This window comes from Podarcis muralis, chromosome 13 (assembly GCF_964188315.1).
Source record: "Podarcis muralis chromosome 13, rPodMur119.hap1.1, whole genome shotgun sequence".
In the NCBI taxonomy this organism is placed as follows: Eukaryota; Metazoa; Chordata; class Lepidosauria; order Squamata; family Lacertidae; genus Podarcis; species Podarcis muralis.
Genome location: NC_135667.1, coordinates 14576064 through 14630377, shown reverse-complemented (window position 1 = coordinate 14630377; position 54314 = coordinate 14576064). Strand labels below are relative to the sequence as shown.

General features: G+C 42.1%; 5 protein-coding genes across 5 annotated transcripts; 4 read left to right on the top strand and 1 right to left on the bottom strand.

The window, feature by feature from the left end:
• The first annotated feature begins 2043 nt into the window (after positions 1-2043).
• Positions 2044-7492, top strand: LOC114583271 (vomeronasal type-2 receptor 26-like). Its single transcript, XM_077918108.1, has 5 exons — positions 2044-2202; positions 3222-4073; positions 4480-4707; positions 5309-5435; positions 6579-7492. The coding sequence occupies exons 1-5, from the start codon at positions 2059-2061 to the stop codon at positions 7490-7492; spliced, it is 2265 nt and encodes a 754-aa protein (XP_077774234.1). The 5' UTR covers positions 2044-2058.
• Positions 7493-11235: 3743 nt separating this feature from the next.
• LOC114583272 (vomeronasal type-2 receptor 26-like) lies at positions 11236-19778 on the top strand. The gene is made up of 5 exons (XM_077918107.1): positions 11236-11376; positions 12655-13515; positions 16016-16243; positions 16793-16919; positions 18868-19778. Exons 1-5 carry the CDS (start codon positions 11299-11301, stop codon positions 19776-19778), a joined length of 2205 nt encoding a protein of 734 aa, XP_077774233.1. The 5' UTR covers positions 11236-11298.
• Positions 19779-24052: 4274 nt separating this feature from the next.
• On the top strand, positions 24053-31394 carry LOC114583273 (vomeronasal type-2 receptor 26-like). Its single transcript, XM_028704607.2, has 5 exons — positions 24053-24313; positions 25538-26392; positions 27226-27453; positions 29031-29157; positions 30484-31394. Exons 1-5 carry the CDS (start codon positions 24068-24070, stop codon positions 31392-31394), a joined length of 2367 nt encoding a protein of 788 aa, XP_028560440.2. The 5' UTR covers positions 24053-24067.
• A 4769-nt stretch (positions 31395-36163) lies between these two features.
• Positions 36164-42826, top strand: LOC114583275 (vomeronasal type-2 receptor 26-like). The gene is made up of 5 exons (XM_077918106.1): positions 36164-36421; positions 38420-39277; positions 40460-40687; positions 40956-41082; positions 41916-42826. Exons 1-5 carry the CDS (start codon positions 36176-36178, stop codon positions 42824-42826), a joined length of 2370 nt encoding a protein of 789 aa, XP_077774232.1. The 5' UTR covers positions 36164-36175.
• A 2037-nt stretch (positions 42827-44863) lies between these two features.
• On the bottom strand, positions 44864-53534 carry SLC39A2 (solute carrier family 39 member 2). Its single transcript, XM_028702924.2, has 4 exons — positions 52850-53534; positions 52097-52227; positions 50404-50457; positions 44864-45950 (listed from the first exon to the last, which is right to left on the bottom strand). The coding sequence occupies exons 1-4, from the start codon at positions 52962-52964 to the stop codon at positions 45354-45356; spliced, it is 897 nt and encodes a 298-aa protein (XP_028558757.2). The 5' UTR covers positions 52965-53534; the 3' UTR covers positions 44864-45353.
• Positions 53535-54314: the final 780 nt, after the last annotated feature.

Genomic DNA, 54314 nt, shown 5'->3' with positions numbered 1-54314 from the left:
TTTCAGATCTGATAATTCACATGACGACTGTTCGGTGTGCTTGCCTAAATTAACGTGTCTGTCAGTGACTGCTACGATTTTCTGGTAACCAAATGTCATTGCTGCTGTTCCTGCTGCTGCTGCTGCTGCCTCACATTGTCAGCAAAAATGGGAAGAATGGATGTGGTTGGCAACCAAAGGTTCAAAATGACTTTAGTATTCTAGAGAGTATTGTCATTGGGGAATTCCTTTCTTTCTTTATTCCTTTCTTGAATGATGTCTCATTTAATAAAACTCCACATGTGGATATCAGTGGCTAGTAAGTCAATATTTTATTATATAAAAATATAATGTTGGGGCAATTTATAATTCTGTTTGAATAGCCTAATGAAAACAGCCAAAATAGTTCATTATTCATAGTCTTATTTTAGTCAGAATTTAAGGAAATGAGCTAACCTGTGAAGACTGCTAGATTGCTGTTTTCCATATATATATATATATATATATATATATAATTTCTAAATTTGCTTGAAGATAGGAAACCATTCATACAATTCTTTTTCAGAAATAATCCAGGTAATGTGTTCCATTTCAGTTTGTGCTCTATTTTCATTCGACTTTGCTTCCATGAAAAACTATTGTTTAACAAAGCAAAGGTATGGCCAGTGTGGTTTCCCAGGTCTCACTTGATACTGAGAAAATTTGAAACCAATACTCTCCACACCTGAAGTCAACAGCCTAGCTATTCCATAACACAAGCTCTCCATTCCTCCTTCAGCAAGTGTTTAGGTTCCTGCATGAGACAAATTCTTACAAGTAAGGTGCATTGAGTTAGAATCACATGCTAGAGTATACCTTAAATAATGATCTTTCTTTGCATAGAGCAAAGTCACAGACAAACTACCTTACTTAGCAGGAGAGGCATGAAGGAAGAGAGCTAATAACGCCTAGTCAGGCCTTTTGTAGTGGCTGAAAGTGGATGAGAGGGAGCTGCCTAGCTAGAGATGGATACATACAGTATATTGATACACAGATTGATTGGACCAGGACAAAGCAAATCAATTTCAAACAAATACAGCCCATGAATCACAGTCATCAAAGAGGATATGCCTTTAGTTGAAATGCAGCATAGAAGGATAATGAGGGAACAGTAAAGAATTCTAAAGATATATGGCCTGTGGAGATTTATTTATTGCATTTATATCCCATTTTCCCCCTCCAAGGCGCTGCTCATAGGTGTAGAACGTTTAGAAAGGAAATGCCCATAAAAACCAGTGATTCTAATATTGGATAGCTTTAGCATACTCAGGAATCAAACGTTTTGTGTCTCTTTTGTAGGAAATGTTTTTCTACATTCTGCAATTTCCGTTTCCTACTCAATTTCCAATGAGTAGATCTCCCCCTACTCATTTAATCCTCACAACAACCTTGTGAGGTAGGTTAGGCTGAGATGCAGTGACTGCTTCAAGGTCACTCAGTGAGCTTCATGGCTAGTGGGGATTTCAATCCTAGTCGCCCAGGTCCAATTCTGACACTCTAACCACTACACCACACTTTCTACTGCACAAAGTTATGAAGATATTTTCTACTGCCTGATATTTAAATAATAGCTTCAAATGATCACAGAACTGTAGCGATGGAAGGGACACCAAGGGTCATTTGGTCCAACCCCCTGCAATGCAGGAATCTCAGCTAAAGCACCCATGTCAGATGACGATCCAACCTCTGCCTTAAAAACCTCCAAGGTAGGAGAATCCACAACCTCCTATTCCAGAAAGTTTTTCTGTGTGTTTAGTCAGAATCTCCTTTCTTGTAACTTAAAGCCATTTGTTTGAGTTCTGCCCTCCAGGGCAGATAAGTAAATCTACTGTATGTATGTGAAATCAATGACTATATAACACCCCTAAGTCTACACTGAAATGTCATTGCAGTGTGATACCGAATAACTACCACCAAGCACTTGTCTTTATGTTTGCCCTGAACAAGATCAACGAGAATTTCCACCTCTTACCCAACAGAACACTATCTTACATCTTCACACAAAATGCTTTCAATTCAATGGGAACCTGTCTTGCCACTATGCAAATACTTTTCCTGAGCTCGGGGAACCCCCTTAACTACATCTGTGTTAGGAAATACAAGCTAATGGCCATCATTGGTGGACTCACTTCTCATAACTCCAAGCAGATGCCCCACATCTTAAATACCTACAAGATCCCACAGGTATGCATTACAATTTTTTTATATGCATGGGTGAAACCAGGAGTCGACTTAGTGAGGAAGAGTCATTTGGGTTGCTATCCATGCCATTCACCTCCTCAGAACTGGTCAGACCAAAAGTTCGACTCTTAGCTCTGCAGTGATCTCATTCAACTCAGGGGCTAGCAACACTACATGGGAAAATACTTGTCATGGAGGCTGGGAGTTGAGTACTGTTTACTTAGGAGACAAGTCCAGAAGGCTTCGTCATCATACCATGTAAATGAAAATGAATAAAATTTCACTTTTATGGAAGAAACCTGTTTGAGTGGGCAGGCCTACATACTCTCATTTGTGGCCAAAACAATCCTGGACCTAACTGGACTAGTCAAGTTCCTTTGGGTGAGTTTTCCCTCCTCCATTGTGAACTTTCCAGTGAATTGAAATCACAAGGAGCTGAGTTTACTGAAGATGTAGTGGCATATTTTGCCATCTTGTGATTATTATTATATAGATTTGGAAAAGCTGTTTCCAGAAGGTGAAATTTGTACTTGAGATCTATCTTACACACACACACTTTTGTTGTTGGTTACTTCTTCCAACTTCTCCTGCTCAAATCATCCCCTCACAGCATTGGAAATCAGGGTTTTCTTTTTCTTTTTCTTAAAAAAGTGAAAGACACTGTTTGAATCCCTGAATTCTCAGAGCCAAATTCACCTCTGAAAATTTCTTTTTAAAATACAAAAGGCACTGAGTTTATCACGTAGATGTTTGTGTCTAATATGTTGTTATTTTATGGTAACCCTGCTGAAGTTGCCTTATTGGGAGAATTTTAGTCTCTGCAATTTTTTTTGGAAAGATCAAATACAGAGGCCTACGGTCCTGTTCTTCTGGACCTTTGAAGAAACCAAGATGAACTGAGGAATAATGAGATAGAGTTCTTAAACTGATTGTTTTAATATTCCTTAGCTGACCTATGGCTCCTTTGCCCCTGCACTGAATGATAAAACACAGTCTAAAAATGTCACTGCCATTTTTCTTAGCTCAGTTATGCTTCCTTTGACCCTGCATTGAGTGACAAAGTACAGTTCCCTTCCGTCTATCGGATGATCCCCAGTGAAAGTCCTCAGTATGTTGGGATTGTTCATCTGCTTCAGCATTTTGGGTGGACCTGGATTGGCCTGATTGTTTCAGATGATGAAAGTGGAGAAATGTTACTTAGGACTCTCATTCCTCTGTTATACCACAGCAATATTTGCTTGGCTTTTAAGGAAATTATTCCAACACTGAAGAAGTACTGGGAAGACACAGATAATACTAAATTGGAAAGAGTAAGCTCTATTATCTCATCAATCAATACTAATGTGACTCTTGTTCATGGAGATTCACGATCTCTGGAGGGCTTTCGGATGGTTCTATCATCACATGAATTTGATAAAATGAAACCAATAGAGAGGGTTTGGATCATAACAGCTCAGTGGGATTTTTCTTCTGTATACTTCAGTGGAGTCTTCACACCAAAAACCTTCAATGGCACCTTGTCCTTTTCACTTCACACAAATGATGTAGCAGAATTCGAAGAGTTTCTTGAGACTTTAAATCCCAATCACTCTATGCTTTATTTCATCCATGGGTTTTGGTCCAATGCATTTGTGTGCTCGTTTCCTGCCTATAATATTTACATACCAGGTGCAAAAAACTGCACTGGCGAGGAGAAGTTGAGAAGCCTCCCTGGAGCTGTGTTTGAAATGGGAATGTCTGGTCAGAGCTACAGTATCTACAACGCTGTTTATGCTGTAGCACATGCTCTCCATGCCATGTTTTCTTCAAGATCTATGAAGAAGGCAATAGGCGATGGAGGGACATGGAATCTTCTCAATGTTCACCCGTGGCAAGTATGGTTTTTCTGTCAGTCACAATTGTAATATATGCCAAATTCATTAGAATTGTACAGCCTGCTATATATTTTGTAATATATGCACCCAGAAGCCTTTCAATGGCCAGATTTTGTTTTGTTGTTTTTGCTGTAGTGTAGGAGGTTGCTGATTGAAGTAAGAAAAATATTTAGCTTGTGTTGAATTGGCCTCCTTTGCTAATGAAGGGGTATTTCTTTAAGAAGCCATCTCCTTAGATGAAAGCATTGCCCTTGTTAGACATTCTGATCCATTGCCTGACTCAATTGGCTTCCAAGTGCAAATCTAGCCAAGATTGTCAACAGAATAAGATTGAAATAACTGGGAAATCATACTAACCACTTTGCTACCATTGCTCTTGGTTCATGTTATTTCCTTCTCAATCTAGCTTCATGCCTTCCTGAAACACATCCACTTCAACAACAGTGCTGGAGAAGAAATATTTTTTGATGCAAATGGAGAGTTGGCTACTGGATATGATATCATCAATACTATCACATTCCACAATCAGTCCATCCATAAAGCCCTTGTTGGAAGGATGAACCCACAGGCTCCTGAAGTAAAGAAGTTCACCATTAATGGAACCGCCATTTTGTGGAATCACAAGTTTAACCAGGTGGGAAAGACTTTATATTCCTCAATACAAAAAGACAACGGAATGCTGTTGGTCAAGTTTAGTCCTACATAATAGAGATATATTTGTGTTCCAGGATTTTGCTGGTGGTTACTTTCAGAGGTGATAGCATGTTAATTTCACCTGTTATATTTTATTTCATCAAAGATTTTGATGAGGTTTTGATTTTTAATTTTGTTTAATGCATTTTTATATGTTTTCTGTTGTACGCTGCAGAAATACTTAATGAAAGGTGGTATACAAATACCCTCAAAAATATTACATAACATTGCTTGCTACCTTTCTGAGCTGATGCTTATCATGATGGGCAAACTGGGCTAAAGTGACCAAGGGATTGATTCGGTATATGAAGTGTATGTTCATTTGTGTGGTGAAGATAAAAGGAACATGAGGAGAATGTAGGATAGAAAAATCCAGAGACATATGAGGGAATGTTGAAGGATTCTAGAAAATAAGCTTGCTACTATGTAATTGTTACTATGCAATTATGCAAACGGTGAAATTCAACAGCATAGACGTAAGGAGAAATCAGACAAAAGGAGAAATCTCCATCTTAAATCTATTAATTTGTGATTATTGATAGAATCCGCCCCATTCCACATGTGTTGAGAGTTGCCATCCTGGACACAGCAAGATCATTCGACAGGGGGAGCAGATTTGTTGCTACAATTGTCCTAACTGTCCTGAAGGAATGATTTCAAAACAGATGGGTAAGCAAAGATTCCTCAGCTACATAGGGAAGGTACTTCAGAATGTTTGTACAATAAACATGACTTGAAAGTGTCAATGGAGCACTACACACACACACACACACACACACACACACACACACACACACACACATATGACTACAGAAATAAGTTTCATAACACCTCAGATTTAACTTTTTAAAGGGAATACTCTATGCTCACACATTTTAGCAGTTGGTATCCAGTTGTACACGAGAGGTCTGGAGAGTGGCAACACGAGAACGGGCCTTTTCTGCAGTGGCTAATGCCTTCATTATACACCTTTAGGAACCAGGCGAAAATGTTCCTCTTCAACAAGGCCTTTGGATGATTGACATCTGATACCCTTTTAAATGTGTTGTAGGAGGGGGTGGAGAGTGGTTTTGTTCTGTTCTTGTTTTTATTATGTATTTTGTGTTGTTTTTTTATCTTGTATTTTTATGTTGTGAATCGCCCTGAGTTCTACTGACAAAAGGTGGTATACAAATTTAATCAGTGCTTTTTTTGGGGGGGGTGTAAAAAAATGTTTAGGGGTACTCTCATTTTCCTACTAATATTGAAATACTGCCCCTCAATGAGGCCAAACTTAGATTCACAAAATGTTTAGGGGTATGCGTCCCCCCAGAAAAAAGCACTGAATTTAATAATAATGATCAGTGCTTTCCCCCCCTTAAAAAATAGGTTCCAGTACTCACCATGAAGTTCTTACAACAAAGTACCACAACTGAGTACCACATAAAAAAGCGCTGATAATGATGATGACCAAGGGTACAAAAATTATGAGCAAAAATGTGTGAACAACACCTGAATATATTTTCTCTCTAATATGCATAATATTAAATACCATCTATTTCACATATCGACAGAGCAATAACAAAGCCATTTCTCATTTCCAGATTCTTTCAATATTCCTAATGATGTTTCCTCTTATTCCTTGGCCTCCTCATCCAGTGCCATTTTCACCTCTGTTTCACAATATCATTTCTTTCAAAATAAAAATAAGGGATTTCATTCCTCTTATTCAAAATGAACATGTTCAAAGTCATAGCTTATGCCACAATATTAAACTATATCGGTTCAGAGGGTACACATACAATTTTAACAATTGAGACTTATAATTTTCAGATGCAGACCATTGCAACAACTGTCCTGAGGATCAACATCCAAGCAAGAACAAAGATCACTGTATTCCTAAACGTATAATCTATCTATCATACGGTGAACCCTTGGGAATAATTCTGACTTCATTTGTTCTTTCCCTTTCTCTGATTACTCTTCTGATAACGTGGATCTTCATTCGACACCAGAAGACTCCCATTGTCAAGGCCAGCAACTGGAACATCACCTGCACCCTCCTCACTTCCCTATTGCTTTGCTTTCTCTGCTCCTTCCTATTCATTGGGCAGCCTGGAAAGGTGACCTGCCTTTTCCGTCAAACAGTGTTTGGGATTGTCTTCTCCCTGGCAGTTTCTTGTGTGTTGGCTAAAACCATCACGGTGGTTCTGGCCTTCATGGCCACCCAGCCAGGAAACAGGGTGAGGAAATGGATGGGGAAGAGGCTGGCAGTGTCAGTCATCATCCTTTGCACTCTTATTCAAACTGGCATCTGTGTACTGTGGTTGGCAACCTCTCCTCCCTTCTCAGAGTTTGACATGCACTCTCAGACTGACCAGATCATTGTGCAATGTAATGAAGGATCAGCTCAGATGTTTTATACTGTCCTGGGCTACATGGGGCTTCTGGCCATCATCAGCTTCACTGTGGCTTTCTTGGCCAGGAAGTTGCCTGATACTTTCAATGAAGCCAAGCTGATTACCTTCAGCATGCTGGTCTTCTGCAGTGTTTGGCTGTCCTTTGTCCCCACCTACTTGAGCACGAAGGGAAAATACATGGTGGCTGTGGAGATCTTCTCCATTTTAGCCTCTAGTGTGGGTTTGCTGGGCTGCATCTTCTTCCCCAAATTGTACATTATTGTACTGAGGCCTGAGATGAACACCCGGGATCAGCTTGTAAGAAAAAGGATTGTGGTTTCTGAGTGACTTATTCCCTTATAAATTCTGTCCTATCTGCATCCCATGTTCTCTTGTCCTTTTAACATTTTAAGCAACAGAAAGCAAATGTGGTCGTCCCCCAATGTTGTAGCCCATCTCTGATCACCCCAAGCGTAGCATGCCATTTGGACAGAAACGGTGGGAAGTTATGTTCCACAAAATATATAGCAGGTAGTACAATTCCAATGAATTTGGCTTTATAATCCCTTTTGCCCCACCCCCATATTACGTCTCTACTGTTACGTAAGTCTCCACCTACAGTCTGAATTGGTACAGCCCAGATATGGGTTTAAGAGGCATGAAGGAAGAGAGCTACAAAAGGATAATGACGCATTTTCCAGTGGCAAAATATGGAAGGAGGGGGAATGATGCTTCATAAATTTATTTATTCTTCAGTGGATCAAAGAAGATTGCGCTGCTTTCAGAAACACACTAATGAAATGATGGTCCTCAGAGAGCACATGGCTTTAGTAGTTACAAAATTGTTGAGCTCTGGGATATGAAAAATGTTAAAGCATCAGAGTGAGATGATGATAATTTTAAGAGCTATAAAGCTATTAGTGGGTGGTCATGGGTGTCCACAAAAATAATTATTTAGGCAGAGGATGTCCGTAGCTTGTAACGACAGGTTGTTGGCTTTTTGCAGTCTTTATACAACTGAATTGCATTCATGGTGCTGAAAGAGAAAGAATGAAAACCATGGGGGGCTGTTCCTGTTGGTGCTTTCCTGTATTATGTGGGATTATACGTTTCAGAACTCACTTTAAACATATGGCTTTATTTGCCAATTTAACAATAACAGATAAAGGCACCAACCTATTGCCTGAATGAGCAGTTTAAAGATGAAGTGGATCTCTGGCTTAGCTAGCTGATTTGCAACTTAGGTGGGCTTAGCCAGTTTTAAGCTCCCCACCCTGGTTTAGCCAAAGATAAACTGGTTTAACTTGATCAGCTTGGCTCAGCTGGGGCTCAGATTCCAAAAAGGGGTGCTCCAGAGGGGCATGATTCAATCTTGGGGGAGGGGTTGTGTTTAGGCTGGATCCTAAGCTCATTTGGCTCAACCATATGGCCAGGCATCACAGCATAAAAGATTTATTTTAAAGGCTCCCCTCCATCAGGCTTAGGCAAAGCAGTAGCTGTTAATGTTTCAAAAGATACGTAAACCCTACTTCTCCATCTCAGGAGCTATCGTGCCAAACTGGTCTACACTATAATGAGAGATGTCCAATTCAGTGCAGTTTGGAATGGTCCAGTCCACCATTTTAACTCAAAATGGTCTCTGACCATTTCCAAACATAGACCAAAATGTGCTGCTCCATCTTGTGAACCATCATGTAAAACTGGGGGACAATATTTCAGAAGTGTCAACACTGGCACACTTTGGAACAATTTTGTTCGCTAGCGTAATTCAAAATGGAATCTGATGGTATCCAAACATAACACACAAAAATGGCTCTGCCATCTCGAGAACCTTCATGCCAAGTTTGGTGACAATACCTCAATAAACATCTGAATGCGTGGACAGAAAGATGTATTTCCCAAAATATATAGCAGGTGAAGATATGCTTTCTTAGAACTGGGGGTGGGTAGATGACAATTTGTTCATTTTTAGCATGCTTTTATTTGCTGTATTGGTGAAAATTATTACCAGATAGGTTTTAAATTTGGCACTTTCATGGATCTTATTAGGTAGAGCACGTGTGCCACATTTAAGGTAATTAGCTTAATAGATGCCATTTTTATAAGCTGCAGAAATTTTAGACTTCTTATGGAGGAAACTCTTGTCCCAACATGCCCTGAATTCCAGCATTGATCATTTCATTAGCGGATAATGGGGGGAAAAAGAAGCTAAATAAGTTTTCATTAACTTTGCTGAGAATCTTGGAAAAAGTAATTTTCGATCCTGTAATTATTATAACTATACATTCCTGTGTAATTGTAGTGTGGGCACAATGCAATTAGAAAGACAGAAACACAGATGAATTCATACCAGGAGTTGATGAAATGCTGCTCTTCAGCTTTAAATATGAGGTTCAAAGCAGCCTTTTAAAAACAGCTATTTGGAAAAGTTCTATCAAATATGTTTGATAGTCCAGATTGGAATTAGTGAAACACCAAAGTTCGATCAACTTTTGTAAAGATTGCATGCTGCCTTTGGAGACATTCCTATTCTTTGTATCTGTCACAGTGAATATGCTCAGGTGGTGGCAAGATTTGCTGGTAGCAAGATGGACATCACTGCTGCTCATCATTTTGCTGCTTCATCTACCTCAGATTGTCAGCAAGAATATGAAGAACAGATGTTGTAGGCAGCCAAAGTTTCAAGGTGTCTCTGGCATTCTAGATAATATTGTCATTGCTGAATTTGTATCTTTCATCGTTCATAATTTTAATGAGATATTGTATACTGCAAATCCAAATCCATATAGGAGTGCCTTGTAAGTAAATCTTGAATCAAATAAAATGAAATAAAGGTGAAATTAAAATTCCAATTGGCTAGCTCTGAGTTAAAATTTCAAAATTATTGATTGTTCTATTTCCCACAATTTGAGAAAATGGGAATCATAAGAGGCCAAAAAAAGATAAGTCCTTGTAGTAAGGCTACTACTATAGTCCATTTATTAAAATGATTCTAAATGTGTTTTAGGAGATCAAAACCATCCATACCATTATTCTGCCATACAGGAAGGGTTGGGTGTGTTTTACTTGCTCAGTTTTCTTCCTTCTTTGCTTCCAAATGAAGCAATTGTCTTATAGAGCAATTTATAGAAACATAGTCTGGCTCCCTCAGCCAGTAAAGCGAGATGAGCGCCGCAACCCCAGAGTCGTCCACGACTGGACCTAATGGTCAGGGGTCCCTTTACCTTTAACTAAGAGAACATGGGAAGAGAACATCTCCTGAGTCATCTCTCGAGCTACCTTAGTTTTGTCTACACTGACTGGAAGTGAGCTTAGGGTTTCCAAAAGAAGACATTCCCAAGTCTACCTTGCAATGTTGGGGGTTGAAACTTAGGACCCTATCCAGGCCAAGCAAATGCTTTTTTACTGAGCTATAAGTGCATTTTCTACTGCACAGCTCTGTGACTGGGAATGAAATATGACAAAGAAACCTAAGGAGATGAGATGACTTTTTAAAAATACTCTTTAAAAGAGTCTCAGGGATGACTCACACCCTGGCCATCACCTCTTTAATTTTCTACCCTTGGGCAGGAGACAGAAGTATAATCAACTGTACCAACAGGCTAAAAAATAGCTTCTATCCGTGGGCTGTTAGGCTGTTGAACGGAAAATAAAATAGCGCAATTGACTTGTGGTGTGTTGTGCAATAAGCACACAGAGTGCAATGAGACTGAGTGTTTTTTTTTTGGGGGGAGGCTCGTTTAATTTCATTGTACACAGGTTGTACACTGACAATAAAGGTATTATTAAAGATACATAGGAGTTATAAAGGTATTCCATACTTCGCAACTCCATGTCTGGTATATCAGGAATCACTATTGATGGCTAATATGTCCGTAGTATGTAGATTAAATCAATTGTTGTGTGGCAGCCCTAATTGTGCTCTTAAATGTCATTGCAGCCTATTGCCAAATTACTACCACCAAGCCCTCACCTTTACGTTTGCTCTGAACGAGATCAACAAGACTCCACACCTCTTACCTAACATCACACTTTCGTACATCTTCGCTCAAAATGCTAATAATGAAATGGGGAAATGTTCAGGGACTATGGATGTCCTTTTTGAAAGTCAGGGGAGTCCCCTTAACTACCTCTGCGGCAAGACAGATAAACTAATGGCTATCATAGGTGGCCTCACCTTCCATAATTCCAAGCAGATGCCTCACATCTTAAATATGTACAAGATGCCACAGGTGTGTTTGTCTGCCTTTATAGATTGGTGCTGTGTGTGTGAAACTGAACTTTTGATATGGTTTATCTCTGTAGACAGAGAGTTGTGTACTGATTATTTTAGAGGCAAGTCCAGAAGCCCTCCCCATTGAGCCATGCAAGAGAACAGGAAGAAAACCACACCTTTATAGCAAAAGTCTCTTTGAGTAGTTAGACCAGTTAAAATCATCAGAGGCCAGAATAATTCTGGATTTAACTGGAGCATTTAAGTTACACTTAGAGTTTGGATTTGATATCCCGCCTTTCACTCCCTTTAAGGAGTCTCAAAGCGGCTAACATTCTCCTTTCCCTTCCAATCCCTTTAAACCATGATCTATGTTTTAGCATGTAATTAGGTGATATCACCATTGATGTCTTCTATTAATTTATGAGCAGAGGGCGATGTTTATGTTACAAATTTATTGTAATGTATGATGTTGGTCTTTTGTTTTTGTTTTGCTTTGGTTCTTGTCTGTTTTTTGTAAGTTTTGGCGGTTTTAAATTTGGAGGTTCAAGTACATTATGTTGGTATGGGAAATTGTCGTGTGACGGGCCAATGGCCGTAATAAAGATCAATCCAATCCAATCCAATCCAATCCTTTCCCTTCCTCCCCCACAACAAACACTCTGTGAGGTGAGTGGGGCTGAGAGACTTCAGAGTATTGACTAGCCCAAGGTCACCCAGCAGCTGCATGTGGAGGAGCGGAGACGCGGACCCGGTTCCCCAGATTACAAAACTACCGCTCTTAACCACTACACCACACTGGCTCTCTTGTCTTCTTCTTCTAATCCTTCTGCCTGAGCCTCCTCAGTGAGTTGTAATAATAGATAGATTATTATTTACAGTGAGGTGTGTAATAGTTTGTGGGTGGGTGTGAGCTCACACTTAAACAGCTTCCTACGTCTTCCCTCCAAATCACCCCCTCATAGGGCTCATAGTATCTATGCTCATGCTGAAATCCACACAGGAGCTATGAATGAGAAATTTGGAGATGACTATTAATCGAATCACAAAACTGGTGAGACTCATTATATTTCTCTACAAATTCTCAAATCCAAACTCTTTTTCCTTCCAAGAGTCTTTGCTTACTTGCTTAATGTATAGTTAGCCCAGTAGTAATTCTGTCCTGGTTGTGAAGGTTTTTTTTTTAGGAGGGACCAATACAAAATGAATTCAATATTCTAGCCTTTTTTTTGGAATTTTGAAGAACGTATTTTCAATTGGTTGTTAGATCTAAAAAGACCAATATCATTGTTCTTAGCTCAATTATGGCTCCTTTGACCCTGCCTTGAGGGACAGAACACAGTTCCCTTCTGTCTATCAGATGATCCCTAATGAGAGTGCTCAGTATGCTGGGATTGTTCAGTTGCTTCAGCATTTTGGATGGACTTGGATTGGCCTTGTTGTCTCTGATAACGACAGCGGAGAAATACTATTGAGGACTCTCATTCCTTGGCTGCACCAGAATAAGATTTGTGTTGCTTTTAAGGAAATTGTTCCAACACTGAAGCATTATTGGAATCACGGAATACAGATGGACAAGAATTTGGAAAGAATAAGTTCTAGTCTCTCATCGACTGAAATCAATGTGATTCTTGTTCATGGCGATTCACGATCTATGGAGGGCTTACGAAGGGTTCTTTTGCTAAATGAAATTATTGAAATGAAACCAATAGAGAAGGTTTGGGTCATAACAGCTGAGTGGGATTTTGCATCTGTGTCCAATAGCGACTTATTTACACCCAGATCCTTCAATGGCACCTTGTCCTTCGCACTCCACAGTCAGAAATTGGCAGAATATGAAGAGTTTCTTGAGACTTTAAATCTCTACCGATCTAGGCTGTATTTGATCCATTATTTCTGGACCACTGCATTTAAATGTTCGTTACCCAAGTTACAGTACATTCACTCACTATCCCCAGGAATATGTACAGGGAAAGAGAGATTGAAGAACCTCCCTGAAACTGTGTTTGAAATGCAGATGTCTGGTCAAAGCTACAGTATCTACAATGCAGTTTATGGCGTTGCGCATGCTCTCCATGACATGTTTTCATCAAGATCTAAACAGAAGGCAATGAGAAATGGAAATGCGTGGAACCTTTCAAATATTTACCCATGGCAGGTAGGATAACCATGTCCATCTCTACTGTAAAGAATGGGTGTAAGTGCATTTCACGAAGGACCTTTTAAAGTGAATTTTCACTGGGGAATGCACACAAAAGGGCACTTTAAAATCATGTGAAATGCTATTTATGATATTCATTTTAAATAAACACACATTTATTTAAATGAATGGATATCTCAAAACATATTTTAATAGTAAATGATTGCTTAATTTTTAAAAAGCCTTGGCATTTAAAATTTAATTAAGAAGTTGAGGAGCTCTGAATTGTGTGTGTGTGTGTGTGTGTGTGTGTATCTTGCATGCCACCCCAGTCCTTGAGTGCTGTGAGATTCCATGGGTTCCAGACATTTGCCCAGGGTTTGTGTTTTCTTTTAGAAATGAGAGTGTCGTGTATTTATGATACATGGTTTGTATAAAAGCATGGTTTATTTACACAGCCTACAAAGGAAGGGTTCACAGCAACCTTACACTCAAAGGATCTTGTTTCTCCCAAAGCCACAACCTTGGATTCCATCAGAAATCTAATGTTGCTGTCAATCATTGCTCTGACTCTCTCTCCGACTTGCTGCTTTACTTCTATGTCACATCGCTGCAAAACTCTACTCCAAACTCTGGCTTTCTCTGTATGAAACAATGCAAAATTACAGGACAGGTGTGCTCCTGTCATGGATGCTTTAGTCGGGATTCCTTCATTGCAGGGGTTGGACTAGATGACCCTTGGTTCCCTTCCAGCTCTTATATCCTCTCCAACTCTTCACCATCCATTTTATAGCTTCTGTAAATTGCAGCTTTGGGTCTAATACCTTGACATAAGCCAGGGGTCTGCAACCCGCGGCTCCAGAGCCGCATGTGGCTCTTTTACACCTTTGCCGCGGCTCCGGGGCGGATACTAGCGAGGGGAGGAGGCGCATTGTACGCCCCAACACTCCCCATTGTGGCGGGCGCTGTACTGGCTGTGACATCGCATGGGGGCGGTGTGTGCGTTAGTCACGCACCGTCCCAACATCACCTTCCCGCCCGCCCACTACATTGTAAGGGGCATGTACGCTTGTCACTGCATTGAAAAGGGGCATGTACGCTGGTCACTGTTTTGAAGGGGAGTGAAGAACACACACACACACACACACACACACACAAGAAGGTAACTTGTTAATTTAACGTTTATTTCTATGAGGAGGAGTAATTCTGAGGGGTCAAACAAAGAAATAATTTTAAAAAGTGACAAAAAAGTTATTTTTATAATGACGAGTTTTGCGGCTCCCAGTTTTTTTTCCTTCGGAAACGGGTCCAAGTGGCTCTTTTTGTCTTAAAGGTTGCAGACCCCTGACATAAGCTTATGACCTTCAGTTATGAATTTTTTTGGTATGGTGCAATGGTTAGATTTATTTATTTAGCAAAATGTATATACTGCTTAATGTAAAAAATAAAAATAAACTAAAAACACCTCTAAGCAGTTTACAAAAATATAAAATTATTAAAACAGTTAAGAACCGCTATTAAGAGATTCAAAAGAAGATAAAAATCCACAGTGATTTCTACATGTCTGGATGCAGAAAATATTTAACGCAGGTGCCAAAAGAAGTACAATGAAAAAGCCTGTCAGGTGTTTATAGGTAGTAGTTCTAATTTAGATGAGATTTTGTGAACCTCTTTAGGCACAAGGTTCATTTGGAAATCTTTGAAACTCATATTTCTACATACCTCAACACTGCAAACTCCACTGACTTCCTGCCAGAGAGCCAGTGTGGTGTAGTGGTTAAGAGCGGTAGTCTCGTAATCTGGGGAACCGGGTTCGCGTCTCCGCTCCTCCACATGCAGCTGCTGGGTGACCTTGGGCCAGTCACACTTCTCTGAAGTCTCTCAGCCCCACTCACCTCACAGAGTGTTTGTTGTGGGGGAGGAAGGGAAAGGAGAATGTTAGCCGCTTTGAGACTCCTTAAAGGGAGTGAAAGGCGGGATATCAAATCCAAACTCTTCTTCTTCTTCTTCTGCTCCCCTGTGAACACCTCTCACACAATAAGCAACATTGAACCCTCCCACACAAATACCCCACAATGGATACCCACTCCCCAAACAGGAGATTTTCCAGGAGGACAATGGCGATTTCTCTCCCAGTATTTAATTTCACAACCACCATGTGAGGTTAGTTTGCCAGATACATGCCATGTAAGCAAAGCTCAAACTTCTCTCTCTCTTGACTTTTGGAGGAAGTAAAACCTGCTGTATAATAGATATGGTTTAAAGTTCTGGTGTGAATAGTCTAATTTTTAAAAAGTACTAGTTTAATTCTGGAAATAGCAACTCTATTGAATTTCATCTTCCTATTGTCTCTGAAAGGTGGGAAGCATTTATACCATCTGTCCTATAATCATCATACATGAATGAATAGGAGGTAGCAATTCGAATATGATATTTGAGGAAAAAAGAGGAACTTCCAGGGAAATGACATTTCCCACCACTCCAAGCTCAGTTTATATTCTTTCCTTCTCCAATCTAGCTTCACTCCTACCTGAAACACATCCACTTCAACAATAATGCTGGGGAAGAAATAGTTTTTGATGCAAATGGAGAATTGGCAGCTGGATATGATATCCTCAACACAATCGCCTTCCCTAATCAGTCTGTCCATAAAGTCCGTGTTGGAAGAGTGAGCCCACAAGCTCCTGAAAGAAAACTGTTCACCATCAATGGAAGTGCTATAATGTGGAATCACAAGTTTGATCAGGTGGGGGTAACTATTATTTTCCAGAACTGTAGTTTTAGGGATGTCTCTAATATTAAACAAAACCTGATTCTGGATCCACATGGGAGTACAGAAAAACCTGCCTGATTCTTGTCCCATGCAGGTATTTTAGGAGTTACCTGTACACATCCAAGAAAACAAAAACATAGAATTTCTTTTAAAAGTTTTAGAAAGCCAAATTGCTTTCTTTTGCAAAGTAAGTACAGCTACCTGAAAGTGGCTAGAGTTTTAAAATGAAGAATGTCCCTGTGTGAATGACAGGTCTTCCTGATGTGCCATCACTCTTGGAGGAAATAGTGTGCTTAACAAGGAAACAACCAGGAACACATTTTGAGGCTCCCAGTTGTCCTTTTCTTTGCAACCCTGTCTTTATCTGCCCCATTCCTGGAGTGAAATCAGATGTGGGCAGGTTTAAGACAAATGCCTCTGGCAGCTAAAGTAGAACCCTTGCTGATTCTAATAAGGCTTGAGGGGCAAAGGCTCACCAATGCTGATGTACACCCCAAATCTTTTATATCTGGATATTAATAGGTCATCCCAAAATCCGTATGTGTTGAGAGTTGCTATCCTGGACACAGTAGGATTGCGCGACAGGGGGAACAGATTTGTTGCTATGATTGTCCTAAGTGCTCTGAAGGAATGATTTCAAACCTGATGGGTAAGTAGAAATTGCACCATTAAATGGTGGTGGTAATTCCAAATATTTCAAAAATAAATTCACACAAAGAGCTTGTTCAAATTATGATATTGATGTGTGATTGAGCCATTCTAGATATAACACTTTGGAGATAGTTTATACATTCCTTCAGTTATAATTATTTTCAGAGTCTGTTCACAAACTTAACTACAGTCGTACCCTGGCTCCCAAACGCCTTGGGAGTTGAACGTTTTGTCTCCCGAACGATCGAAATCCGGAAATGAGTGTTCCAGTTTTTGAACATTCTTTGGAAAGTTGAACATCCAACGGGGCTTCCACAGCTTCCGATTGGCTGCAGGAGCTTTCTGCACCCAATCAGAAGCCACGTTTTGGAAGTCGAACGTTTGGAAGTTGAACGGACTTCTGTTTTTTTTTTTTAAAGAATTTTTATTAATTTTCCAAACACAAAATTAACACAAACAATACACAATACATAAACAAACAAACAAACAAACAAACATTAAACATGTATAATTTCATAACCTTCTTTTCATAAACCTTACTTCCCGGACTTCCCCATGCCCCCCCCCTTTTCTGCATCCTTGTTTTACATTTCTTCAGCAACTCCTCCGATTAACTAATTATTCAATTCATTTTCTTTTAAGTTCTTCTCTGACTTATCAATTACAGCTGCAATTCTCTGTTTCCCAATCCCTTGACATTTTAACACTCATCAATTTTACAACAATTTTAAAGATATATTTTGAATTTCTTCCAGTCTTCTTCCACCGTCTCTTTCCCTTGGTCACGGATTCTGCCAGTCATCTCCGCCAGTCCCATATAATCAATCACTTTCGTCTGCCATTCTTCCAGCGTGGGTAGTTCTTGTGTCTTCCAATACTTTGCTAAAAGAATCCTTGCTGCTGTGGTGGCATACATAAAAAAGTCCTATCCTTCCTTGACACCAGTTGGCCAACCATGCCCAGGAGAAAAGCCTCAGGTTTCTTAGGAAAGGTCCATTTAAGGACCTTCTTAATTTCATTATAGATCATTTCCCAAAAGGCTTTAATCTTCGGGCAGGTCCACCAAAGGTGATAAAAGGTACCTTCAGTCTCATTACATTTCCAGCATTTATTATTAGGCAAATGGTAGATTTTTGCAAGCTTGACTGGGGTCATGTACCACCTATAAATCATTGAAGTTGAACGGACTTCTGGAACAGATTCTGTTTGACTTCTGAGGTACAACTGTATTTGTATTTAGTTATATAGTGATCAGATATATGTAATTATTCTCTAGCAAACCAGAAAAGAAATTATCTCATTAAGCATCTCAAAGTGGTTTAACTGCCATATATTTGTATATCTATATCTATACACACACCATTTTTAAAAATTCAGTGCAGATACTGACTTGGACAAAAATCTCTTAGAAGCCTTGGGAAAGGTGCTGAAGTGATAACAGAGATGATGCCAATTTGAAATGTATTGGGAGTTCCAATGGATAGGTGCTGCCACACTAATGGATCGATTCTTACATTGTATAGAAAAGACATAGGGATGAGATGGTAATTGCAGGGTGTCCTCTCTTGTAGAGGAGAACGACTGTTTTGTGCACAGGACAGGTGAGAATATGTTTTAGGTCCCAAACTGTACACCAGGGGTTTCTACATCGGTATCAGTACCTTGAATTTATCCAAATTTCATGATTTGGATACTTTACAACACATTACATCCGTATTTGAATAGAATGTACAATGCCGTTAACTATAAACCCTGAATGAATTGAGTTGTTCACTGTTCTTATCACCCATCAATTTTACTGAATGGTTCTAAATAATGATTACCATATCTGTTCCAAGATAAAAGAATTATATTCTTCCTTTGTAGTTCTTGCCACAGTGTCAAGTAATATGGTTTAAGAGAGTTCATGTATATATTTTTAAAAATATGAGACTTATAACTTTCAGATGCAGACCACTGCAACAAGTGCCCCGAGGACCAGTATCCAAATGAAAACCACAATGAGTGCATCCCTAAACATCCAGTCTTTCTAACATACAGAGAGCCCTTGGGAATACTTCTGACTTCATTTGCTCTTTTCATTTGTCTGATCGCCCTCTTGATAATATGCATCTTCGTTCAACATAAGGAGACTCCCATTGTCAAGGCCAACAACTGGAACATCACCTGCACCCTCCTCACTTCCCTGTTGCTTTGCTTTCTCTGCTCCTTCCTATTCATTGGGCAGCCTGGGAAGGTGCCCTGCCTTCTCCGTCAAACAGTGTTTGGGATTGTCTTCTCCCTGGCTGTTTCTTGTGTGTTGGCAAAAACCCTCACTGTGGTTCTGGCCTTCATGGCCACCAAGCCAGGAAACAGGATGAGGAAATGGATGGGGAAGAGGCTGGCAGTGTCAGTCATCATCCTTTGCACTCTTATTCAAACTGGCATCTGTGCAGTGTGGCTGGCAACCTTTCCTCCCTTCCCAGAGTTTGACATGCACTCTCATACTGACCAGATCATTGTGCAATGTAATGAAGGATCAGCTCAGATGTTTTATACTGTCCTGGGCTATATGGGGCTCCTGGCCATCATCAGCTTCACTGTGGCTTTCTTGGCCAGGAAGCTGCCTGATACTTTTAATGAAGCCAAAATGATCACTTTCAGCATGCTGGTCTTCTGCAGTGTTTGGTTATCCTTTGTCCCCACCTACCTGAGCACCAAGGGGAAATACATGGTGGCTGTGGAGATTTTCTCTATCCTGGCCTCTAGTGCTGGATTATTGGTTTGCATCTTCCTCCCCAAATTCTACATTATTGTACTGAAACCTGAACTGAACACCAGGGATCAATTAGTAAGGAAAAAGAATGGTCATTTCTGAGTGATTTCTTCCTTCCTCTAAATTGTTTCTTAACCATTCCCCTGATATCTTTTCCTGTTTATGAGTCTAAGCCCACAAACATTGCCTTTTCTACTTTTATGTTTGCCAAGTACAAAGCAAGATTCAAAATGTCCAAATAGTTTGGCTTTGTAGTACTCTGGTTTCCCAGTAGCTTGTTTATAATTTTTAGAGAACATGCTGCGGAAAGTAGGATTATTTTCAAATAATAAAAAAGAAAATATTTTTTAAACATTCTCATCATAATAGCACTAAAACATAAATACCAACATGGAAATAAACTATGCAGCAACATATTAGTGGAAATAACACAAAAATGTTTTTATAAAGGAGAATAGCTTGCAGAAATGTTTTATGTTATAAGAAATGCACAGAAAAATGTGCATGAAGCTTGGATTTGAAAATGAAAGGAGGAAAATTGTCCCATTCATCCATTCCTCTTTTTAAAGGATTTTATTAAAACACATTTATTCCAAAGTTAGGGACGCGGGTGGCGCTGTGGGTAAAACCTCAGTGCCTAGGACTTGCTGATCGTATGGTTGATGGTTCGAATCCCCGCAGCGGGGTGAGCTCCCATCGTTCGGTCCCAGCTCCTGCCCACCTAGCAGTTCGAAAGCACTCTTAAGTGCAAGTAGATAAATAGGTACCGCTTTATAGCGGGAAGGTAAACGGCGTTTCCGTGTGCTGGTGCTGGCTTGCCAGAGCAGCTTCGTCATGCTGGCCAAGTGACCCGGAAGTGTCTCTGGACAGTGCTGGCCCCCGGCCTCTTAAGTGAGATGGGCGCACAACCCTAGAGTCGGACACGACTGGCCCGTACGGGCAGGGGTACCTTTACCTTTACTATTCCAAAGTTGCAACACAACTTTGTCCACTGCCATCCCTCCAATCCTCAATCCCTCATCACTGTCATGTTGGCTCGCCAAATACTCTCAATAGGAGCCCAACCACCACAGGGAAATATATGGTGAATGTGGATATTTCTTATATCCACATGGCCTCTACTGCTGGGTTGCTGAGTTGCATCCTCCTTCCCAAATTCTACATTAATGGTGCTGAGACCTGAGCTGAACACCAGGGAAAAGAGTGTGACATCTGAGTGACTTCCTCCTTTGTTCTTGTAAATTCTTCCTTACCGGTTTCCCATGATGCATTGTCTCTTTTAGAATCAAATGCTACAGATAGTGCCATGTCAACATTTATATTTGTAAAGTACTTAGCACGTTAGTTTGGCTGTGTTTTCTCTTCTCTTACCTCATAGTTTATTTATACCCCAGTTTTTGAAATGTGCTCTGTAAAGTATATATCCTAAATATAAATAAAATATGAATGACTTATTTTTACATATTTATTTAATGAAGAACATATAATTCAATGACATTTGAAAATAAATGAAGAAAAAACATTACAGTTAAATGAAGATTAAAATTAAATGCACGCACACACACACACACACACACGAGATTAAAAACTGGAAAGATTTTAGTGTTTGTGTGTGTGTGTGGTAGAGTGGGGCGTTTGTGGGGTTGCAGTGTGAGTTGAGATACAAGAAGATTGTAGTGGGCTGGGCATGACTGTAGAATGTGCGTTTCCCTATGGCAGTTTCCCTGGTTTCCAAATGTACCCGTGGAGCCAAAATATTTGCGAGCCCTCATGTAATCATGCCCTACAGAGTGATCTTTCATAACTTAAAGACTAGCCACTGCACATTTCATCCAGGAGGTGGCTCCTTCTAGAACTTGTTTTCTGTAGACTTAATGGGACAGGAAACAGTAGCCTTTGAACCACATCAATCAATGAAGGTGTGTGCTCTGCAACAAGCCCAAATAGAGTGCATCAACAGTTTTCACCAAAATTTGAAAGTAATATGGGATATACTTTCTTAAAAACTGGAATAAAGAGATGGTTTTCAATGCTATGAAGGCTCTCATGGGATTACCTCAGGCAGAGTGGCCATGACTGCCCATTTAAGAAGGCTACAATCTGCCTCTTCAGGAGCCAGGGCTGCAATTTAGTAATCCCAGCCAAGAAATGGTTGGAGCAGGGAACAGCTGGTATCACCTGAGAGTAATGAAGAATTATTGGAGCTACTGAGCTTAAATAGTTCAGAGACAGCATTCAAGGGAGATTGGCTCTTAGGGGAAAGTGCAGAGGTTTGAGGGACAACCAACTCTTGCCTCATCTAAAGTTTATTTGTTTTCCAGCAGTAGTAGACAGGAAGCCCGACCAAGAGGCTTCGCTTAGTACCTCAACCTTCTGGAGAGAGGAAATGATGGGGCTGATTCACTAGATGTGACCATAAGGGGTGAGAAAGACTAAACCTGTTATGACTCAAGCCCCATAGCCTTGGAAAAGGGGTAAGAGGTTTCCATGGGGTTCTGGCCTCTGAGAGACCTACAAGTGCATTGTGACCAGACTAAACTTGGGGGGGGGTGTCTATAGCTTGCACTGAGGAAGGCAAGATAGAAGTCACTCAAAAGGCCAGGACATTTTTATGTTGTGTGTGCATTTGGATCTTTACTATCTGGGGAAGGTGGTATGAGGCTGTAAGCCAGGGCCATTGCTTCAGCAGAATGAGTGTATTCTTGTGGTCAATTGAGATTCAGGTTTGAGAATACTTCCTCCATCCCATGAATAATGAAGCCTTCAATATTCTACTCTCCCAGGACAGGCAGAAGCACTATTTAACTTGCTTTGGCAATTATCATTTGATTGGTTTAGAATTTGGCAGTTTCATAGGTCTCTTCAGGTACATCGTATATGCCAAGTTTCAGCTTGTACTTTTATAAGCTGTATAAATTTTTAGATATATAATGATCGTTGTCTTGTCAAGTTTGTTCATTTACACCTTAGCTATAGCTTCCACACAGTGTGCTGTGACTGGGGCTGCAAAGAAGTTTTTCTTAACTTTGCTGAGAGTTGATTATATTGGAGAAAGTGGTGATTATCTTCGTGATTATCCTGTAACCACCGTAATCACTATCCTCATGCAATTGTAGCGATATTTCATGCTATCAGAAAAACAGAAACAGATGATCCATGTGCTGAAATTGTCCTCTCCATCTATAAAGAGGAGTTTCAGAAAAAAATATTTTACACAGTTCTTTGGAAGGGTCCTGTTAAACAGATTTTTGACACTCCAGATTGGAATCAGTGAAACAGCTATGTCAATTTAACTCCTGGGAGAGCTGAGTGTTGTTTGGGAGTTCTATGTGGTTTAGGAATTCTGTGTATCTGTTAAAATGAATGTTTTGAACTGGGGAAGAGATCTGTCGGTAGCCAATTGGACATCATTGCTGCTGCTTCTTTTGTTGTTGGAGCTGCCTCAGATTGTCAGCAAGAACGCAAAGAACAGATTTGGTTGGCAGCCAAAGGTTAAAAATGACTTTGTAATTCCAGACAGTATTTTCATTGGTGAATTTGTTTCTTTTTTAATTCATTCTTTTGATGGACTCTCATATAATACATCTCCATCTCTGGAAAAGTCTTCCTAGTACGTGAAGCTTTTATGATTCAAAGTAGTCCAATTTAATAAAAGCCTAGTTTCTGCAACACGGGGATTTCCTTCGTTGTTGCTGTTATTCCATGCATGGAATTCCAATATTAACATCCTTGAAAATAAGGCAGTTCAAAACGTACAACCTGGGGGGAGATGACCAGCTGATGGAAAATGCTTAATTTTTTATATAAAAACAGAATGTTAAGGAGACAGCTAGACCACAGTTCTTCTGATTGATGTGCTGACTGAGGGATTTTCCTCAATCAGGTAAAGATTCACCTGTAATCTGAAACTATAAAGCCCAGACAATGGTTAACCATCTCTGTTTAGAATGGAAGAAACCTAAAAATGGATAGCCTGAACTTCTTTAGCAGCAGAAAGTGGGGGAAAGTATGCGAGTTTTTATCCATTCACTTGTTTAAAAATAGGTTGATTCATACGTACATATTTAGGGAGAGATTAAGTTGGTATCGGAGAAGCACAAGTAATAAAACGGTCCTCAAAGAGCAAATTGCTTTAGTTAGATAACGAGAGCTTTGTAGGAAGTGAAATGTGACAAAGAAACATAATGAGCCAACAATCTTTAAAAAGGTATGTAGATATTTCCTTCTACTTAACTCCACGCCTAGTGTTTCAAGAATAGCTTATAAGCTTATATAGGTCTACTGCATGTACATTAAATCAATGTACTTTTGACTACTGTATACTGGCATTTAAATGTCATTGCAGTCCATTGCCAAATTACTACCACCAAGTCCTTGCCTTTACATTTGCCATGAATGAGATCAACAAGAATGCCCACCTCTTACCCAACACAACACTGTCTTACATCTTCGCTAACAATGCTGACAATGAAATAGGATCCTGTACTGGGACTATGGACGTCCTTTTCAAAAGATGGAGCAGCCCCATTAACTACATCTGTGTCAAGGCATACAGGCTAATGGCCATCATTGGTGGGCTTGCGTCTCTTAACTCCAAGGAGATGCCCCACATCTTAAATATCTACAAGATGCCACAGGTGGGTCTGTCGATTTGGAACCTGGGTGCTGTATAGTGATTCTAGAAGAGAAAAGACTAGAAGGCCTCACCATTAAGCCAAGAGAGTTAAGTATATTAGGATGGGATGAGTGCTAGTGAAGCACCAAAGGGCACTCTTGGGTGAAGGGCAATAGAACTATCTTCTATTGCTGACAAACTGGGGAGGATTTTTGGTCTGGTATTTGGGGAGCTGGCATGTGCTCCCTGCTGAGTTCTGGTTGTGGGTATATGGGTGTGCAACTTAAGACTCATATGGAGCTTGATACCCACCAATTACCTATGGAGATTTGCCTCCCATCACATTCTTGATTGTGATGGAGCTATGTTAGGCTGGGTTTGCCCAGGGTCAGAGACAGGAGGCCTTTCCTCAGTTTCTCTGACCAAACTATAACTTTTTTGCACCGTTTCATGTGCATCATCAAGTTTCATTGAATAGATGTAACCTATGCCAGCGTATGGTCTCTTGAGTCTTCATCTGGGGAATGTGGGCAATAAATAGTCAGGCTTGTTTCATTTTTTTTCAAGAAGTCAACATCATGAAGCTATTTTTGCTCGACCTACCCCACCCCCAAAGATGGGAAATTTGCCCTTGAAAGGTGCACAATATAAAAGTGTACAGTGGTACCTTGGTTTTCGAGCGTCTTGGAAGCTGAATGTTTTGGTTTTCAAATGCCAAAAACCCAGAAGTAATTGCTTCTGTTTTCGAAAGTATAACGGCTTCTGTTGCATTATTTTTAATTTTCTCAATTGAAATTGCAGACTGCCCTTTGCGCTTTGGTTTTCAAACATTTTGGAAGCTGAACGGTCTTCCGGAACGGATTATATTCGAAAACCAAGGTACCACTGTATATGTAAAATTGTGTGCCATTGTTTTCTTACTCGAACCTGCAGTCATTCGTTCTCTCACACGTTCTTAACTCATTTCTGCATCTGCACTCCAAAGCAATAGTAGTATTATGGGCACAAATATGGAAGCTCATCCTTTCCCTCTATTAATTCTTACACCCCCCCAAATCCCCCCACAGTCCCCCCCTTTTAAAGAAGTTTATGCCTCTGATTCATGTCGTTGCTTTTTTACCTACCAGTAATCCTCCTCAGAGCTTTGTAGTGGAGAGTTAAAAACCTTTGCAGTATTTGAAATGAACGTAATCTTCTATCCTGCCATTGTTGTTAGGCCTAAAAAGATCATGGTCATTCTCCTTAGCTCTCTTATGGCTCCTTTGACCCTGCACTGAGCGATAAAACACAGTTCCCTTCTGTCTATCGGATGATGCCAAATGAACGTCCTCAGTATGTTGGGATTGTTCAGTTGCTTCAGTATTTTGGATGGACCTGGATTGGCCTTATTGCTTCAGATGATGACAGTGGAGAATCGCTGCTGAGGACTCTGACTCCTCAACTGCTGCTGAACAATATTTGTATTGCTTATAAGGAAATTATTTCAACACTGAAGATGCTCTGGGGCGGAAGAATGCAAATGCTGGAAATGGTGGAAAGAATAGGCAATATTCTAGAAACAATGAATGCCAATGTGATTGTTGTTCATGGGGGTTCACGATCTATGGCATTCTTACGAATGACACTCTATTCACATGAAAAAGTTGAAATGAAACCAAAAGAGAAGGTTTGGATTATAATGGCACAGTGGGATTTTGTATCTGTGTATCCCAGAGAGATATTCCCACTAAAATCCTTCAATGGCACCTTATCCTTTTCACTCCATGCTAATGATGTGCCAGAATATGAAGATTTTGTTGAGACTTTAAATCCTAATGAATCCACACTTTATTACATATATTGGTTCTGGGCCTATGCATTTCGGTGCTCCTTCCCCATATTTAAACTTTATGCACACACTGCAAACTGTACAGGAAAGGAGAGGTTGAGGAGCCTCCCTGGAGCTGTGTTTGAAATGGGGATGTCTGGTCAGAGCTACAGTATCTACAATGCGGTTTATGCTGTAGCACATGCTCTCCATGCCATGTTTTCTTCAAGAGCTAAGAAGAAGGCAAAGGGAGTTCGTGCCACATGGAACCTTTTGAACATTTATCCATGGCAGGTAGGATTCTCATGTCCATTTTTACTGTAATCCTTGGAAAGAAATGCCTTTCATTGGCTGGATTCCAGTTCCAGTTCTTTATTTCTGTGCAGCAATTTATTGAATTTCTTAGGGGTCAGATTTTGTTTATACGGCTCACCTTGAATTACCATTTTACATTAGGGTGGGCTTTTTCTTGCAAGAGTTTTGAACGTTGCCTAACATGGGGCATGAACCCACAACTCTGAGAGTAGCAGTCTCAGGGCTATCTCTGAGGAATGAAACTTGTGAGTAACTGAGCTTCCCCACCACTGTTTAGAACCATGAACCATGGCCTTTGCTCTCATACTCTTCCTACTGTTTGTTGCTGTTATTCCTTTGCCTTATAAGAACACCTAGACTAGCCACTGAGTTTGTATCTTTAGAATGTTATAATAAAAGTTCATTTCTTTACTCACAAGTAAATACCCCCATGGTTTGGTCTTGGGCAGGAGCCAGAAAAATGATAGTCGTACCTTGGATCCAGAATGCCTTGTGAGTCAAACGTTTTGGCTCCCAAACAATCGAAAACCGGAAGTGAGTGTTCCAGTTTGCGAATGTTCTTTGGAACCTGAATGTCCGACGTGGCTTCTGCAGCTTCCTGCAGCCAATCAGAAGCCGTGCCTTGGTTTCCAAACATTTTGGAAGTCGAACGGACTTCCGGAATGGATTCCGTTCAACTTCCGAGGTACCACTGTATTAGAGAGGAGAAAAGAGTTGCACTTCAATGGCACAAGAGAACAAATTTCAGGGAAGCCACACCCTGAATTTCCTACCATGTGCCTTGATTCATGTCCTTTCATTTTCCGATCTAGCTTCACTCCTTCCTAAAACACATCCGTTTTAACAATAATGCTGAGGAAGAAATATTTTTTGATGCAAATGGAGAATTGACAACTGGATATGATGTCATTAACACCATCACATTCCCCAATGAGTCCATCCATAAAGTCCGTGTGGGAAGGCTGAACCCACAGGCTACTGAAGGAAAACAATTTACCATCAATGGAAGTGCTGTTGTGTGGCATCACAAGTTTAAGCAGGTGGGAATAGCAATTACCTTCCTCAATATAGGTTTAGGGATGATCTGAAGACCAAATTCTTTCTGGTTCAGGTTTCACATATGTGTAAAACAATGTGAAACAAAACATGCCATGGGCCAGTCTCCTTTCTTTTGCAGGCCACTCTGTGCAGTTGGCCAGGTTGCCCACCTGTCAATCACTGATACCGCGATGACAACAGGTGAACCATTTTTCCTTTGCAGCACTTCTTAAACTGAAGACATGCTGCAAGCAAAGAACCAAAAAGACTGAAGCCCCATGTGAACTAACTACTGTCTGCAGTTCCTGATACTCCAGAGTTTAGCAAGATCAGTTGGGCTTGAAATCAAAGCCCATCAGCTGATCATCAATGATTTCAAGCCCCCATTTCAGCAGGGATCAGCTCCTTGGAGCTTCTGTGTGGAACCAAACGTTCACTGGGCACCAAATTTATCAGGTACTAAATGCATGCCCTGCACAGAGATGAGGGAGAAATTCAATTCAGCTCACGTTTATAGGTGACCTATTTCGTGGCAGTAGAGGCAGCAAAATATATTTTTTGTATTTTCTCTCTCTCTGTGTCTTCACTGTGTCAGTAAGGGATGTTTCCAGTTGTCAGGGGTCTTTAACACACTGGTCCATGTGTGGAGAATTTTGAGCACTCAGTGGCCCACTGTGAACAATTTCCTCGGCACTGTGCTGACAAACTCACTCAGATCCATTCTGACTTGGACACTTTAGTTGACACAGGTTCAGTGGATGTAGCTGGCCTCTGCTTGTCCAGTGTTAAGTTGTCCAAGTTTTCAACTTGGAAATGTGAGAGCCACCACATTCTTGCCCTTCCTGGCTCATCAAAAAGGCTAGCGGGGGGCTGGCTGGGTGGCCAATACCTCCTTACAACAAGGCAGGGTTCCCACATCCTTAACAGAAGCAGTTACAAGACCTCTACTGAGAAAGCTCTCCCTGAATTTCACTGTATTGGGGAATATCAACCTGTTTCAAATATCTCATTATGGAGCATGTGGTATCATCTCAGATTCTGGTGGAGACAGATTATCTAGATCCATTTCAATCTGGTTTCAGGATTGGTTATGTGACAGAGATGGTTTTGGCTACCTTGGTGGATGACTTATCCTGGGATTTGGACAGGGTGTGTGTGTCCCTGTTGGTTTTGTGGGACCTCTCAGTGGCTTTCCATACCACCAGCCTTGGTATCCTTCATGGTCATCTTCCTGGGATGGGACTTGGAGTTTTACATCTATCAATGTTTATTTGCTTTTTAATCATTTTCCTATGTTTTTAGCTGTTCTTCTTTTTATAGTCAAAACAAAAAAAATTCCTTCCAGTAGCACCTTAAAGACCAACTAAGTTAGTTCTTGGTATGAGCTTTCGTGTGCATGCACACTTCTTCAGATACTTCTTTTTATAGGTAAGCCATCTCAAGTCTCATCAGGGGAAAGATATATATAATGATAATGATACTGTGAAAAATCAAAAAATCAAATCTACCTGTGAAAACTAGGCACACAGGCCTGAAGTTCCCAACTAGTGGTCTTCACTCTAAATTCTTTGTTTCTTAGATCCAACCCCAATCCAGATGTGTTGAAAGTTGCCGTCCTGGACACAGCAAGATCGTGAGGCAGGGAGAACAGATTTGTTGCTATGATTGTGCTCAGTGCTCAGAAGGAATGGTTTCACACCTGGAGGGTAAGTAAAGATTTCAGAATTGCATTCAGATGAAAGTCCAGATGTTGGTAAAACAAATTTGCTCAAAATGCTGGTTTGCATGTGCATGTTCATCACTTAATATGCAAACATAATGTTAAGACTCTGTAAATGGACCAATTAAGATATAAGAACTTATGATGATGATTAAATAATAATAAAGACTCTCCTCCCCGAAGGGGAGGGGAGGGGTTGTGGTCGGGGCTCGAGCTCCGGCTAGCAGGGGGCGTGGCCCCCTGCTGCCCACTCACCTGGCTGGCGCTCACGCCCCCTCGGTGGCCATCCAACCGGGGGCCACGGTGGGGGCGTGTCCAGCAGCATTTTGCTGCAGCGCCAGCCTTCCCCCGGCCTCATTCTTCCTTCCTTCGCCCCTCACGAGTCACCCACCCTCCACTCCCTTTAGTTAGGGCTCGGGTTTTTTCGGCCTTGCTATGGACCTTAGGTTGGTCGCCCTGGTTGGCTGGGGGGCCTGGTAGGAATTTTTCCATTTGGCAATAGGCTAATTGGTTTTTTCGCCTACCTCGTAGCAATCGTCACAACTTTGTGGTATTGGTGGGTAGGTTAGGCATTGGAATAATGTGTTGCGCTGTGTGGAAGTGCTAGGTGTGGCCATCGCCTATGCCTTCAATTTTTAGGGGTATTCCGTTAAAGGAATCTGGGGGTCGTGTATTCCGTCCGATGCCTGCTTGGCGGGAGGCCTTGGCACGACCCTCGGTGACAGCAGGGGTGAGCCTATAGTCGGATTGGCATCGACAGGCTCCACCTACTGGTGAAGAACCCACTTGTTCCGATCCAATGCCTAAGCCAATACCTTTTAAATGCTGTAACCAATAAAGTTGTGGCCTTTTCCTAGCCCAATAACCTTATATCACGTGTCCTTGTGTCTTCATTTCACTTCACCGGGGTCGGGTCCTCGAACCACAATGTGCTTTTGTATCTCTTCGCTTGTAACTCTTTTCGCAGCTTCTGTTCACACATTAAGCTGAAATAGTTAAATATTTAAACACATAAATAGTTAAACACATGAAATAGTTAAACATAAATAAACTATTTCATGAGGTAACTTCTCATGAAACCTCCTGAATTTAACAGAAAAATATTTGCAATAAAGGCATGCAACTGTTTTTGGGGGGGAAATCAAAGAGTTGTAAGGTCAAAAGTTAAGTCAGAATGATCGAAATTTGGAATTTTAAAAATGTTTTATGGTTCTTTTTTCTTTTAAGAATCAAGAATTGAATTAACCAATATAACATCTTAGTTAAGAAAGTACATGTACTTCTTTTTACTATTAAACCTTAAAACTTTCAGATGAAGACCACTGTAACAAGTGCCCTGAGGACCAGCATCCAAACAAGAACCACGACCACTGCATTCCTAAGCATGTTGTCTATTTAGCTTATGGTGAACCCTTGGGAATAATTCTGGCTTCATTTGCCCTGTTCCTTTCTCTGATCACACTAGTGGTGATGTGGATCTTCATTCAAAACCAGGAGACTCCCATTGTCAAGGCCAACAACTGGAACATCACCTGCACCCTCCTCATTTCCCTATTGCTTTGCTTTCTGTGCTCCTTCCTATTCATTGGAGAGCCTGGGAAGATAACCTGCCTTCTCCGTCAAACAGTGTTTGGGATTGTCTTCTCCCTGGCAGTTTCTTGTGTGCTGGCAAAAACCATCACTGTGGTTCTGGCCTTCATGGCCACCAAGCCAGGAAACAGGATGAGGAAATGGGTGGGGAAGAGGCTGGCAGTGTCAGTCATCATCCTCTTTACTCTTATTCAACTTGGCATCTGTGCACTGTGGTTGGCAACCTCTCCTCCTTTCCCGGAGTTTGACATGCATTCACAGACTACCCAAATCATTGTGCAGTGCAATGAAGGATCAGCCGCCATGTTTTATACTGTGCTGGGCTACATGGGGCTCCTGGCCATCATCAGCTTCACTGTGGCTTTCTTTGCCCGGAAGCTGCCTGATACTTTCAACGAAGCCAAGCTTATCACCTTCAGTATGTTAGTGTTCTGCAGTGTTTGGCTGTCCTTTGTCCCCACCTACCTGAGCACCAAAGGAAAACTTATGGTGGCTGTGGAGATCTTCTCTATCTTGACTTCTAGCGCTGGGTTGCTGGGTTGCATCTTCCTACCCAAATTCTATATTATTATTCTGAGGCCTGAGCTGAACACCAGGGATCAGCTTGTGAGGAAACAATATTATGCTACCTGACTGATAATTCCAGTTTTCTTCATTTTCATGTGATGGTTATTTTTATATTAAGAATGTTAACTTATAGACCAGGTTGTGTCTACTTTTTTGTTTTTGAAGCACTTTGTGAAGTGTTAAACTTCCACTTTCCCCCTTTTACTTTGTTGCCTCATCTGCTTCCACTCTTAGCATCTAAAGTGTATGTGGGGATGGGGAAGACAAATTCGATCATGCTGTTTGAGAACTACTGTTTCTAATTCATAAGAAGCACACCTTTGCCTTTCTTATACATCCTAGGACATCCATATTAATAATCTGCAAACTTTCCTGAGCTTGATTAACAGTTGGATTCAGCTAATTGAACCTGTCAATGAATAAGAGAAAGTAGCAAAAGAACTTGTTTCTTTCATAAACCAAATCACATAGAAGATATATTCCATGTTTCACAATACTAGACCAATAGTTTTTTTTTTAAGTTATAGAAATGTTATGCTTCTTTTTACAGAATCTGGGTTTTATTACTCTACTTAGCTATAGGAGCATTCCTACCCTACTAAAAACCTAGCCTGCCCTCAGTTTCAGCACTGAACATTTCATTAGCAGACATGAATATGAGGAAGCGAAAGATGTTTTTCTTAACTTTGCTGAGAGGTGAGAATCTTGGAAAAGGTACTTACCTACCCTATAATTATCATAATCACAGTCCTCATGTAATTGTAGTGTGATCCCAAAACAATCAGAAAGAGAACAATAGATGTATCCACCTTAAATATTGGTGGAATGCTACTCCACATCTATAAAGGCGAGTCTAAAAACAACTTTTCACCCATAGCTCTTTGAAGCATTCTGTCAAATATGTTTGAAAATTAACTCGGATGAGGCTTTGAAGCATTCTTCTCCCTTGCCGCCCACCAAATACTCATGCTCTGTTTTTCTGTCACAATGAATATGACCAGCTGGGGGCAAGATTTTCTGGTAGCCAGATGGACCTCATTCCTGCTGCTCATTTTGCTGATGGAACTGCCTCAGGTTGTCAACAAGAATGTGCACAATGCAATGGGGCAGCAGCCAAAGCTTCGAAATGGGTTCAGCATCCCAGAGAATATTGTCATTGGTGAATTTGCTTCATTTCTAATTCATAGCCTTGAGGAGATTCCATTTAATACGACTCCAGATGAGGAAGTACATTCCACGTAAGTAAGACATCCAACTAAATAGCATAGTGTGAACACGGAATCAGAAGAGGATCGATGAAAAGAAGTCCTTATTGTGAAAGAACTATTGCTCTCCACCGGTAAAAATGATTCTAAATGTTCTTGTGGAAATCCAAACCCTTAATACAATTCTTTATCCAGAAAGGATGTGTGATAGATAGATAGATAGATAGATAGAGATAGAGATATAGATAGATAGATAGATAGATAGATAGAGAGATAGATAGATGATAGATAGATAGATGATAGATAGATAGATGATAGATAGATAGATGATAGATAGATGATAGATAGATAGATGATAGATAGATACAAACTCTATAGAAAGGACAGTGAAGGACCTACTAGAGATATTGTCACACTGTGAAAGAGGACAAAGCACAACAATCTAGAAGTCCCAAAAGGGGCAGACTCCTCCACAGAATTTTTGGGAATAGTGATATTGGACCCCAAATGTAATTTAGTACAATGAACATGCTATCACCCCTTTCTCCTTTACATTTACATGCATAATCTACTTATTCTATACATGTTCGTATCCTCTGTATAATAGTTGACTTCCCCCTACCTCTTAACAGCTTCTCTCTTTATTTCATTTTCTTTTGTACTGTGTTCTAGTATACTTTCGACCTTCTATTTATATAGGATATCTCCTCTAATTGTCTTTTATTTTGTGAAATTTACTCTGGACACATCCAAGTTTTGATTTGGGAACCATGTTTACACATATAATTTTTAAAATAATCCCATTCTTTTTTAACCCTTAAGTTTGAGTGATTTCTTATTGCTTCGGTCATTTTGGCTAGCTCAACATATTCACACAATTTCATTTGCCACTCTTCCTTAGTTGGTATCAAATCCCCTTTCCAGCATTTGGCAATTAATACTCTAGCCGTACTTGTTGCGTATAGAAATACTCTTTTGCTTCTCTTGGGGTGTTTATTGTCATAATGCCCAGTAAAAAGGTCTCTGAGCTCTTAGAGAATGTTTGTCTGAGCATTTTCTTTAATTCTTCATAGAACGTGTCCCAGAATTTTTAAATTTGGGGACAGGTCCACCACATATGAAATAGAATTCCTTCCCCCTGCTTACACGTCCAACATGTGTTCTTGTTGTTTTTATATATTTTAGCCAATTTACTAGGAGTCAAGAACCACCTATAAATCATTTTCATAAAATTTTCCTTTGTCAAATAACACACTGTGAATTTTAAATCTATTTTTCATAATTTCCCCCAGTCTTTCATTAAAACAGAATATCACTTCTCGGCCTTATGGCTAAGATCAAGTGTAGAAAATAAAAGTCTTGTCCAAATGAGAATGAACAAGAACACAATTTTTGACAAAAGAAATGCAATAAGTCAATAAAGGATTCTTCAAATGAATTTGAAGAGCACATTTTATTAAATATTATTTGGAAGAGACTGGCTAGAGTGGGTGAATGATCCATTGGATAACGAGTTAGTCAATGGTATGCAAAAGCAGCATAAGGAGCTGAATGAATTATTTGCATCTTCCCAGTAGAATATCTAGGGCACAGGGGGCACCAGCTCTTAGGGGCTGAGCCCTTTTGCATCCCCCTATATTTTGGGGGTAGGGACATGGGTGGCGCTGTGGGCTAAACCACAGAGCCTAGGACTTGCTGATCAGAAGTCGTGGTTCAAATCCCTGCGACAGGGTGAGCTCCCGTTGCTCGGTCCCTGCTCCTGCCAACCTAGCAGTTTGAAAGCCCGTCAAAGTGCAAGTAGATAAATAGGTAAATGAGGCGGGAAGATAAATGGCGTTTCCATGTGCTGCTCTGGCTCACCAGATGTGGCTTAGTCATGCTGGCCACATGACCCGGAAGCTGTACGCCGGCTCCCTTGGCCAGTAAAGCGAGATGAGTGCCGCAAACCCAGAGTCGGTCATGACTGGACCTAATGGTCAGGGGTCCCTTTACCTTGTTACCTAGGTAACAATCCTACATAAGGGGAGTCGTCCTTGGTAAGCTGGCACAGCCAGACTCCCATAATTTTACTCTTCAGAAGTTCACTCCCCAAATTTCTTATCTTTGGTATTTCCAGCAACCGAGCTATGTGTCTTTTAAGAACTATTATGAACCAAGGTTTTTAAAGAACTCCAATATGTCATTCAGTTGAGGCTTTTTATAGCTTTCTCATGCAAAGCATATTTTGGGGGCCCTTGGGGTCCACCCACACCTCTACTGTTGCTGGTAGCATATCTCTGAATACAAGTTTCTAGGAACCACAGGTGGGGAGAGTGTTGCTGTGCTCAGGTGTCCTTTACAACTTCCCATACACGGACTGTGAGAACAGGATGCCGGACTAGGTGGGTCATTGGCCTGACCTATCAGGCTCTTTTGCTATCATTTTTAGGTTAAAAAAAAAGAATATAAAATCACACATTCGGGAAGTGAGAGGAAGTATATGTGCCTTTATTATTCACTTAGTCATAAACTAGATAGTGGAGATGGATCAAGTGATGCAAGGAGAGAGAGAGCCACTTCAAAGAAGATTGCACCACTCTCAGAGAAAACAGCAAATAAATTACAGTCCTAACAGGTATTAGAATGGAAGATAGTGAAGTGGCAAAAGCCCTTACAAGGCTAATGATATGTAAGACTGAATAGCTCAGTTGGTTAGGGAGCATAGTGCTGATAACATCAAAGTTGCAGGTTCGATCCCCATGTGGGACAACTGCATATTCCTGCATTACAGAGGAACTCTGCATTTCTGTGATTCTATGACTGCCATGAGGGATGCGGGTGGTGCTGTGGTCTAAACCACAGAGCCTAGGGCTTGCTGATCAGAAGGTTGGTGATTCGAATCCCCGTGACGTGGTGAGCTCCCGTTGCTCAGTCCCAGCTCCTGCCAACCTAGTAATTTGAAAGCACATCAAAGTGCAAGTAGATAAATAGGTACCGCTCCGGCGGGAAGGTAAGCAGCGTTTCTGTGCTCTGCTCTGGTTCGTCAGAAGCGGCTTAGTCCTGCTGGCACATGACCCAGAAGCTGTACGCCTGCTCCCTCAGCCAGTAAAGCGAGATGAGCACTGCAATCCTAGAGTCGGTCACGACTGGACCTAATGGTCAGGTGTCCCTTTACCTTTAGGGCTGCCATACATCTGGGGCACAACAACTTTTGTGTCTGGATTTTCACTCTTTGAAACATGGCAACCCTAACTTATAGAGATAATTCCCACAGAACAACCCTGTGCCCTGTACAGTGGTACCTCAGGTTACATACGCTTCAGGTTACAGACTCCGCTAACCCAGAAATAGTACCTCGGGTTAAGAACTTTGCTTCAGGATGAGAACAGAAATCGTGCTCTGGCGGCGTGGTGGCAGCAGGAGGCCCCATTAGCTAAAGTGGTGCTTCTGGTTAAGAACAGTTTCAGGTTAAGAACGGACCTCCGGAACAAATTAAGTACTTAACCCGAGGTACCACTGTACTTCAAGAACAGCTTCCAATGGTCAATAAGTCTGCTCTGTACATTAAATCATTGGATATGCAACAGCCCTAAGTCTATATTGAAATATCATTGCAGTATAATACACAATTACTACCATCAAGTCCTTGCCTTCATTTTGGCCATGAATGAGATCAACAATAACGACCACCTCTTGCCTAACACAACATTATCATCCATCATCACTCATACTGTTCTCAATGAAGCGGGATCCTGTTCTGGGACCGTGGAACTCCTTTTCCAAAATCAGGGGAACCCCATTAACTACATCTGTGACAAGACATACAAACTAATGGCCATCATTGGAGGGCTCACCTCTCATAATTCTAAGCAGATGCCCCACATCTTAAATATCTATAAGATGCCGCAGGTGTGTACTGTATACATAGGTGCAACCAGTAGGAGTATTTAGTGGAACATGCACATTTGTGTACCCATGACCTTCCTTGTGTTTAGCACAGGGACTAACTTGACCCTATGGGGAAATGCGTGCAATAGAAGCTGGGTTCCAGAAGGCCTCACTATCAACCCACGTGAATGAACTGGAGGAAATGTACACTGTGACATCAGAAGCCGTTTTGAGTGGTTTGGCCAGCACCATATCATTAAAGGCCAGAACAACCCTGGATTGAATCAGTCCAGTTAATCTGCACTCATTTTCTTCCTTCTCCATTCCCCCTCCAGTTTAACATTTTCTCCCTAAGTTATAATAATCAATAGTAAGTTGTAATAAGAAATCTTCTGAATTTTTATATAAAAAGTCAGGTTCACAATGCTCTTCTCACATATGGGGCAAGACAGTTTGACACCAATTCTGGCCCAACTGCACTGGCTGCAAATTAGCTAAACTCAAGGTGCCGAACTCAAGGTGCTGGTTTTGACCTATAAAGCCTTAAATGGCTCAGAACCGCAATACCTCAAGGACCGCCTCTTTGTATCGACACAAAGCCTGTGCTCATCATCTGAGGGCCTTTGTAAGTTGCCCCCCCCCCCAGGAGACATCTGACAGGTGGCAACACGAGAATGGGCCTTTTCTGGTGTGGCTCCCTTCTTGTGAAATGTTCTCCCCAAGGAGTCTTGCCTGATGCCTTCATTACATCTCTTTAGGCACCAGGCGAAAACATTCCTCTTCTCCCAGGCATTTAGCTAATTAAACAACCTACGGCCTTTAAAACTGGGATGGGTATTGTTTTTGTTTGTCGTCATGGTACACATTTTTGTGTTTTTATCTTGTAAACCACCCTGTACTCTTTGGATGAAGTGTAGTATAAAAATTTAATAAATAACAAGGAATAGAACTGGAAGCCTTTTGTTAACTTTTCTTTTTAAAATATGCCCTGTATAAAAGTGTCGGCATGTACCGCATTTTTCGCCCTATAGGACGCACTTTCCCCCCTCCAAAAATCAAGGGGAAATCTGGGTGCGTCCTATGGGGCGAATGCAGGCTTTCCCTGAAGCTTGGAGAGCGAGAGGGGTCGGTGCGCACCCTGCGGGGAACTCCTGCAGGGCTCCCCACACTGCGGATGTCTGTCCGGTGGGCGGGGCGCTCTGCTTGAGGGCGCCCCACCCACCGGGCGGCAGGCTGCTATTCGCAGCCTAGACAGCCCTGCGGGACCTCCCGCAGGGCTGTCTAGGCTGCGGATAGCAGCCTGCTTCCCGGAGCATCGGGCGCCCTGAAAGCAGAGTGCCCGGCGCTTCGGGAAGACATCCGCAGCCTAGGCAGCCCTGCGGGAGGTCCCGCAGGGCTGTCTAGGCTGCGGATAGCAGCCTGCCGCCCGTTGGGCGGGGCGCCCTCAAGCAGAGCGCCCCGCCTGCCGGACAGACATCCGCAGCGTGGGGAGCCCTGTAGGAGTTCCCCGCAGGGCTCCCCACGCTGCGGATAGCAGCCTGCCGCCTGGCGGGCGGGGCGCCCTCAAGCAGAGCGCCCCGCCGGACAGACATCGGCCAGCCCCACAAGCTCGGGGGACAGCAGGGAGGCGCAGCGCCGCCATCCCGCTGTTCCTTGACCTGGTTCGGTTTCCCCGACCTGCTTTTGGGGGGGAAATAAAGGGGGGGGGGAATTTCCCTTTATTTCCCCCCCAAAAAACTAGGTGCGTCCTATGGGGCGGAGCGTCCTATGGGACGAAAAATATGGTATATATGCTCTCCCTCTCCCTCTCTCCCTCTCCCCCCGGCCCACCTAATTTATGTGTTTCTTTAATCAGCTCAGTAATCATGTCTAGTTTGTGGGATTGGAGAGTTTATAAGTCCCTGCAATATTTGTATCAAATATAAAATGACCTCAACGTTCTTCCTGCCAGATCACCAAAGGAAAAATCTGAATTTTTGGTTAGGTCTAAGAAAAAAATGTGTTGCTCCTGTTTTTTAGCTCAGCTATAAATCCTTCGACCCTGCACTGAGCGATAAAACACAGTTCCCTTTTGTCTATCGGATGATGCCAAATGAACGTCCTCAGTATGTTGGGATTGTTCAGCTGCTTCAGCATTTTGGATGGACTTGGATTGGCCTTATTATTTCAGATGACGACATTGGAGAAATACTGTTGAGGACTCTCATGCCTTGGCTGTACCAGAACAATATTTGTGTGGCTTTTAAGGAAGTTATTCCAACGCCGAAGGAGGTCTTTGATAAAGCACTGCTGACAAATAAGAACTTGGCTAGAATAAGCAGAATTCTCTTTTCGGCTGTAACCAAGGTGATTCTCGTTCACGGGGAGTCACGGACTATGGAGAGCTTACGAATGGTTCTATATGTGCATGAATTACATGAAAGGAAGCCAGAAGAGAGGGTTTGGATCATAACAGCTCAGTGGGATTTCACAACGGTGCCAGTTAAGTATGCATTCACACCAAAAACCTTCAATGGCACCTTGTCCTTCACACGCCACACAAATTATATGGCAAAATATGAAGAGTTCCTTGAGACTGTACATCCTAATCAATCTACACTTTATTACATCCATCATTTCTGGTCTGTCTCATTTATGTGTGCATTTCCCTCACTGGGCATTGTTGCAGAAGACATAAAAAACTGTACTGGAAAAGAAACCTTGAAGAGCCTCTCTGGATTGGTTTTTGAAATGGGAATGTCTGGTCAGAGCTACAGTATTTACAATGCAGTTTACGCTGTTGCACATGCTCTCCACGCCATGTTTTCGTCAAGATCTAGGCAGAAGGCAACACTCAATGGTGCCACAGGAAATGGCTCAAATGTTTACCCATGGCAGGTAAGAAATTCTTGCCCACCTCTACTTAATATATGACCATGAATGCTGGATTCAGGTTTATTACTTAGCAGTTGACTGAATTTGATTCAGCAACAACACATATACAAATACTGAGCTTGCCCTGATGAACCATATTGATTTAAGATGCTGTGTTTCTTCACAGAATTTTGAAATGTTCTCTGCTAGCTTTCCCCAACCTGGTATTACCCAAATGTTGTTGACTACAGTTTCCTCCCCCCCCCCCCAAAATGACCAACGGTCAGGAATGATGTGGCCTGAAGTCCAAGGCATCTGGAACTGACAAAGTTCAGGGAGGTTATAAAGGTTGTGAACGAAGCATATTCAACATGGGTCTCATATCTTGTTATGGCAACCATGAAAATTGAGAAAATATTTTATTCCATTAACTCTATATCCCCCACACAATAGTAAGAAGGAGCTAGTTGAGTATGATATTAGAGTGACAAAGTGATTTTCCACACTTCTTCTTGTCCCGCTGCTGTTCTGCTGCTTCCCCCGGGGGAAAACCCTTCCTTTGCACTCAACTGGAGCACAACAAAAAGTGGGTTTTCCCTGGGAAAGAAGTGAGGCAAGAGGAGAATGGCTCAGATCTGTGCCTAGGAAGTGTAAGGTAAAGGTAAAGGACCCCAGGATGGTTAAGTCCAGTCAAAAGCGACTATGGGTCCACAGCGCTCATCTCGCTTTCAGGCCAAGGGAGCCGGTGTTTGTCCACAGGCAGCTTTCCAGGCCATGTGGCTAGCATGACTAAACTGCTTCTGGTGCAAAGGAATACCATGACAAAAACCAGAGCGCATGGAAACACCATTTACCTTCCCGCCAGAGCGGTACCTATTTATCTACTTGAACTGGTGTGCTTTCGAACTGCTAGGTTGGTAGGAGCTGGGACAGAGTGACAGGAGCTCACCCCATCACTCAGATTCGAACTGCCGACCTTCTGATCAGCAAGCCCAAGAGGCTCCATGGTTTAGACCACAGCACCACCCACGTCCCTTGCCCAGGAAGTGTAGGTCAAGTGGAAACACACAGACCCACACTTTCAAGGAATGGGATAAGTGGAAGTGTCTACAAGCCCCAAACAAGAAAGTAAATTTCAGGTAAATCACAGTAACTGTTACTGCAATTGGCTTCTGTTCATGTCCTTTTCTTCTCCAATCTACGTAGCTTCACTCCTTCCTGAAACACATCCGTTTTAACAACAGTGCTGGAGAAGAATTTTTTTTTGATGAAAATGGAGACTGGGCAACAGGATATGATATCGTCAATACTGTCACATTCCCCAATTTCTCCATACACAGAGTTCGCGTTGGAAGACTTGATCCAAAGGCTCCTGAAGGAAAGAAGTTCACCATCAATGGAAGTGCTGTTGTGTGGAATCACAAGTTTAACCAGGTGGGCAACACAGATATTCTCCAGAACAATAGATTCTGAACAAATCCTGCCTGCCCCTGGTTCCACACAGGATAGTGTAAAGTCCAACCTGTTTTGGTTCCATGCAGGTATTTCAGGAGGAATCTGCAGAAATCCAGGAGAGGGGATGAGGAGGTGTATGGACTGGCCAATCTTTATACATTCATGTTGGGCCTTCAGTAGCCCTGTGGGCTGGCAGTTCAATACCAATTGTTTATACTTTAAATTCTTTCTTTCTGGATATTCTTAGATCACACCACAATCCACATGTGTTGAGAGTTGCCACCCTGGACAAAGCAAGATGGCACGGCAGGAGGAACAGATTTGTTGTTATGATTGTCCTCAGTGCTCTGAAGGCATGATTTCAGCCTTGACAGGTAAGTAGAGACTGCACAGTTACATGGGTAATGCTAATCCAGGTGTCTGTAAAATAAATGTTCTCAAAGGCCCATGACTCTGATGTGTGAATGGGCCATTGCAGATAGAAGTCCTTAGAAAGGGGATTCCTTAGAAAGGGGATTCCTTTGTTTTATCATATTATCATAAAAAAAGGGGAAGGGCTTCTGTTCTTCTTGTCCAAGAGAAATGTTACCGAGGCCATATTTCATGCCACACCATGAAACAGTTGTTGCTGAAGAAGATCCATGCACATTTTCAACGATTAAGATTTATAATCTTAAGCCCTTCACGGCCTAGGACCCTCGTACCTACGGGACCGCCTCTCCTGGTATGCCTCATGGAGAGCCTCAAGGTCCATAAATAGCAACACCCTAGTGGTCCCAGGCCCTAAGGAAGTCAGATTAGCCTCAACCAGAGCCAGGGCCTTTTCAACACTGGCTCCGGCCTGGTGGAACGCTCTGCCTCATGAGACCAGGGCCCTGCAGGATCTGATTTCTTTCCGCAGGGCCTGTAAGGCAGAGTTGTTCCACCTGGCCTTTGGCTTGGAGCCAGTTTGATTCCCCCCCCTCTTTCTTTTTCCTTTCTCCTCCTGTGATGAGGCTGCATTTTAATATTTTAATGTTTCAATATTTTAATGTTGTATTTTAATCTTGTTTTTAAGTTGTATTCATTCAACTTGTTTTAATTATTGCTTGTTTGCCGCCCTGAGCCCGGCCTTGGCTGGGGAGGGCGGGGTATAAATAAAAATTATTATTATTATTATTATTATTATTATTATTATTATTATTATTATTATTATTATTACTTTCAGATGCAGACCACTGTAACACGTGCCCTGAGGATCAACATCCAAATAGAAATCAGGATGGCTGTATCGCTAAAACTATAAGTTTTCTATCATATAGAGAGACCTTGGGAATAATTCTGGCTTCATTTGCACTTTCCCTTTTTCTAATCACACTTGTGGTGATGTGGATCTTCATTCAACACCAGGAGACTCCCATCGTCAAGGCCAACAACTGGAACATCACCTGCACCCTCCTCACTTCCCTGTTGCTTTGCTTTCTCTGCTCCCTCTTATTCATTGGGGAGCCTGGGAAGGTGACCTGCCTTCTCCGTCAAACCATGTTTGGAATCATCTTCTCCCTGGCTGTTTCTTGTGTGTTGGCGAAAACCATCACTGTGGTTCTGGCCTTCATGGCCACCAAGCCAGGAAACAGGATGAGGAAATGGGTGGGGAAGAGGCTGGCAGTGTCAGTCATCATCCTTTGCACTCTTATTCAAACTGGCATCTGTGCACTGTGGTTGGCAACCTCTCCTCCCTTCCCGGAGTTTGACATGCATTCACAGACTACCCAAATCATTGTGCAGTGCAATGAAGGATCAGCCGCCATGTTTTATACTGTCCTGGGCTACATGGGGCTCCTGGCCATCATCAGCTTCACTGTGGCTTTCTTGGCCCGGAAGCTGCCTGATACTTTCAATGAAGCCAAGCTGATTACCTTCAGCATGCTGGTCTTCTGCAGTGTTTGGCTGTCCTTTGTCCCCACCTACCTGAGCACCAAAGGAAAATATATGGTGGCTGTGGAGATCTTCTCTATCTTGACTTCTAGCGCTGGGTTGCTGGGTTGCATCTTCTTCCCCAAATTCTATATCATTGTTCTGAGGCCTGAGCTGAACACCAGGGATCAGCTTGTGAGAAAAAAGAACTGTGAAATTTGATAGGTTTCCTCCTTGCTTTTTGTAGCTTATTTCCCACTCCCTTTTCTGGTTGTTTTGTCTTTTTAAAACAAAATCGAAATACATGCAATGCCTTCTTTTATGTTTGGAAAGTGCTTCCAATGATGTAAAATTCCAGCCAGTTTGGCTTTTACTCAGTTTACTCATCTAGTAGTTTGTTTATAAGCCACTTTTTTTGAAAATGTGCTTATTTATTTATAAAAGTATTTATATTTCACTATGTCATAAATAAATATCAAAGTTGCTTACAACAACCCAATAAAACTATGTACAAATTTATGATCTGAGATGATAAACTAATCGTTATGGAAATATAATTTCTTAATTGAATGCAAGAGCCTGGTGGCATAAAAAGTTTTCAGCAGGCATTTAAAGGGTGAAACAGAAGGTGCCTGCTGAATCTGCATCACCAGAGCTTTCCACAAGTTTGGGATAATAACACTAAAGGCTCTGTCACATGTACCCATAATAATACTAATGCCTAAATATCAGCACATAATTAGCTATCAGCCAGCCAGACCCCAGTACAAAAAGCCCCCACTTATAATCCCAGTTTATATTAGCTATTACAAACCGGAGAGGGGTGCTTTTGGAATTGTAAAGTTCTGCTTAATTGTAATGAGAAATGGCGCCTTTTCAGTCTCAGAAGGAATCGAGGTCTATAGCTGCAAAGCCACAATTTAGACGACCCTGTTATGAATGCCCTCCAGCCTGATTGTTTCTACTGGTAGGCACCTATGTGGGATGTGGGATACCCTGTCTGTCATGAGACATGGAGAGGGTAGTTGGGTGCTGAGGAGGAACTGGTGAAGAGTTGGATGATCCCATGGAAGCTCCTAGCAAGCTGGAACAGTTGAAATCAGGACACCAAGAGAAGTCTGATCCAGAAGAGGGATGCAGCGGGATGGAAGATGGAGATCTGGATTCTGTGAAAGGGCCTGGCCAGAGCTGGCCCAGGACATTTTGCCACTCCAGTCAAAATTAAAAATGGCCACACACACATCGCCTCCTCTACACCCGCTGCCTGGAGGTTGCACGGGGAGCAAAAGGAGGCTGGAGAGGAGCAGGCGGTAGGGGATGGGGTATGTGTGCAGCGGTGGCAGTACCCCTCCCAGCTGACTGCCTTACTGAGCCTCATAGGCAGGTGGGGTAGGGGGCTGTCGGGCTGTTAGAAAAGCACCCTGCCCCCAAAACATTGGCTACCCCAAGTTTAAAGCCTTTAAAGCCAAGTTTAAATTCCCTGCTGGGAATAAGTTGGATGCCAAGCAGACTCTTGAGTCCACCCCCATCTCAAAGGATGCGGTGCTGTCAGCAGCAGCAAAAGCATGCCTGGCATAATCACTTGGATGAGGGCTCATTTGAAAGTCAAGTTCCAAGATTTGGGACAACTGCCACACCGATAGCACCTTCAAAAGTAGAGCACAGAGGGCATGTCGCTTGTGCTTAGCCATTATTTCTAACCTCTTATGCACCCACTGGTTTCTATGACTCGAAAACTGACCTACATAACATTCTGATCTAAACTTTTAAGCCGTTGGTAGAAACTAAGATGGAAGTTTGAGTTCTTCATCTAGCAGTGAGAGCCAGGACACCATCAAACACACACACACACACACCACATGGGATACTCCCCCCCTCTCACACACACTCTTCCTCACACATGTAGGAGCATCCGTTGCACACATACCTTCCCCAAAGACAGGCAAAAGGGTAACACAACACAACACAACACAACACAACACAACACAAACACTGAGTGTATATTTCCATCCACATCCACAAAACATATATCTAGCAGTGAGAACCAGGACACCATCAAACACACACACACACCTCACATGGGATACTTCCCCTTCTCTCTCTCTCTCTCTCTCTCTCTCTCTCTCTCTCTCTCACACACACACACACACACACACACACACACACCCTCTTCCTCACACATGTAGGAACATCCTTTGCACACATACCTTCCCCAAAGACAGACAAAAGGGTAACAAAACAAAACAAAACAAAGCAAAGCAAAGCAAAACAACTCAGTGTATATTTCCATCCACATACACAAAACCCAACAGCCTCTTTTAAGATGCCCCATTTACCCCTTAGCCAATATCCTACTTGTTCCGGAGTTCCTTGCAGGTAGACCTAAATACTGTGCATTTAGTCTTTCACGACGGTTGAAAGAAGCGATGCCATTGCTTGTGCTAGGTCTGTTGGCTGTGTTAATTATCACTGCTGCTAGGATATTGTGCTGATGGTTGTGGGTTTCCATTAGTTCAGGGAGTAAAGCTAAAAATGATATATTTGTCACTCAGGCTCCATTGCTTCACATATCTTGCATTTTCATCCATGTGGGCTGCTGGTTATTTCCCTTCACTTAGTACATATGTGTATATATAGCACCACCCGAGGTGACAGCCCTCATGGCTGATAAGAGGAGGTTCTGGAAAGAGAGGAGTCTATGAGTGCCGTTGTGATGGGCTTTCATGGAGAACATAGAAGAGCCACTCTTTCATGCCCAAATGGCAATGATGGCCATGATGGAGAAGCCCAGTCCAATGAAGAAGAACTTGGTGAGGGGGCTTTCGTGCGAGCGCAGCTCGTAGGGGAGGATCTCCAGGAAGGTGACGTAGAGAAAGGTCCCTGCAGCCACCCCTTCCAACAAAGCCTGAGCCAGGCTGGTCCCGTCACTGTTGTAAAGGGAGACACCGATGCCCACGCCGATGCCAGCGGGAGACATCAGAGCAAACACCACCAAGTACAGCAACCTCCACCGGGCCGGCGTGCCGCTCTGCACCAACTTCAAAGCCAGGCTGAAGACCACAATGGCCTTGTGGATCAGCACCGCTAGGCAAAGCTGAATGGCCGCCGTCTCCTGCTTTTGGACGCCGATGGCGAGGCCCTCAAAGACTGAGTGGAAGGAGAGCGACAGGAAGAGCACGAACGCCCGGAAAGAGCTGTGGGATTCCGGCGGGTCCTTGTGATCCTCTTCGGTGCTGTGGTCGCCGTGGGAGTGCACGGCCCTGGGGCAACAATGGAGCACCACGCTCTCAATGAGGAACACCAGGAAGAAGCCAGCTGAGATGACGAGCTCCCCAAATGGGTACATCTGCCATGGGAGGAGAGAAAGAGTTGGACATGAGTTAAGGCCCCATCTGCAATGTCCATTTCAAGTGGTATCATACCCCTTTAAATAATCAAGGCCTTCCTCAAATAATCCTAGGAAGTGTAGTTTATTATGGGTGCTGAGAGTTGTTAGGAGACCCCTATTCCCCGCTGCCACAGAGCCATAGCTGTCAACATTTCCCTTTTTTTAAAGGGAAATTCCCTTATTCCGAAAAGGATTCCTCGCAAGAAAAGGGAAAAGTTGACAGCTATGCAATGCAACGGCTCAGTGCTGCAATACCTCAAGGACCGCCTCTTTCCATATGAACCTACCCAGACCCTGAGATCATCTTCTGAGGCCCTCCTTTGTGTGCCTCTTCCTCAAGAGGTCTGGAGGGTGGCAACATGAGAACGGGCCTTTTCTTCAGTGGCTCCCTGTCTGTGGAACGCTCTCCCCAGGGAAGTTCGCCTGGTGCCTTCATTATACACCTTTAGGCACCAGGCAAAAACGTTCCTTTTTAACCAGACCTTTGGTTGATCTAATTTACATCCTAAGCCCTTTTAAAATGTGTGTGTGTGTGTTTGTGGCTGGGGGTGGGGGTGGGGGGAAGGGCTATTGGGTTCTTTTTATTTTCATTATGTATTTTGTGGTTTTATATCTTGATTTTATTCTGTGAATTGCCGTGAGACCCCTGGGTATAGGGCGGTATATAAATTCAATCAATCAATCAATCAATCAAAATACTATGTGAACACTTTTTTTTTTTTTTGCCTAATCTGCATCTTTCAACATTCAGCTTCACTGGATGGACCAGATGAGGGTGTAAAAACCTCTCCCCGTCTTCATTATACACCTTTAGGCACTAGGCAAATACGTTCCTTTTTAATCAGGCCTTTGGTTGATCTGATTGACTCCCAGGTATAGGGCGGTATTAAAATAAAATAAAATAAAATAAAATAAAATAAAATAAAATAAAATAAAATAAAATAAAATAAAATAAAATAAAATAAAATAAAATAAAATAAAATAAAATAAAATAAAATAAAATAAAATAAAATATAAAATAAAATAAAATAAAATAAAATAAAATAAAATTCCCAAAGTGGTATGAACCAGGGGGCATGCCACTGTTCACTGCCTGAGGCAAAATGGGAATGTGCTGACCCACTGCACCACCACAGCCCTGCCTCCTTTACCTGGGTTGTATGGTTGGCAAGGTCTGGCAAGATCTTGTGAGATTTCGGTGGGTTCTCATGCAATTTCAGCAAGATCTGACAATATTCTGGCAAGATTGGCAGAAGAGGTGGCTGGGTTGGTGGGACCCCTGTGGGGTGGGGGGCCTTCTCTTGAGCTTCCACAGTCTAAGACAGCTGCCTCATCTCACCTCATGGGGACCAAGCCCTGGGTTTAACAATCAAATACACTTCCAGGGAATTCCTGATAGCGCTTTATATGTATAGTGCAGATGGGGCCCAGGTCTGCTTGCTTGCATATTTATGTTGCTTACAACTTTTTATTTCAACAGAGATCTTAAAGTGATTTACATATCCGACCCCCCCCCCAAAAAAATCAGTATAAAAAGTGCAAGTGCCACATTGCTGCAACTGCTGATACTTTAAAAGCCACATTTTAAGTAACATAAGCAACAATAAATCTCAAAAATGCACAAATAAAATAATTAAAAACCACAAAAAATGAATTGTATACAAAATAGCAAATTCCAGTATTGAAGGGCAACTGTTGCATCAATGTTCTCTTTCCCCCCTCTTTTGCCTGGAGCTCAGTAGATGAAAATACTCTTCACCCCACCTATTGCTCTCCTGCTACAATTTAGCAAGCTGCACAATTAACTTTGCAAACCCAGTGAGTCTTTGAACATGTTATTTCTCATATCCCAGGGCAAATAGTATTGGAAACTACGTATTCCATTTATGGTGCAGTTTCTGCACATGTGTGTTTTATAAAACCAGGTGTTGTTTATTGCTCTTCTATTCATTTACCTAGGGACTTTATCTAAACCTAAGAGGTGCTCAGGTCTTCAAAGAGCTTTCCATGGTTCCCGATTTTTTTAAAAAATTAAAGTTGCACCACCAGGTGGCAATCAAGGGCCACCATAGGATTTCTCAACTGGAAAGAGGTTGTCTTGGCAGGCTTCTTAGTCTTCAATTGCAACACCACCTCCCTGAAGGGAGGGGGAAAAGGTGCTCATAATACTTAGGTTTGGAAAGGGAGGTGTGAAAAATAGAAGCAGGGAGGTGCAGCGTGTGAGACGTGGGAGACCAGGCTTCAAATTCACACTTGGGCAAAAAGTCTAGAGACAGTCTTTCAGCCTAACCAACCTCACAGAGTTCTTGCAATGATAAAATGAAGAGCTGGGGTGTGGGTGGGGAGAGGGGTAAAAACGTACACCACCCTAAGCTCTTTGGAAGAAAAGTGGGATATAAATGCAATAAAAATATAAATAAATAGTAAAGTAAAATACAATACAATAAAATGTGTTTCAGCTCACCGTTTGGTAATGTATCGGAACTGGCTGTGTTCCCACAATCAGGTACACGACGGCACCCCGCTTTTAAGTTTGTTTTTCACATTTGTATCCATTCCTTCCCTCAAAGAGCTCAAGGTGGCATACATGGCTCTTTCCCCTTTCCAGACCACCCTAATAATATGTTGTGAACCACTTTGTGATATTTGGATGAATGAAGGGCAATATACTAACTCTCTCTCTCTCTCTCTCTCTCTCTATATATATATATATATATATGCAATAACCCTGTGAGCCAGGCTGGACTGAGAGCTAGTGACTTGCCCTGTAAGCTGGCAGGTCTTAAAAAAAAAAAAAAAGGTAAAAAGGTAAAGGACCCCTGGACAGTTAAGTCCAGGCAAAGGTGAATATGGGGTGTGGCGTTCATCTCTCTTTCAGGCTGAGGGAAGAGTTTCAGGTTAAGAATATTAAGAACAGTTTCAGGTTAAGAATGGACCTCCGGAACGAATTAAGTTCAAAGCTAGAGGTACTACTGTATCTGCAAGATGGGAAACATTTTATTCCATTGACTCTATATCCCACACACATTAGTAAGAAGGAGCTAGTTGAGTATGACATTAGAGTGACAAAGTGATTTTCCACACTTCTTCTTGTCCCGCTGCTGTTCTGCTGCTTTCCCTGGGGGAAAACCCCTTCCTTTGCACTCAACTGGAGCAAAACAAAGAGTGGGTTTTCCCTAGGAAAGAAGTGAGGCAAGAGGAGTGAGGCTCAGACCTGTGTCTAGGAAGTGTAAGGTAAAGATAAAGGACCCGATGATGGTTAAGTTCGGTCACAAGCGACTATGGGTCTATGGCGCTCATCTTGCTTTCAGGCCGAGGGAGTTGGTGTTTGTCCACAGACAGCTTTCCAGGCCACGTGGCTAGCATGACTAAACTGCTTCTGGTGCAAAGAAATACCATGACAAAACGCAGAGCGCATGGAAATGCCATTTACCTTCCCGCCAGAGCGGTACCTATTTATCTACTTGCACTGGCTTGCTTTCGAACTGCTAGGTTGGCAGGAGCTGGGACAGAGCAACAGGAGCTCACCCCATTGCATGGATTCGAACTGGCAACCTTCTGACCAGCAAGTCCAAGAAGCTCTGTGGTTTAGACCACAGTGCCACCTGCATCCCCGTTCTATTTTCTTCATAGATGGATAGACAGACAGACAGACAGATATGCCTTTGTATCTTGCTCTCCAGATCTAATAATAATAATAATAATAATAATAATAATAATAATAATAATAATAATAATAATAATAATAATTTATTTATACCCCGCCCATCTGGCTGAGTTTCCCCAGCCACTCTGGGCGGCTTCCAATCAAGTGTTAAAAACAATACAGCATTAAATATTAAAAACTTTCCTAAACAGGGCTGCCTTCAGGTGTCTCCTCACAGAAACTCCTCACAGCAGGAGGCAATTAATTTCAAAAATGCAATAATGCAAACACAACTACAACCATAACAAAATTTTACAAGAGAGTGTACCAGTCAAGGTAGATGTTTTAAAAGGTTTGTTATGGTTCTGTTCACAGATCCTTAAATAAGTAACCAAAACCAAGACCTGAGCCAAGCAAGATTAGAACAGTCATTAAAAGATTGTGAAATATGCAGAGGCCAAGCCTGAGATCTTAATCAACCATCTCACCCCCATACACTCTTGCAAAATTTGAGAGCCTTTTGCAGCTGACTAGAAAACAAAATCCTTGACTGTGTGGATCCTGCACCCAAATTCACAGCCCCATTCCCTGAAGGAGACTCAGAAGATGGATAAAAAGCTTTTTCAACTCCCCTGCCAATACCCAAGGTACCAAAATGAATAATCCACAATTGATCACAATGGCAGCTCGTGCCTATCCAAAGCTAACCTGATCAGCAATCTCAAAGGTGGGGGAACAACAGTGTTCAAACAAGGGGAAACATACCTCAGAATCATCATCACCTTCAGAGGTGCCGTTCTGCTTATGCATAGAAGCTCCCTGGGGGAAAAGAAACAAACAAACAAACAGCTGAGTTGGAAACATTCTAAGGACAAGAATGGTTCACAGTCATTGGCTATCATGGTGGTGGAATCATGTTTCCTCCCTATTCAAGCAGTGGGAGCTCAGATATTGAAGATCTGTCAAATTTTGGAACCATGAACTTCTTTTGCATGCCACAAACTTTATCTATCATCTATCTATCTATCTATCTATCTATCTATCTATCTATCTATCTATCTATCATCTATCATCTATCTATCTCAGTGGCGTAGCATGGGGGTGCAGGGGGGGCCGGCCGCACTGAGCGCAACATGGGGGGGGGGCGCTCACACTCGCAGCTCTCTGCCCCTACCTGGCAGGGGTGCAAATTACTTGCCTTGCCCCGGGTGCTGACAACCCACGCTACGCCACTGATCAATCTATCTATCTATCATCTATCTATCATCTATCTATCTATCTATCTATCTATCTATCTATCTATCTATCATCTATCTATCTATCATCTATCTATCTATCTATCTATCTATCTATCTATCTATCTATCTCTATCTATCTATAATCTATCTATCTATTATTCATTCATTCATTCATTCATTCATTCTAAGGCCTCTTGTTGCTGCTTTCCCAATCCCAGTGCAACAGTACCCCTAATTATTAGAACAATTTCCAAACGGGTGGCTGTGTTAATCTCTTGCAGCAAAATGAGTGAGTCTTAAATTTATTATGGCATAAGCTCGTGGTTCCCAAACTTCTCCCTCCTTGGACCACTTGAAAATTGCTGGTGGTCTTGATGGACTACTTAATGATTTTTCTGCCTGTTGTAGCAGTTATGCTGTGCTGTGATTTCTGATTGCATTTATACATATACACCACAGAGCACCTGAATGAAGCTCGTGGACCATGGGTGGTCCTTGGATCACAGTTTAGGAACCCCTGGCATAAGCGTTCATGGACAGTAGTTCACTTCATAGTGTGCAGGCACTTTTAGAAGAAGGGACTCTATTCATGACCTTATGATAAAAGGAGGTACATCTAGGAAGATGTGATCTTTTAGGTCTTAAGCCAGCTTTATAGGTTAGAAAAAACCCAGTATTTTGAATTGGACAAGTCAGATAAAGCAGTGAAAGCAAACAAGCAAGCAAACAAACAAACAAACCAAAAACCCCACATACAACCCAAACAAAACTTGTGCAATATGTTTATAATGGCCAGTTCCATTCAGATTTTTGTTACCATGTTCTGTGTCGACATTTCAATGCCATCTTCAAAGGCTGCACCATGTACAGTGGGTTACATTGGTCCAAACAGTTATTTACTAAAACATGGAACACTGAAGTCCAGTTGTACAATTCAGCCAAGGTCAGAGCCGGGACACTGGTTTAAGCTTGTCCAGTACTGTCTCCCCCAACAACGTATAGGGACTCAAGGTTGAAGAACACCGGTCTGCTCTGACTGGCAGTGACCCTCCAGGGTCTCAGACAGTGGTATCTCCCATGATCTTGTTTTAACTGAAGATGCTATGGACTGAAGCTCAGACTTTCTGCATATGAAGCAGACGTTGTTCCACCAAGCTGTGCCCCATCCAAATTCATTGCAGTGGAATTCAGATTTAAGAGACTGCTGCGATGGCACTCACCTGCTGCCGTCTCTTTTTTAGTTCCTCCTGGATGTCTCCCAGTGCGTCGGCCACCATGTGCATAATGCAGGCCCCAAGGAACACTCCGGCGGCAAAACAGCCTATGAAACTGAGGATGCGCCGATGCTTCCCTAGAAGAGATGCAGGACGGAATATGAAGGATTATGTCAGATGTAGAGTTTGTCAAACAGAGACGAGGCTGCCAATCCATGTCTTTAAAATATATATCTTAATGTAAGCCACCTTGCATAGAGGCAGGACACTAATCAATACTAATACTACTAATAAAGGAGAGTAACACCTGCATGCTCAGAATTCAGCGCATGCTCAAGAGTTCAAGGTCCACCAGCATCAAAAAATAATCTGGAGGTGTAAAGCACCCTTTCAGTTCCAGCACCATGGATAGAGCTTTTTTGCCCAATGAAATGTAGTGTTTTTTTTAACAGAGCCAATTTGCTTGTTCAGCTCGCTTAAGCCCTGTTTACTTATTCTGGGTGTGGAAGTAGAAGGAACGCTAATCTGTAAAAGGAACATGTGAGCATTGATTCACCAGAAAGATCAAGAGTGGTAAAGAGGGACCCACCTCAATATATGGCCATCTAGAGAGTTAACAACAGAGCTGAGGTCTCAAGACTCCCTGGTGTTGCACAGCACAGTGTTTGCACTCCTGCACAAGTTCTAATAGTCACATTGCATCAAGCCCCTCTGAAGATCAGGCCATACCCACTCCAATCCCTTCCACCAACTGCTCACCTCTGGCCATGTTGCTCTGGAACCATCTAACCTGCGCCGGGATGAGGCCACAAATGAGTGTGACCACCAGCAGACCTGCCAGGCAGCCGATCTTGACCTCCAACAATTGATCCATCTCTGCAGCGTAGGGTAGGGAAAATCACACCGGGAGGAGAGGCAAAGGCTTATCCGTCGTATCTCTGGACACTTTTCGGGCCAGTCTGATTCCAAAACGTCTTATGAGCGTTAGTAACTAGACCCAAACAGAGAAGTCCACCTCTCTTCACACTCTTCTGGTGCAGTAAAGCTCTCCCCTTTGGCAGTATGAGTGGGGGAAAGAGTAGGAAGAGAGCCTCACACTATGGAGTCTTCATGAACTGAGCATCCATATATAGCAAGATCAAAAGCAACTAGATGTTCCAGCAGCAGTCAGGTGTATGGTGCTGTCTTCAGCCTCTGCCTTCTACATATATTTCATGGAGACTTCTACTCCCCACCTTGTTCCCTTGTTCCTTACCCTCTGCTATTTCCCTCATTGATCCAGCTTTCTGGTCTCTTGTCCTGCAGATGTTCCCTCTTGCATTCCACCTTCCTTCCTTCTCTTTTCTACCTCCCTCATCAGATTCCTGCTTCCATCCAACCTCAGTCTAATCCTAGCCGCCTTCTAGGGAGTGAGTAATCACCCCGATACTCCAGAAAGCCACCCGCCCACTTTGGTGTTGTCCCCTCCCCTCCCCTCCCCTTCATTATGCAAACACGTAATTTCATTTACAATAAACAGTCTACAAGCGATCATTTCGTCATTAATTTTAAGGTCACTGGGCCATAGCAGCCACAGTCGAGGGCTCCACCTCGAATTCTCGATAAGAAATGCTCATTAAAAAACGGGAGTCTATTGATCTAGCTGAAGATTGTTTTCCAGCTGGCAGGTCAAGGCTAACAAGTGCGTGGGTCTCAATAGCTGCACCTTTCACGTTTTGCTTCAGATGTGGATAAGGGGGAAGAGAGGGAAAAACAAGCACAAAACATCACAAAAAACCTCAAGGCACAATCTTATGAGCCTTGGCAGGGTAGCCCAGGGGCCACAGGATACAGCAGATCTCCCTCCCTGCTAAGCAAGACGCTTGACCATCTGCCTCTGCCAATGAAGTCATGTAGGTTGTTCATTTTTATTTTATTTATTATTTTATTTTGACAAAGTAATAATAAAAAATAAATAAATAAGAATAAAAATGTGTACCTCACCACTGAGACCATGCCATTGTTAACTATCCACCCTCCCAAAATTTCAACACCTCTTGCGATGGTTTGACCCCTTTCTGTTTTAACAGTACAAATTCTACAAACACCCTCCATACCTCATCAAAATAATTTCTCCTGCGTATTCCCCGTCTTACCTTAATGGCACATGTTAATTTATCATTAATAGCTATATCCCATACCCCTTTAAACCATTCTTCCATTTTGTATTCTGCTTGCGCCTTCC

Bases quoted from the DNA above. Each gene is read 5' to 3' on its own strand.
- SLC39A2 (XM_028702924.2), bottom strand. From the start codon at position 52,964: ATGGATCAATTGTTGGAGGTCAAGATCGGCTGCCTGGCAGGTCTGCTG. The intron at 52,228-52,849 runs GTGAGCAGTTGG...CATCTCTTCTAG, and splicing joins CCAGAGCAACATGGCCAGAG to GGAAGCATCGGCGCATCCTC. The intron at 50,458-52,096 runs GTGAGTGCCATC...CTTTTCCCCCAG, and splicing joins TAAAAAAGAGACGGCAGCAG to GGAGCTTCTATGCATAAGCA.
- LOC114583272 (XM_077918107.1), top strand. From the start codon at position 11,299: ATGGCTATCATAGGTGGCCTCACCTTCCATAATTCCAAGCAGATGCCT. The intron at 13,516-16,015 runs GTAGGATAACCA...TCTCCAATCTAG, and splicing joins CAAATATTTACCCATGGCAG to CTTCACTCCTACCTGAAACA. The intron at 16,244-16,792 runs GTGGGGGTAACT...GGATATTAATAG, and splicing joins GGAATCACAAGTTTGATCAG to GTCATCCCAAAATCCGTATG.
- LOC114583271 (XM_077918108.1), top strand. From the start codon at position 2,059: ATGCAAATACTTTTCCTGAGCTCGGGGAACCCCCTTAACTACATCTGT. The intron at 4,074-4,479 runs GTATGGTTTTTC...TTCTCAATCTAG, and splicing joins TCAATGTTCACCCGTGGCAA to CTTCATGCCTTCCTGAAACA. The intron at 5,436-6,578 runs GTAAGCAAAGAT...TATAATTTTCAG, and splicing joins AATGATTTCAAAACAGATGG to ATGCAGACCATTGCAACAAC.
- LOC114583273 (XM_028704607.2), top strand. From the start codon at position 24,068: ATGAATGAGATCAACAAGAATGCCCACCTCTTACCCAACACAACACTG. The intron at 24,314-25,537 runs GTGGGTCTGTCG...CATTCTCCTTAG, and splicing joins ATATCTACAAGATGCCACAG to CTCTCTTATGGCTCCTTTGA. The intron at 26,393-27,225 runs GTAGGATTCTCA...TTTCCGATCTAG, and splicing joins TGAACATTTATCCATGGCAG to CTTCACTCCTTCCTAAAACA.
- LOC114583275 (XM_077918106.1), top strand. From the start codon at position 36,176: ATGAATGAGATCAACAATAACGACCACCTCTTGCCTAACACAACATTA. The intron at 39,278-40,459 runs GTAAGAAATTCT...CAATCTACGTAG, and splicing joins CAAATGTTTACCCATGGCAG to CTTCACTCCTTCCTGAAACA. The intron at 40,688-40,955 runs GTGGGCAACACA...GGATATTCTTAG, and splicing joins GGAATCACAAGTTTAACCAG to ATCACACCACAATCCACATG.